The sequence below is a fragment of the Brassica napus genome, chromosome A8 (genome assembly GCF_020379485.1).
Source record: "Brassica napus cultivar Da-Ae chromosome A8, Da-Ae, whole genome shotgun sequence".
NCBI classification, from domain to species: domain Eukaryota; kingdom Viridiplantae; phylum Streptophyta; class Magnoliopsida; order Brassicales; family Brassicaceae; genus Brassica; species Brassica napus.
In genome coordinates, this window is record NC_063441.1 from 11,360,757 (window position 1) to 11,431,694 (window position 70,938).

Sequence of the window (70,938 nt, forward strand, 5' to 3'; positions counted from 1 at the left end):
TCATCAGAACTGAAAACAATATATATATATATATATATATATATATCAGAAACCAGTCAAGGTTTAGAAAAAAACCCAGTAAGAAACGGATCTAAAAAAAATGTTGAAAACTGGATTCTTAACTAGGATCCTGATCGGTTAATCGGAAAGTAAATTGAATATCTATAACTCCTATTTTTATTGTTTTTTTTTTGCTTAAACTTTGGTGGTCTATTCTTATTGTTCTGAAGCCAGAAATAAAAAGTTTTTTTTTTGGTGTAGAAAATGAAAAGTTAGTTACAAGGGAGGAGTATAACACTAGTCTCTTAACTGGGGTTCTTAGCTTCGGATAAAAGACGGTTCCTAGTTTTTCTTAGATTTTAACTAAAAAAGGTTAAGAACCGTCTTTTAAATAAGAGATGTAAGAGTTGTTTCTTAGTCGAAAAATATAAAAAAAAAAAGTGTCAAATCATGAGTTAAGAACTCCGGATAAGAGATCGGAGTTAATCATGCCCCAGCATGTTTTTTCGGTTTTGATTTTTTAACATACGGTCAAACTAAAATGTTAGCTTGGTAAAAAACTTAGATGTCCCTTCATCGGAGACGGTCGATACGCTTGAGTACATTAGCGCATTTATTTCATATGCGAAAGTCACTAATGCATGAAAATAAATTTATATCTCAACTATATGATTCAGGAGAGCATCATAAAATCATGTAGCTTCTGATCTTCACATGCGTACTCCGATGTAACTTCACTTTTCTATTCACAAATTTGTTTTCGATTACGAAGTACAACTGATATGTGACATATGTCCAACCCCTAGTCTGTTCATGATGATCAGTTATTCATTTTTGGATTGATGTATATAAAACCCATCCAAATACAGTAATTTTTTTTGGAAAACGTTGAATTTGAATTAGAGTGTTTTTCAAAAAAAATTTATAACAAAAGTCTGAATAAAATCACATTCCACATATCAATAGACCCACCACATTCTTAAAGTATATGTTCCCAAATATATTACGATTTTAGCATAATTAAACATTAAAAAGAAATCTTTATATATATGTTCCACATCTTGACCAATTTTGTTGATGTTTTGGCTGTGAATGATGTGGCTTACATAGATAAGAATATATAAAACAGGTCCAATCATATGGAAAATTCATTTGACATATATCTACATTAGCTGAAACATTTATAAATACTTTTGATAATATATTTTATTTCTGATACAAACAAATCTCGTGATAATGATATCTTTATTCTTTTTCCGGGTCGTCATCAAATTTACCTAACAAAAACAAAAAGAAGCCAGGATTTTAGAAAGAGAAAGCAAAGTTATACAAGATCTTCCGGAAGAATCGAGTAATTGCCAAACTCCCTAGACAATTATAGTGACATGAAGAGTTAAATAAAAAAGAAACTAATACATACAAATATCGAAAGTTCCCTTCAAAACTATTAACGAGTTTTCTTTTTTAACAACAATATCTAATTAAGTAGCCAATCCAACCGGTTTAAAAAACCAAACCGGTAGAGTAGAATCGACATAAAGCATAACTGAAGAAGAACTTTTCGCATCATGTGTAAGTTTGTCCGCCATAGTGTTTTATACTATTAAAAGGGAATCACTCCTAAAAAATCTACTTAAACAAGATTGTTGGACCTTTTCATTAGACTTAACTATTTATTTGGTCTTAACTTATATTTCTCTTACTATATAAATACTTTACATAATTAAATGAATTCATTTATTATTTTCTCATAATCTATTATATAATTGCTCTAACAATAAATCCATATGAATATATGATAGATTATTCAAATGTGATCATTACCACATATAATTCTATTAATAGTATAAATTTTTAATGGTTTAGTTATGTTTAATAGGTTATATAATTTGTATTTTAAAATTTTAAGTACTCATTTGGTCCTTACTTTGGTTTCTATTTTTTCTATGCTCGATTATTTATGAAATTCAGCTTAATTTTGAGTTTTTTTTTCAGTTTGGTACGGTTTAGTGCACTCGAGTAAATGTACTCAAACCGATACATCAATACTATTAAAAGGGAAGGAGTTTTAATAAATCTACTTAAAAATATTGTTTGGACCATTTCCTTGACTAACAATATTTTTGGTCTTACCATAATTTTTAATTAACAATAAGTAACCAAAAATTTCTCTAACAAACATTTAATAATACATTTATTTATTAGACCACATTATTTTGTACAAGAACAAAATTATACGACATATATGCTATCCTTTATTAGATGACCGTACCATTTGCTACACAAAAATAATGTACCACATATACTTTATTATATTATTCTCTAAACATGTCTCATTAGTCTCATAATTAATAAATGACTCATTTCACCCAATATAAATAAATTATATAAGTCGTTTGATCCACCAACTATGTAACAATACACGCCATCCTTTCAATACTTCTGTTTTAAATTATGAAAAAAGCTAATTCATATATTTGCTAAGAATATATCTTACTTCGAAAAGTATCTAAATTTGAAACAAATCAAAAATTAAATATTCTTATAGTTTTATCCTATTTTAAAAACCAAGATATAGCAACATTGTTACAAAATATTTTAACCAAAAAATAATATACCGCATATATACTATTTAAATTCAATAACTTTATCAACTTTAACAGATTTCATAACTCATTTAAAAATTAACATATATCATATATCATATATCATACTAATACCATGTCATCATACATTATATATTCCAAAATATACAAAATCAAATTTAATAAAGTAAACCATATGTTAAAAATTATATATTTTACTTTAAATTATTTTTTATACAAAGTATTTATCATAAAATTTGTTATTTAAAATAAGTTTTAAGACTATTAAAAACTTTACAAATTTATATTATTAAATTAGCGAAAAATATTTCAAGTACATCTTAAAGATAATTAACTCAGAAAATGTAACTCTTATAAAATGCATACAAAATACAATCAGAGAGTGTAAGGTCAAAAACAAAATACAATCAGAGAGTGTAGGTCTGATCTCAATCAGCAGGTCAGGTTCATTTCGGGTCCTAAATATTTGGACATAACTAGGTATTTAATTTTTGGTTTAGGTTTGGATTGGTTCTTTTCAGGTCCTGAGCGGTTTGAATCTATAATTCAAATACCTGTAAAATACATGTAATTTTTAGGTACGTAAGAGGTCCGGATTAGTTTGGGTATTGAGGAACCAAAAAATACTCGAAGTACCTGAAAACCCAAAAAAAATACTGAAACACATACTCAAAAACCCAAACAAGTACCCAAAATATTGAATTACCGAAAAGATCCAAAATTTTACATGAAATCTGACCCGAGGAACCGAAAAATACCCAAAAAAAATTCTGAATACCCTATATATATTTTTATTACAATTTTACTCAAAACCCGAAACTAAAATCGAAAACCTGAACGCAAAACTTAAAAAGTATTCACAATACCAAAAACATATCTAAAATACTCGAATATACCTAATATACACAAAAAATTCAGGTACTTGGGTATTAGGTTGGGTCTCAGTTAGGATATTGACTCAAAGAAAACTTGCGGGTCCAAAAACAAAATTGAATATGTACTTTGCCCTAGATCCAAATCCAAACAACACCAATATTTCCAGATCGGTTTCAGTTTGGTTTCACGGATAATGTTCATATCTAAGAGAGAGAATTACATAAGAGTATATATATAAAATCATAAATAAACTAATTCATAAATTATACAATTTTAAATAAATTGTTTCTTCGATATAATATAACTTTTATAACATAATAATGCATAACAATTTTAAAATACTAATTCATAATATTTGTTTACAATCCAAAGAAAAACCCGCGCTTTCGAAGCGCGGATCAAAATCTAGTATCTAATTAAGTAGCCAATCCAACCGGTTTAAAAAACCAAACCGGTAGAGTAGAATCGACATAAAGCATAACTGAAGAAGAACTTTTCGCACCATGTGTAAGCTTGTCTGCCATAGTGTTTTGTGCTCTTGGTATATATCTGATCCGAAAGTCGGGAAAAAAAAGCTTACTGCGGTTGAATTCTTCCATATGTGTATAGAAAGCTGGCTATTCTTCAAATGATGACACTATCTTCACCAATTGAGAACAATCCGTCGCACGCTACATCAGAAAATTCAAGGGTCTTCATGCACTCTATTGTCCATATTAGTGCTTCACACTCAGCATGCAAGGGTGACAGACTTCTACAAATATTCATCGCTCCCATCGTAACTCTGTTGAGCCATTCTGTCGGAAGAACCAGCCTTATCCAATATATACATCTTCTTCTTTCCAAGCTCCATCAATGTAACACATTCTGATATTCTCCAAAGAAAGATAATCAGACGCTTGTTGCAATCTCCCACCAAGGGGGTTTTCATTTGACCCCTTCACTAATTGAGCCTCCTTCCATACCGTACTTTCCACATCGGCTAGACGAAGTATCTCCTGTGGGTTGCCATTCTTATTGGAGTATATCTTATCATTCCTTGCCTTCCAAATATATCATAATAACCAAGGAAAGTATTCAAACTCATCCTCTTTCGGCAGCCTCCAAAAAAGGTAATCCATATTGGTGAAAACTAAAGGAGATGGAAAAATTGCCGGTGATGAGGGGATCCTGGATAGTGCCCATGATTGTAATGCTGGTGGACACTCAAAAAATACATGATTAGTGGACTTTTCATCTGCCCTACACATGCTACAACGTAAATCACAATCGAATCCCCGAGTCTTAAGGTTCTTCAAAACTGGTAGTGTACCAGATAAAATTTGCCACACAAAGTGTCTCAATTTCGAAGAACGCTTCAGTTTCCAAGAAAAGGCCAGCATGGATTTTACATTTGGTCTGTAAATAGTCATCCTTTAGTCATCCTTTGACCTCTATCTGAAAATAAGGATTCAACCTTAAAACATGATTTTACCGTATATTTACACGACTCCGTAAATCTCCACCCGACCGTATCTGCCTTGTGTCTTCTACTGACCACCAAGCCTCTGATGATCTTCACATCGTCAGGATGGATATAATTAAGTGTTGAGCAAATCCACATTCCATGAACAATCAACCGAATTGATGAGATGTTCCACCCTTAAAGAAGGATTTAAAAATTGAGTATGATTTTTTGGTAATGCTGACTTCGGGTGAGGAGCGGGGATCCACAGATCTGTCCATACAAAGGTAGACTGACCGGTTCCCACTCTTTTGATTAGCCTTTTTTAACCAGAGATCTAGCTTAAATAAGGATTCAACCTTAAATATTGATTTTACCGTATATTTACACGACTCCGTAAATCTCCACCCGACCGTATCTGCCTTGTGTCTTATACTGACCACCAAGCCTCTGATGATCTTCACATCGTCAGGATGGATATAAGTGTTGAGCAAATCCACATTCCATGAACAATCAACCGAACTGATGAGATGTTCCACCCTTAAAGAAGGATTTAAAAATTGAGTATGGTTTTTTGGTAATGCTGACCTCGGGTGAAGAGCGGGGATCCACGGATTTGTCCATACAGAGATAGACTGACCGATTCTCACTCTTTTGATTAGCTTTTTTTTAACCAGAGATCTAGCTGAACATATGCTTCTCCACCCGTAACAAGATGAATAAGATCTGTGATTTTCCACAGGGTCTGTGTTCCGAAAATATCTTCCTTTAAAAACCTTTGAGAACAAACACTCTGGTTTGTCTATCAAACGCCAGAACTATTTAGCCAATAAGGTTGTATTGAAATCTTGAAGGTCTCTAAAACGTAGTCCCTCATCCTCCTTGTGTGTACATACTTTGTCACAAGAGAGCCAATGAATTCCTTTTTTATTCCCGCCGCCACCCACCAGAAGTGAGAAATAGTACTTGTTATTTTTTTCGCTACCCTTTTAGAAGTCGGAAACATGAATATAACAAGTTTTTAATATGGGAAATTGGGCTATATGATGTTTAAAATTTAATAATTCACTCTATATGTAATTGTCCTACTATACCTATATGACGGGACGAGACGGGAAGACCCAATTGCCATCTCTAGTATATCCCATGTATTTTCTTTATAATAAGTTTTGTTTGCCCTCTGATACAACCGAGAAATCTGTAAACAAAAAATAAATTATATTAATAGTATTACCACTCACAAATAAATTGTGGTGTATAGAGAGATATACATAGTTTTTGAAAGTAATTTTATTAAGTTTTTTTTTGCCCTCTGATACAACCGAGAAACCTGTAAACAAAAAATAAATTATATTAATAGTATTACCACTCACAAATAAATTGTGGTGTATAGAGATATACATAGTTTTTGAAAGTAATTTTCTTTGGTAACTATGTAAAAACAATTTGTCTCTCTTTTATATTTGATCCACCGCATCACCGTTGATACTATTTCTAGAACACATTTTTTCAGAAGAAGCCCGTCCGCAAGAATTCTCTTGGTTACTGACGGAAAGCTTCGCCAAATCTGAAACCTACTGTGTTGTCGATGATGTTCCGGGTGCATCAACACACATGCGGCAACAGACGAGACTCGTGCAGCGAAAGACGTATGAATATTCTAGAAAACTTTGGATACCGTTGATAAAAACACCGTCCTATCCTCCCCTACCTCTCCGCCCATAATCTTCTCACCTTTTAAAAATGTTACAATGTAATATTATTTTGTTCTATTCTATTTTACGAATATAGAATATAATGTAATTTTACAGTGAATAAGCATATATTATATTTTGAAGTTGTCTCATTGATATGAATATTGGTTAATGCATTAACCACACTCACACAAATGATTTAATTCATAAGTCTATTCTACATTTCATTTATAAAGTATAGTATAATATTATAGAATATTATATTCTATTTTCAAATTTTAAATTTATTTAAAATATTATAAATATATATATTATAGTTTATATTTGAGTTTGGGTTTAATGATTGAGATTTAGGGTTTAGTATTTATGGATTGGAATTGAGATAATTTTTAGTATTAGGGGTTTTGGGTGGGGTTATAATCCTATACTACTTCAACTATATGGACTAGAACACTAAATGCTTATATATGTGGTTAATTAATGTGTGTCGTGGATGGATCCTCCTTCTTTCTGTCTATAAATATAGTGTAGTACAATATTACAGAATATTATATACTATTTTCAGTTTTTTAATTTTTTAAAATATTAAAATAGGTATTATAATTTATATTTTGGTTTGGGTTTATTGATTGAGATTTATGATTTATTAGTTATGGGTTGGGTTATGGGTAATGTTTAGTTCTATGGGTTGTGAATGGGCTTATAGTCCAATAATATGTTGGCCATATGAAATAGAACACTCAGTGCATATGTATGTGGTCAATAAATATGTGACATGGATGGTTTTTTTTTCATATGGAATAGTTGTGACCCATTCTTAAGCATATACTAGATTTTGACCCGCGCAGGCGCGCGGGTGTATATTTTAAAAAATATGTTGATATTTGTTTTTCATGTAATTATTAGGATTTGGAAAAATGAATCCGAGGAACATAACCGATACCGATCCAAAGATATAGTACCAAACCCAAACATAAATTGATTAAATATTCTAATTATTCAGAATTTTGTTATTTAGAGAACCGAATCTGATCCGAACCGAAGTATTTGGGTATCCGAATTTATCTAAAAATAGATTTATATACTTATATATATTAATTATTTTTAGATTTAACGTATATAAAACATCAAAAATAATACTTTTAAATTGGTTTAAATACTTGAAAATATATATAGATAGTCAAAAGTAAATATCTGAAATAGTTAAAGTATACTCAAATCACCAAAAATACTTAAAATAATTATTGATTTCGTATCCAAAATTTTAAATCAAGCCAATTGATATGTTAAGCTTAAGTATTATGACATATGTTATTCAAATTTATACGTAATATATTATTTTATTTATACATTTTGAGAAATTTAAAATATATAATGATTTAAGACTTTAAAAATAATTTAAATTAGTTATCCAAACCCAAACCAAACCCGCAAAGATCCAAATCGAACTCAAACCAAAATTTAGAAACATTCTAATAAGGCTGAAATCTTTGACCCCGAAAACCCAAAATACAAACCGATCAGAACTAAACCCGTATGGGTATCCAAAAGCCCATCCCTAGTCATTATTATATATCGTATTTTATCATCATATAATTAATCGTATTTTATATGTACCATCATATAAGTAATCATATAATTAATAGTATTTTATACATACCATCATATAAATAATTACATATATTATATTTTTAAAACTTAATATGAAATATGAAAACCATAATTTGAGTTGGTATTTCAAATTGGGCTTTGTATTATATTTTTCTTATATATATTGACAATATTTTTTTATAATGGTTATTGAAAAATAGTTTAGTAAAAATCTATTTTTGAATATATGTATATTTTTGAATCATTTTTTGATATAAATCAAATTTGAATTATTATTTTGATTTGAAATATGTATATAAAGTTTAAATTTTGTTTTATGGTTAGTTTAAAAAAAAAATTTTAGGGAATTAGATTGACCCATTTTGGTATATTTTAAAAGTGGCCTAGATAACTTTCAATTTTTTAAAAAAAACATAAGCCCATTACTTTTTTTCTTAATACTACTATCCTTGTTTTCAAACAAAAATATTTTTTTTTTAAAAGACTGCAATCCATGTTTCCAAACACTCCAAATTTTTAAAAGTCCTATTCAAGTCTCCAAACACTCCAATTTTGTACTTGAGTTTTAATAAGATAGATACATGTTGACTGGAAACTTTGTTAAAAGAAAGAGTAAAACTGGTTGGGAAATGGCGTAATCTCTGACATTACATTATGTTAAATCAGGACTATTATCTAATTTACACTCCATATATGGCTATTACGCAAATAAACTCTTTTAATAAAACTAATAATAACAAACTTTTGATAAAAATAATGAATTTAAATCTTGTTCCAGTTCATAGGAGTATTATTAATGTAAGTATAATGAGGCCTCAGTAAAAAAGCCGATACCCGAATCCAAACCCAAACTCTACCCGAAATAAAAATATAGAATCGGGTTCTGATCCATCAAATAATCCAGGTTTCATATTGTGATATTTTGGATATTGGATTCGGTTAGATTTACCCGATAACTAAACATAACCCAAACTAAATCAAACATATGCATTGGTATACCTACCATGTGTGTTACGGATTATATATTTTGAGTTTTTAATTATCATCACTGTATTTGAATGCTATAAATTTCAGATGTTGCTTTTTTGAATTTGATATGTATTGTATACTTTTTTCAGTTTAAGTATAAAATTTTCCATGTTTAGACTTTTAATTATGTATTTTACTTGAGTATAATCCGAACCAATCTAAATAACATGAACTCAATCGATATATGATTATTTTATGGGTTTTAGGATATAATACAAAACCGATCCAAAATCAATGTGTTATATCTAAATTCGATCAGTACTCACAAATTTATTAGAATGAGACCGAACACGTTTTACTAATAAAACAGAAATCCGAAAACCCAATCGGAATTCGACGGGAACACAAAGGCTTAGGTACAATAGTGGAACATGTTTCAAATATCTCTTAGATGGGCCGTGACCCCAAATTGATCCCATTTCTTTTAGCTGGTCCCCACGTGGTATAAATGGGCCCAACATTACTTCCACAAGAAAACTTGTCCCTGAGAGCAGAGTCCGGATCGGAGATAAAAGCTCTGTTCTTCTTGTCTAATGCCCGTATGGTGCTCGAGCTAATGACCACATAGATCACAACAAGTTCCTTTTAAATATATTTTTGAAATATTCAGCATTGTTATATTAAAAGAATCAGTTTATATAGTTAAGATGTTTCGAATGCCTTTTGTAGCAGCATGGGACAAGTCATGTAAATCATCTTCAAGCTCTGTAGATCTTATAATTCCAAGAGGATAATTATCTATTGGCCCTCTCAGATTCTATGGTCATTGCACTATCGTATCATATCTCACTGTTCGAGACTTCGAGTTAAGGTAATTTCAACTCTGTGTCTGTCGCGTCGTTAATGTTTTCTTGCTATCCACGTAAACTGAATCTGTCAAATTACATATCAGGCGGTGGTTGGATTGAGTTTGGATGGATCAACGGCTTAACTCTTACCGCAGGTGGTGCAGATGCATTGTAGCAAAGGAATGCTATGTAAGAAAAAATTACTTAGAGGAATGGTCTCTATCTTTCTTCTTCTGGTGAAGAAAAACCAAATTAGCAACAGAGGAAGTGAAGCTGTCTCTTCTTCTTGTAGATGCGTTTTAGAACTAAATAAAAGGAAAAATAAACTATTTTTTGCCCCTTGCAACAAAACTTATTAAAATGTCAAATGTACTCTAGGCCTCTCTTTCTTGTTGTATCTTTGTTGACTTCTGAATCCAATCAACAGATAATAAGCCAATATTCAAGACTTCAATAAATAAAAGACGTGAAAAACAAATCAAGTGGACATACTAGCCAATAAGATTAGACTGAGATAACAAAATAAAGTATTTCACCAAACTCGGTAGGAAGTCTGCTTTAGAGCCGCCAAATAAATGGTTTCAAGAATTCCAAGTCAACGGTAAAGAAGAGCCTACCTTTTAATAAAAATCCAATGCACATTCCTATAAACTCCATCTATATAACATCTTTACTAAAACTCTTTATGTGGGAAGTCCTCTTCGAGCCTCCATGGAAAGAACTCAAGAAATCTATGTCAATGGTAAGTAAGAAGCATATGCTAGTGTAATTCCCTTTAAGAAAACATACGAAAACATGCTAACCATGATTGTTCTTGTCTTTTTGTTTTCAGATCAGCAAAACATAGAAGCAAACCTAACAGATCATGAGGAAATGAATAACACCATGGAGATTGAATCATTTCCCATAACTCAGCCAAAGAATTATAGAAGGTGGCTTCGTATCTCCATTTATGTATTCTTTGTCCTCTCCTGCCAAGCACTTTCCACAATTCTTGGAAGATTGTACTTTGAAAATGGTGGTAAGAGCACATGGATGGGAACACTTGTCCAACTAATAGGCTTCCCTGTTCTGTTTCTCTTCCGCTTCCTTTCCAAAACCAAAACACCAAAATCAACAGATATAAGTCTCAGAAAGTTCCCTTCCTTCATCACCCTTGGATCAGTTTACATTGTCACTGGACTATTAGTGTCTGCTAACTCTTACATGTCTTCTGTTGGGTTACTCTACTTGCCAGTTTCAACTTTCTCCCTCATCTTAGCGTCACAACTAGCCTTCACAGCCTTCTTCTCATACTTCCTAAACTCGCAGAAGTTCACACCGTTCATAGTCAATTCTTTGTTTCTTCTCACCATCTCCTCTGCTCTCCTTGTTGTCAACACTGATGAGTCACAAAGCACAACAAATGTTTCTAGTAGAGTAAAGTATGTGATAGGGATCATATGCACCATTGGTGCGTCTGCTGGCATTGGACTGCTTCTATCTCTAGTACAACTGATCCTCAGGAAAGTTTTAAAGAACCATACAGTCTCAACGGTCATGGACTTGGTCGCCTACCAATCTCTAGTTGCAAGCTGTGTGGTTCTCATTGGACTTTTTGCAAGCGGTGAGTGGAAGACTTTGACAAGTGAGATGGAAAACTATAAACTTGGAAAAGCACCATATGCTATAACTTTGGCCTCCATAGCTATTTCATGGCAAGTCTACACCATTGGTGTTGTGGGGTTGATCTTTGAGTCATCTTCTGTGTTCTCTAATTCCATAACTGCTGTGGGATTGCCTATTGTTCCTGTTGTGGCAGTGATAGTTTTTGGTGATAAAATGAATACGTCTAAGATCTTCTCCATCATTTTAGCTATATGGGGTTTCATTTCATTCGTCTATCAGCACTACCTAGATGAAAAGAAATTGAAGCTTAGCCATACAGATCATGTAGGAGGTCCTCCTCTACCTGTTGATGAAGGTCGCACAAACATACAAATCGTATAATCATGCATATATCCTGTATACATTATATGTCTTTACGTACAGTTTAAGCATAATGTATATACAAAAATTTGTAACTCTATTCGGACAACAATTCAGTTTTGACTTTTGAGTTATAAGTAACTGAGCAAAATGAATATAGCAAAGGTTTTTTTACCACAAATTTTGTCAGTTTTGGTGTACAATTTTCAAAACGATTAAAGCCAGTAGATTACTGCCAAAATAAATTATATTTTGTCTTCAAGAATTCTCCAAGCTAAGACCATCTCCAATGTACTTCATTTTTTACTTTTTGCTTTATTTTGAAGCAAATTTTGCTCCAATAGTGCTTCATTTCTTGCTTCAAAATGAAGCAATATAACTTCAAATTTAAAGCAATACTGTTCATTGCTTTATTTTTTCAAATTAAGAACTTTAATTCATTTAAATTTGAAGCAATACGGTTTATTGCTTCATTTTTGAAGCTGAACTTTCTAAATTATAAATTGGTCCTTAATTTTTGTTTGTTTCTATCTTTTACCAAAATAAATTATATATGTCAATAATATCCAATCAATTTTAAAATTTTGACAATTCTATTCATCTAACTAGATATTTATAATGAAAAACATGAGAATATTCATTTAAAGAACTTTAATTCGTTTTAAAATAATGAAAGATAAATAATATCACATTTTACTTCTAAACACTTTTATTAATCATTTAAAGAAAAAATATATATATATATATAAGATGTCTCTTTTTTTTACAAAATATTGTGTTATGTGTTTGTTTATTTATGTTATGTAGTAGTATTTTAGAATGATAATGTTTGATTTATATTAAATAATAATTATGTTAGATTATTGTTAAAACAAAATACTTGGGTAAAATTACAAAATATGAAAAAGTATAAAATATTATTAATAATTAATGATAAAGGGGATATGGAATATTCCTTTTACAAAAAAAAGAAATGAATCAATCCATTGGAGGAAATGTGCTTCATTTTTTGCTTTATTTTGAATAAAGTACAATTTTGAAACTGAAAATGAAGCCAACCATTGGAGATGCATTAAATGGAATCAGAAAAATGAAAGTCAAAAAGTCAACAATAGCCTACTAGATTATTGATGCTGCTCTGCTGTCCCTATCACGTGCATCTAAACATATTTAATAGGGAAATTGGGGATCATGTCCATAGTGGAATAAAAACTAATTGTATAACCATAACAAAAAAATAGGCTATGATATTTATATATTATTTGCCATATTACCCTTTCTCATTTTCACCTCTCTTTTTAATTAACTTTATAAGTTTAAAAAATTATAATTTGAATTTCTTATATACTTATAAAAAACATAGAATTTTTTTCGTATATGACATGTTTTGAATTTTGTAAAACTAACATATATTTATAAAATTGAATATATACAATAATAATAAAGTTTTGTTCTATTCTATTACATAAAGTTATATAGAATAGTAGCGATAAAATTCATCTTTCCTTAATCTCTCCTTCAATCTCCCTCTCCAATCTCCATCCACATATCCCTCTTTCTTTTCCTTCTCCCTCTCTCTTTCACTTATTTTTTCCTTCTCTCTCTCTAATATATAATGTTCAAATATTATATTGTTATATTCTATTCTATTATATTCTATTTATAAAGTATAAAATAGAATAGAAATTACACTTTTTCTTTCTCCTCTTTTTCCCCTCCCAGATTTTCTCTCTCTCTCTCTCTCTCTCTCTCTCTCTCTCTCTCTCTCTCTCTCTCTCTCTCTCTCTCTCTCTCTCTCTCTCTCTCTCTCTCTCCATTTTCTTCTTTGTACTTCTTTCCTCTTTTTTTTCATCATCCCATCGTGTTCTTTATACTCTTCTATTTATTTTTTACATCTTTCCAGCTTCCTCCGTAACTTCTCTTTTCATTTTTTATCATCCCCGTCTTTGCTTTTCTTCCTCTCCCCTTACTCTCAATATTTTTTTTCATATACATATATCCACATGCTATACTATATGGTCATCAAATATAGAATGGTATATTTTATTTTGTAATATATCAACTAATTATGTTATTTAACATAATTTATTTTACATTAAACACTTGTCCTACGAATAAATATGCTTGTTCATATTGTCTACTGATTAAATTGCATTGAACCCTATAAATAAATAGTACTAAAAAATTATATTATTCTCTATTGTTACATTTATGTTCGAAATAATCCATTCTATATTGACAACATAAATATAATAGTATTGGTTGTAGCGTGTGATATACACACATTCACGCGCTCGTAAATAACTATAATGTCCAATAATGTGGCAAATTGACACATTTTTCAACACATAGCTATATTCTTCATTTTTTTCCAATATGGTTATACAGCAAAATCACCCTATTTAATAATGTAACTTGTGTGTGTGGGGGTGGGGGGTACCAAGTTGTGTACGAAGAGTACTCTCAAAGAAATAACAACCAAAAATGATAGTTTAAAAATTTTGTTGTCACTTTCTCAATTTTTAATGGACATAACTCAAGAACTTTATGCCAATGGTAAAGAAGAAGCAACTGATATTGTAGATTGTTTGAAGCTTTTTTTCATAAATAATCATGAGTGTCAATGTTTCAGGCGACCAGAATTTAGAAGCAAACCTGATAAATCATGAGGCAACTGAATCATCATCATCATCATCATCATCATCTGTACCTCAAACCAAGAACTATAAAAAGTGGCTCTGTCTCTCCAGCTATTTGTTCTTTGTCCTCTTCTGCCAACCACCTACAATTTTTGGTAGATTGTACTATGAAATGGTTGGAAAATCACACATGTGGTAACATTTCTCCCCATCTTGGGTTTTCCTTTTTTGATTTTCTTTAGCTTCTTTCACAAATCAAACAACCCAAATCAACAGAAATAAATTTCAACATGTCTTCTTCCTTCACAATTCTTGCATCAATTTACATGTGCACTAGACTATCTGCGTAAGCTTTATCTGTATGCAATTGGTTTACTCTACTGACCTGTTTACGAGTGAGATGAGAAACTACAAACTTCGGCAAGTTTCCTATGTGACCTTTGGCATCAACAGCTATTTCTTGGAAAGTCTACACAGGTGGTTTGTGGGGGTTGATCTTCGAGTCATCTTATGTGTTCTCCAATTCCACAACTGCTGTGGGATTGCCTATCGTTTCAATCATAGATGTGATAGCTTTTCAATGATAAACTGGATGCAGTGAAGATCTTCTTCATCATTTTAGTTATTTAGGGCTTCCTTTCATTTGTCTATCAGATAAAAAAGAAGTTAAGGACTATTAGAGACAAAGTCTCCCAAATCGGTAATTGCAGAAGATCCTTAGTAATATATAAGATAGATGAGTCAATCTACTCTTCACCAATTGGTTTTAGGTTGGAAGCACATCTATCTTAATATGGTATCAGAGCCCGATCCATACAATCCAACCCGATCCACCACATCGGTTTGGCCCAAAATTGGCCCATCGATCTTTGCCTAAACATTCCGAAATTGACGCTAAGAAAACAATCATCTCGAATGAGCGTACAAAGTCTTCCACATCAGTAGTTACAAAAAAACCTTATTAATATATAAAATAGATGAGCCAGTCTAGTTATCACCAATTAATTTTAGGTTGGAACCACAGCTAACTTAACAAAGACTTGCTACAAAAACCAGGTCAAAGATGACACAAATTTGATACGTTTATGTAATTTTCGTAATGGTCCATGTAAATGGGATGCATGTCTCTCTATACAGCTTGAGCCATCGTTTCTTAATGTCTTTTCTTAGAAAGATAGGCCATCGTTTCAGCTTAACCTCAACATTATCTTGATTAGAAAAAACTTCAAGACTAGACAGACAAACAAACACCAAAGTGTGTTCCTAATCAATCCACATGTCTCATCATAAGAGAAAGATAGCCACACAAAACAAGTTTACGTTTGTCTTTGAGTTATGTTAATTTTTAATTTTTTTTTGAATAAATGTTAAATTTATTTGAAATAAAAAAAATTGTACAAAGAATACAGCTCTATTTAAAATGTATTTACTATAGAGCTAAATTTAAGTTATTTGTGTTTTCTTCTTCAACGATTTGCAAACCACTCCTGCAAATAATGTTCAAATCTCCCATTCTGCCACGAAGCGAATCAATACGATTCCAAATCAGCTTGTCAATGATGTGTTGATGTTTCACCATTAAAATGAAAAGGCAAAATTTCAAAATTTAAATCCATCTTGACTCAAATCATATCTTGGTCAATAATTGTCGTATCTTCAAAAATTAAATTCATGACAAGACTAGAGATATTTATAGATGGGCATGTACTCGATGTGGGGACATGTAACATGTTACAATGAATACTTAACAATGATCTGTCCCGAATCACTGAATATATAGCTAGCATTTGGTAGCATATTATCAACCAAGAGAACTGATAATAATACCTAATACTCTAGCTCCTCCTTGTCCCATCTCCAAGGAGGTATATTCCACATCCACCATGAAGGGTGATCAAGAACTACAAGTCATCGGTGAGTAAGCATCAACCAGTTCCTGGTGAACTACTTTATGGTATCTTATTGTTCAATATATGAAAATACGTTATACGTAACGACAAAATTACTTTCATATACTAATATTCTTGCAATATTTTGCCTCACTTAGTAGTTCAGCATGGAAAAGAATCAGACCCAACAGTTGAAGAAGAAAGAAACCAAACAGGAGAATCTCACTCAAACAGATACAAACGGTGGCTCCTGGTGTCTGTCTACACATTCTTTGTCATTTCCGGACAATCAGTTGCTACAATTCTAGGAAGACTATACTATGACAATGGAGGAAACAGCAAATGGCTAGCAACTGTAGTTCAACTTGTAGGCTTTCCTGTTCTGCTTCCTTATTATCTCTTGTCAAGCAAAACACACACAACAACTCATAGAGATGATGGCAAAGCAGTCTTACATAGGAACCGTGTCTTAGTTTACTTAGCTCTTGGGGTTCTTGTAGGAGGAGATTGTTACCTTTACTCTATTGGACTGCTTTACCTACCCGTTTCTACCTTTTCTCTGATCTGTGCATCTCAGTTAGCCTTCAACGCTTTCTTCTCTTATTTCCTCAACTCACAAAAACTCACTCCAATCATTTTGAACTCTCTTTTGCTCCTAACTATCTCTTCCACCCTCCTTGCCTTCAATAGCGAGGAATCAAATTTCAAAAAAGTAACAAGAGGACAGTATGTCACAAGTTTCATATGCACCATTGGTGCTTCTGCTGGGTATGGTCTAAGCTTATCCTTACAACAGCTAGCCTTCAGTAAAGTCCTAAAGAGGCAAACTTTCTCAGAAGTCATGGATTTGATCATCTACGTAAGTCTAGTGGCCAGCTGTGTAAGCGTGGTGGGGCTCTTTGCTAGTGGAGAGTGGGAAACTTTGAGCAGTGAAATGGATAGCTACAAGCTTGGAAAGGTATCTTACGTTATGAACCTAGTGTGGACGGCTGTTACCTGGCAGGTATTCAACATTGGTAGCACGTGGCTTATCTTCGAGATTTCCTCTCTATTCTCAAATGCTATTGGCGTTTTGGGTTTGCCTGTGGTTCCTGCACTGGCTGTCATCATTTTTCATGATAAAATGAATGGGTTAAAGGTGATATCTATGATCTTGGCTATCTGGGGTTTCATGTCCTATGTATACCAACACTATCTTGATGACAAAAACTTGAAGAAAAGTCTTGGAATCCCAACAACCGGATCCTCCGACTCACCAGAAGCAAAAGGGTCAAGTGCGCAAAAGATACAAACTCCAGCGAGCTGAAGGCAGCCTACAATAATGAATAAACACAATATATTTGTGATGCAACTCAAGTGAAGTCTTAGGGTGACTTATTTTCCTATTTGCATCATTGTAACAGTTAGTTGGTTTGGCTTAAACAAATAATGAAATATTGTGATGTAGTTTTAAAAAAGACTACCTAAATCAGATTACCTCAGTGAAATGGCATCAACAACTCAGTAACTAAAACTTGAGTTCAATGCTACGAAAGATGTGGCTTATACTGTATAGAAAGAGAGGGTGTGCACCTTTGTAGCTATTATTATTATAACATCTAGTCAGTTGTTAGTTATAAGCCATGGGTTTTAACTTTTAAGTAACTGAGCAAAATATTTAAAACAAACATTTTTATAACAAAATTTGTCAATTCTTGTGTATATTTCTAAAATGATTAAAGCAAACATTATTTACTTCTGATGCATCATCAGTAGATTACTGGCAAAATAAATACTTTTTCTTAGAGCCGCCATTAAAGAATTCTCCAAGTTAAGTGGAAGCAGAAAAATCAAAGTTAAAAACTGGAGCAAGTGTGGTATGTTGTGACTTCGGCCTCAGCAGCTATTTCCTTGCAAGCCTAAAATCCTTGCTTAATGAGCCTTATCCCGGCCCTAGCGCTACCTCGATGAAAAGAAGTTGATGAATTGCCAGAGAAACCACGTCGACGATGATTCACAAATTTGATAAATTATTACACACATTCGTGCATGTATCCTATATAAAGCTCGTTTGTGTAATTTTTGTAATGGTCCATGCGAACGGGGCGCATGTTTCTCTGTACAGCTTGAGCCTGTGTATCAAAATAGGCTGTTACTCCTGTCAATTTTGGGAAAATAGCTTTGAACAATACGTAAGTGACCAGAAATAATGTAGCGACATCATCTGCCACCCAGGTATTATTAATTAAGTTGCAAGAGATATAAAAATGTCTTTTCTTGGATAAATAGGCAGACTTTAATTCTCTGCCATATAATAGCTTAACCTCACCTTTATCTTCATCATCATTATCTTGAGGAGAAAAACTTTCAAGACTAGCCAAAGAGAAACCCCAAAAGTGTGTTCCTAATTAATCCACATGTCTAATCATAAGAGAAAGATAGGCACACGGCACAAGCCAAATTAATTCATAGTGACAAAGAAGTTTCAAAACTAGCCAACTTAAGATCAAACAGCTTGTCTATATGTTATGTTGATGTTTCTCCACTAAGATGAAAATGACATTTTCCGTATGTATATTGGCTACACTTTATTTCCTACTTGACTTAACTCATTACTTGGTCAACCATTGTGACCTCTTCAAAAATTAAATTCATGACAACATAAGAGATATTTATAGTTGAGCATTCACTTAATGTGGGGACATGTTACAATGAATACTTAACAGTGATCGGTTCCTAATCACTTAATATATAGCTATCCTAATCACTTAATATATAGCTATCATTTGGTAGCATATTATTAACCAAGAGAATTGATAATAAGATAAATAATACTTCAAAACGTCTTTAGCTCCTCCTTGTCCATCTCCAAGGAGGTATATTCCACATCCACCATGAAGGGTGATCAAGAACTACAAGTCATCGGTGAGTAAGCATCAAACAGTTCATGGAGAACTACTTTATGGTATCTCAATTATTGTTCAATAGATGAAGAAACGTTAGAAGTGACAACCAAACTACGTTCATAAACTAATTTTTGTGCAATATTTTCCCTCACTTACCAGTTCAGCAGGGAAAAGAACCAAACCCAACAGTTCAAGATGAAAGAAACTCGGTCGGTAGCAACCACACAAACATATACAAACGGTGGCTCAGGGTGATTATCTACACATTCTTTGTCATTTCAGGACAATCTGTTGCTACAATTCTAGGCAGACTATACTATGACAATGGAGGAAATAGCAAATGGCTAGCAACAGTAGTTCAACTTGTAGGCTTTCCTGTTCTGCTTCCATATTATCTATTTTCAATCAAAACACACACAACAACTCATAGAGATGATGACAAAGCAGCCTCACATAGGAACCGTGTCTTAGTTTACTTAGCTCTTGGGGTTCTTGTAGGAGGAGATTGCTACCTTTACTCCATTGGACTACTTTACCTACCCGTTTCTACCTTTTCTCTGATCTGTGCATCTCAGTTAGCCTTCAACGCTTTCTTCTCTTATTTCCTCAACTCACAAAAACTCACTCCAATCATTTTGAACTCTCTTTTGCTCCTAACTATCTCTTCCACACTCCTAGCCTTCAATAATGAGGCATCAAATTTTAAAAAAGTAACAAGAGTACAGTATGTCACAAGTTTCATATGCACCATTGGTGCTTCTGCCGGATTTGGTCTAGTCTTATCATTACAACAGGTAGCCTTCCGTAAAGTGCTAAAGAGGCAAACATTCTCAGAAGTTATGGATATGATCATCTACGTGAGTCTAGTGGCCAGTTGTGTTAGCTTGGTGGGGCTTTTCTCCAGCGGAGAGTGGAAAAATTTGAGCAGTGAAATGGATCGCTACAAGCTTGGAAAGGTGTCGTACGTTATGAACCTAGTGTGGACGGCTGTTATCTGGCAGGTATTCAACATTGGTGGCACGGGGCTGATCTTTGAGCTTTCCTCTCTGTTCTCAAATGCTATAAGCGCTTTGGGACTGCCTGTGGTTCCTGTACTGGCTGTCATCATTTTCCATGACAAAATGAATGGGTTGAAGGTGATTTCTATGATCTTAGCTATTTGGGGTTTCATGTCATATGTCTACCAACACTATCTTGATGATAAAAACTTGAAGAAAAGTATTGGAATCCCAACAACTGGATCCTCTGACTCACCAGAAGCAAAAGGGTCAGGTGGGCAAAAGATACAGACTTCAGCCTAGTTTAAACATAATATATTTGGGAGGCAACTCAAGTGAAGTCTGAGCGTGATTTTTTTCCCTATTTGCATCATTGTAATAGTTAGTAGGCCTGGGTTAAACTAAATAATTATATATTTTAATGTAGTTTTAAAGAAGACTACCCAAATAAGATTAGCTCAGTATAAAATTTTGTGGGTAGACGATCTACTTCTCCACGATAACCTACCATATAACATCAGATCCTCACCGAACTATGATCTCATGTTAGATTTTCACGAATTGTAAATTGCAAACCTATTTCTTTCCTAAATGATAGTTCGAAAGTTAATTACCCATAAAATAGTTTTAATCGGCTTACTAGTTTCAAATCGGATTATTCTTAACTAAATAATTTAAATCAACTAAACCAATCAAAAATCCATTTATATATATAAATTATTTTGTTGAACTTCTTACAACGAGAAAGTCAAATATTATTGACTAAACCACGACGTGAGGTGGATTGTGTTGAGAGACGACGCGACTGTGTTCTTTTACGGAGAATCTGTTAAGTGTTACGATCACAAGCAGTTCTACTACATCGGAAGCTCATCGGAGAGCCACATTCAGAATCTGAAATTCTCTTACGGGATGGCTTAGTTATATGTTGGCTAAAGCGTTGGAAAATATACAAGATCGGTGTATTCAGAGATACCCTGATTTGTACGGTTCCCATAATCGGATTCAAGCTTGTATGGCGGAGTCTAGTGTTCTATTATTCCTCTGTTTTTTGGTTAAATATATTATATCTAGCCTAGAATGATTAAAAGGAAGACGACGACTGTTGCCCGAAAGAGCTTCCACCGGAGGCAATGCATTTTAGACTAGACGGCGGAGGAGGAGAAATTGTGGCACCTGGTTTGTGGAGATACTCCGAGATGATGTGTGAAGTCGCATAAGGAGAAACGGAGCTTAACGGCTTTAGGAAGAGCGTATCTTGTGTAGTAAGATTGGTTCGGGATGACTTCAATACCACACGCCTTTGCCTTTCACAGCTTTTGTTCTCACCAGCAAACTGAAATAGAGATTAGTAGATTCATGAGGAGAAAGAGTTTGATCATGAGAGAAGGTCAGTTTTCCACCATGGCCAGGGCTAATGGTGTTGGTGAATGAGAAGATGATAATTGTTTTTTTAATTATATATAAAGAGTGATTTACACTATAGGACAGTTTATGAGTTTTTATTACACCATAAGGCAGTTGTTGCTCCTAAGGTAGTTTTTCACAACTACAAGCTAACTACGACTTTATTAAAACTAGATGGACCCCACAACTATCCTTTTAATTTTGTTTTCTTTCTCTCTTTGTTAAAAAGAAATAACTTTTAATGGTAGAGAAATCCCAATAAAAATCTGGGAAACAATGATTTTAATGGCAAAAAAAGATGAAGAAGATGAAAAGGAAGAAATTGAACTGTAGTCACTTGAATACTTGCCGTAAACACATATCGTCGTCTTTTACTTCGTCGAAGGCCTTGATATGTTGTAATCTTCTTTGTCATCTCCTCAGACGTGTTGATTCACCTTGTCATCTCTTCCGTTGCGTTGCAACAATTTTTCCAGCGTCGTGACCTTATCTCTCTCACCGTCGCGGCACTGTAGAAGCTCGGGAACATCAATGGCCACTTTTGGTTTTTTTTTATATTTTGGTCCTTAACGTTTTGTATAATTTTGTTTTAACCCTAAATTTGTACAAATCAACCCATAAACTTCTTGATTGTTCATTTTTGCCTATAAACTTATAAAAATAAAATATTCTTTCTTTGATGTATTTCAAAATTATCATGTGTACAACTATTGTCATGTACACCATATTCAGTTTGAGTTGATCTATTTTGTTATGTATTTTGGTATTCTTTTAGTACACAACCGCTAATCCGCCTATTTGTGTACAATTTCGTCACATATATTGGTGCATTTTTGATGTACACGTGTACATGTCACAAATTGTACACAAAATAACCAACAAACTTCTTGATTGTTCATTCCAGTATATTTTTATAATTGCACGAATGATCTTTGATTTTTTATTGCTTTCTTTTTTACCTCCAAACTTTCAAAATAAACTATTGTCTCTTTGATTTAGCTCAAAATTAACCAATTATGTATCACCCCTCTATGTTTCAAAAAAAAAGTGTTTCAAAAAAAAATGTATCACCCCTCTAGTAATGAAATTGAACACATATATGCACATAATTAAATGTATTGGAAAATAAATTATATGAACTAAAATCTAAGCTAAAAATCATTAGATACAAATAACACACAAAAGCATGTGTACACTTATTGTCATGTACACATCTTCAGTTTGATTTGATTTACTGTGTTATGTATTTTGACATTTTTAGTAAGCAACCGCCAATCCACCTATATGTGTACAATTGTTTTATATATATTGGTTCATTTTGGTTGTACACGTGTACATGTCTCAAAATGTACACAAAATCACCCACAAACTTTTTGATTCTTCATTCTAGTACATCATCATAATTGCACGAATGATACTTGGTCTTTTGATTGCTTTAATTTTTTCCTCCAAACTTTCAAAAGTAAATAATTGTCTATTTGATTTAGCAAAGAAAACTGATTATGTAGTACAACCCCATGCTAATTAAACACATATATGCACATATTTAAATGCATTATAAAATGAATTAAATGAACAAAAATCAAAAGCTAAAAATCATTAGATACAAATAACACACAAAAGCATGTGTACAACTTATGTTTGACTTTTGTTATGTATATTTGGTATTTCTTTAGTAGGCTCCAGTCACCTATATGTGTATAACTTCTTCAAATATGTTAAAATAACACAAATAAACTAGTAAGGTTTTCTAAAATGCATAAATGAAACCGTAAATTTAAAAAACATTTGGCGTGTACACTATATCATGTACATAACAATTTTATTATCCACATGTACAATAATTTTACATCAATTAACAATTTTATTATCCAAAAGTTGAAGGACTAGACGTGCAAAAACGCCAAAATAAGCCATTGTTACTCTTGAGCTTTTAGTGCCAGTAAGAGGGGGCACTAAAGAGGAATGAAGTTCACGGCGATGATGAATCACAACGAGAAAAGAGAAGGTGAGACACAACACAGAGGATTGAGCCACACTAAGAATAACATGACGGATCAGATTTAATTTTCGTGTGACACCACAAGGAAAATGAACGCGGCAGCTTGGAGATCGAGTTTGGTTGAGGCTCCCCTGCGGTTTTGAAGCAATAACAGAGTACGGCGACACGAGAAGACATAAACGCCATGATTGAAGCTTGAATCAATCACAATGTTGACGTCGTTGTATACATCATGATTTACCATCATCAGAGATATAGCTTGATATATCTCAAAAGATAGATTGAATAATAAATATACTGATTATAAACATATTTTCTTAAACGAAAGTTCAAAAAAAACAACATTCATTTTACAAAAAAAAATGAAGAACTCGTGAGAAGGAAACAAAGAAGAAGATACATGGGATCCTCTCTTTTTTTTTGCTAAAAAGAGATGTAATTAAATCCTGAAAGAAATGAGACCCACTTTCTTTTGTTTACAATCTATTAGTTAGTTTATGACTAGAAAATGGGTTTGGTTAGGAAAAACTACCCTAGTAGCACAAACTGTCTCATAATGTAATATTAAACTTGAAACTGCCTTTGAATGTAATATTTTCATATAAGAATGGATTTTTGATTGGTTTAGTTGATTTTAAATTATTTACTTAAGAATAAACCAATTTGAAACCAGTAAACCAATTAAAACCATTGTTTATGGATAATTGATTTTTGAACTATCGATCCGTGGAGAAATAAATTTAAAACATTCGATTCATGGAGATCTAGCACGATGTCATAGTTTAGTGGAGATCTAATGTTATATTAGATTTTGACCTGCGCGCCCGCGCGTGTATATTTTTTTTAAAATATGGTACTATTTGTTTTTATGTCACTTTTAGGGTTGGACAAAAAACTCGAATTTGAAGAACCGATCTGATCCCAATACGAATAAATACTACCAAATCTGAACCGAAATTGATTAAATATCTAAATTATTCAAAAATTTTATATTTGAAGAACTCAAACCTAATCCAATCCGAACCGAAGTATTTTGGGTATCCTAAATAGATTTATATACTTATATATATTAATTATTTTTAGATTTAATATATATAAAACATACAGAATATATATGATACTTTTAAGTTCGTTTAAATACTTGAAAATATATACAAATAATCAAACGTAAATATCTAAAATAATTAAAATATACTCAAAACTCTAAAAATATTTAAATAATTATTAATTCTCTATCCAAATATTTATACCAAACCAATTTAAATTGGTTATCCAAATCCAAACCGAATCCTCAAAGATATTAACCTAACACGAAATTCCAAATAGATCTGAATACAAACCCGAACGCCCACCTCTAATCATTATTATATATCTTGTATGTGTCATCATAGGTTACAAAAATATGTGTTATCATATAATTACTCGTATTTTATATGTACCATCAAATAAGTTTTCTTATAATTAAAAATATTTTATACGTACAATCATATAAATAATCACATATGTTATATTTTAAATTTCAATGTGAAATAAAAAACCATAATTTAAGTTGGTATATGAAATTGAGCTTTGTATTGTATTTATCTTATATATATTGAAAATATTTTTATAATGGTTATTGAAAAATATGTTAGTAAAAATTAAAGTTTGAATATATGTATATTTTTGAATAACTTTTTATATAAATCAATTTTAAATTATTATTTTGATTTGAATATGTATACCAAGTAACATAAACCCATTACTTTTTAATATAATGGAATAAACTTCCAATTTTTGTAATAGTATAAGTTCATTACTCTTTTTTTCCTAACTTACTGATATCAATATTTTCAAACAATGCTATTTTTTTAAACTGCTATCTATGTTACCAGAATTTTTTTTGAAGTATTTCTACTTTAATAATAAGATAGATAGAAGTTATCATGGGAAAATAAATTATTGATTTTATGGAAATTGTCGTTTATAAGCCATGGGTTATAAGTAACTGAGAAAAAATGATTAAAACAAACATTCTTTATCACAAAGTTGGTAAACTTTTGTGTATATTTTCAAAATGATTAAAGCAAACTTTTTTTTTGTCAAGATTAAAGAAAACATTATTGATTTCTGATGCAACAACACTAAAATACTGGCTAAATAAATGAAGTTTCTTAGAGCCGCCATTTCAAGAATTCTCCAAGTTAAGTGGAAGCAGAAAAATCAAAGTCAAAAAAAAAAGAGCTTAGGGAGCCTGCTCTGCTGTCCCTTTCAAGTTTCACCTGCATAGGTATAAAATGGACATGACTATTTACCAATAGGGCTGAGCAAAATATCGGTAAATTTTGATTTGATTCGTTATTCGTTTCGATTCAAAATGAAAAAAACGGATATCCGTAACTCTACGAAGCAAAGCAAAATCTAAAAATAAATATTTTTAAAAATTGAAACAAATCACAAATATTAATATTTTTAGAAAGAATATTCAATCCGATCCTCTGTATGTATAAAATGGATGCAATGAAGATCTTCTCCATCGTTTTAGCTATATGGGGCTTCTTTTCTTTTGTCTATCATCATTACCTTGATGAAATGAAGTTGATTAACTTCTACACAAACCATTTCGAGGAGGATACACAAATTTGATGGAATGTTGCATATGCATATATCCTATATAACGCTCGTTTGTGTAATTTTTGTAGTGATCCATGCGAATGGGATGCATGTCTCTCTGTACAGCTTGAGCCTGTGTATCAACAAGGGCTGTTACTCATGGCTTACCATGTTTTCCCAAGGTTATTGAAGGTTCGAGTTGAGTTTCTTAACCCATATACATAGGTTTCTTAGTTTGAGGGATTAACCAATTAGAGTCGAAAGATTGCATAAAACTATAAGATATTTACCAGTTTTAATATAGCTTACAAAGATGCTAACGCACCATTCTGATTTATGGTATAAGCGCACTTAAGATAAACAGAGATTTGAACAAAATGTAAGTGAACATTAATAATGTAGCGAGATCCTCAGCCTGTCCACTATTAAGTTGCAAAATAATTTAAACTTTCGTTTTGTAATTGGATATGCATTTAGATTTTGTATATCAATTTTTTGTATTCTTATGTTATGTTGCATCTAAATTTCGTTTGTTTTTTAAGTTGATTCTTATAACTAGATGTTGCATTTTAAGTTGATTTTTACATAAATATATTACATCTTAATGCAAAGTCAAAAATGTCCCAAAAAAACAACAGATGGGCATTTGCATCCAGATGTGCATCATACAAAAACAAATGTCTTTGCTTGGAAAGATGGGCAGACTTTCTCTGCCACGTTTTGGAATAACCTCAGCATTATCTTGAGGAGAAAAAACTTCAAGACTAGCCAAAGAGAAAACTCAAAAGTGTGTTCCTAAATAATCTACATGTCTAATCATAAGAGAACGATAGTCACACGGCACAATCCTAAAAGAATTCATAGAGACAAGGAAATTTCAGTACTATTCAGCTTGAAAATCACACAAATTGTCTTTGTGTTATATTGATGTTTCTCCACTAAGATGCAAAGGAAATTTTTCTGAGTAAATATTAGCTACACATAATTTTCATCTTGACTCAACTCATCTCTTGGTCAATAATAGTGCCATCTTCAAAAATTAAACTCATGACAAGATGAGAGATATCTATAAATTGAGCATTTACTTAATGTGGGGACATGTTACAATGAAAACTTTACAGTGATCGGTTCCTGATCACTAAATATATATAGCTATCATTTGGTAGCTTATTAGCAACCAAGAGAACTGATAATAAGATACTTAATACTTTAGCTCCTCCTTTTCCATCTCCAAGGAGGTATATTCCACATCCACCATGAAGGGTGATCAAGAACTACAAGTCATCGGTGAGTAAGAATAAACCAGTTCCTGAAGAACTACTTTATGGTATCTTATTGTTAAATATATGAAAATACCTTCCAAGTGACAACAAAATTACTATCATTAACTAATTTTTTTTTGCAATATTTTCGCTCACTTACCAGTTCAGCAGGGAAAAGAACTAAATCCAACGGTTCAAGATGAAATCAACTCGGTCGGTAACAACCAAACAGGAGTGCCTCACTCAAACATATACAAACGGTGGCTCCGGGTGATTGCCTACACATTCTTTGTCATTTCAGGACAATCAGTTGCTGCAATTCTAGGAAGACTATACTATGACAATGGAGGAAAAAGCAAATGGCTAGCAACTGTAGTTCAACTTGTAGGCTTTCCTGTTCTGCTTCCATATCATCTCTTATCAATAAAAACACATGCAACAACTCATACAGATAGCAAATCAGCCTCACCTAGAAACCGTGTATTAGTTTATGTAGTACTTGGTGTTCTTGTAGGAGCAGGCTGCTACCTTTATTCCATAGGACTGCTTTACCTACCCGTCTCTACCTTTTCTCTGATCTGTGCATCGCAGTTAGCCTTCAACGCTTTCTTCTCTTATTTCCTCAACTCACAAAAACTCACTCCAATCATTTTGAACTCTCTTTTGCTCCTAACTATCTCTTCCACCCTCCTTGCCTTCAATAGCGAGGAATCAAATTTCAAAAAAGTAACAAGAGGACAGTATGTCACAAGTTTCATATGCACCATTGGTGCTTCTGCCGGATTTGGTCTAGTCTTATCATTACAACAGCTAGCCTTCCGTAAAGTGCTAAAGAGGCAGACATTCTCAGAAGTTATGGATTTGATCATCTACGTGAATCTAGTGGCCAGCTGTGTTAGCTTGGTGGGGCTTTTTGCTAGCGGGGAGTGGAAAACTTTGAGCAGTGAAATGAATAGCTACAAGCTTGGAAAGGTATCCTACGTTATGAACCTAGTGTGGACGGCTGTTATCTGGCAGGTATTCAACGTTGGTGGCACTGGGCTGATCTTTGAGCTTTCCTCTCTATTCTCGAATGCTATAAGCGCTTTAGGACTGCCTGTGGTTCCTGTACTGGCTGTCATTATTTTCCATGACAAAATGAATGGGTTGAAGGTGATTTCTATGATCTTGGCTATTTGGGGTTTCATGTCTTATGTATACCAACACTATCTTGATGACAAAAACTTGAAGAAAAGTATTGGAATCTCAACAGAAGAATCCTCTGACCCATCAGAAGCAGAAGGGTCAAGTGGGAAAAAGATACAGACTTAAGCGAGCTGAAAACAAGAAAGATGAACACAAATTATCTGTGTTGCAACTCAAGTGAAGTCTCAGCGTGATCTTTTTCCTTTCTGCATCATTGTAACAGTTAGTAGGTTTGGCTTGACAAAATAGTGAATTATTGTGATTTAGTTTTGAGAAAAAAAACTACCCAAATCATATTAGCTCAGTGAAATGGCATCAAAAACTTGAGTTCAATACTTTGTAGCTATGCTAAGTAATTGTCTAATAAAATCTATGTGTGAGGATTGTTCCTAAAATCAGTTTACATCAGGGAGCCAGCATAGTGAGCCCGGGGGTACTTGTTTTGCAGTTGTGGCCATTGAATAAAGAGCTGATCAGCTGTCCTTAACTTGTAATGCATGAATCCACTTAAAGACAGCTTCTTAACTCTTGCCACATTCTCAACATAAAGGAAAAAGATAGATGACCATCTGACTCCCAGCAGCTGTAACCAAAGATGAAACAAGCACTTGGTTATATTATACATACAATGAATAAAACTGTGACTAAGAATCAAATCCAAAACATGTTCTGTTTTTTTTTTTTTACCACAAGTCCATTCAAGGTCATCCAAACTTTAGAGGAAGAAACTGTGTGATAGAGTATTACTGAAGTGTGTATACCTTGAACTTGAACAAGAAAGCGATCACACATAGAGGAGTACAGGTCTCAAGATCATCGCAAAGAATCTGAAAACGTTCCAACCACATTTAATAATAACCTGATTCAATGAATATGCACATTCACATGTATCTAACTGAAGAAGAGATTGTACTAAACTCTTCTTACCAGAACCAAGAACAATAAGAGTACTAAAAGACCGTGAAGTGTTGGGCTAACTATGCTTAAACCGAAGCTGCATCTGGAGACCAGACCATCTTTGACTTTTGAGTATTAATAAGGATTGGGCTTTGATTTTTCATTGGTCAGCGTCTCTCTTCTCTTTACCACCGTTAGAGTTGGATATTGTTTAGGATACACGTGGCGTAAGCACGTGACCTATCTTGAAGCACATGACTAATGTTATAGATTTTTATTTATTATTATTTCAGGGCTGGTTAAGATATTATTACACAGAAAAGAGAACAAAACCTCCATTGAAGCAACACTACAAGCTCATCTCTCTCGGTTTGGTATCAATGACGACGACGAAGCTATCAAGCTGTTTCTTAACCAATGGATTAGTAGGAATCTCCTGCAAAAGAGAGCACGGAGGCTCTCCTCGATTTTTCTATCTCCCTTCTCGTCGATTGCTTCCTGCTTCCTGTAAGATCCGACAACAACGTGGTTTCGAGTGAGTGTCTTTTTCCTCCTTTATGTTCTGTTTCCTTTTAGGGGTTTTGATGATTAAGTGCGAATTCAATCGAAAGATATAACCTTTTTTCTGAATTTGATGAATCTGTTCTTAGATACCTTGCGTGGTGTCGTTTAATATCACCTCTGAAACTTATCTCTTTTTTGAAATATTGCAAAAGTCTCTTTTTTTTTTTCTCAGCTTGTGTCTGAAAATTAGATTAAAATGTGGCATTTGATTGGTTTGTTATCTGGATGCCAAGCACAACTCTTTTGCTATCTTTGGCACATTCTCAGCTCTAATAAAAGACAAGATATCAAGAAAGGCTCTCCTGAACCAATCTTACCCATCAGTTCAAGTCTTCAGAGCAACAGCGATGAGGAGGACTCACAACCTGATAACGGTTCAGCAGACACTATTCATTCCACCGTAGAAACTAATCATGTGGATTCAAGTACTGAAAAGAGAGATGAAGATGTACAGAAAAGTGAAGTTACTCGGCTTAAAAGTAAACTTACAAAGAAGAAGGAGAGTGATGGGCAAGACTTGAATGTTTTGACCGTTCCTGAGGTTGCAAAAGCTTTGGTAATGGTTTCATTTTAGCATTGATGGTATATTTTTGCAAAAGAGTCTTTTCTTTTTAATAGCTTTTGGTAATCATTTTTTTTTACAGTCCATTAACAAAAGTGGAGGCGAGCAGTTCTCAGATGGACAGTTTGGGGAGCTAATGACGATGATAAGAAACGCTGAGCAAAGTGGTTTTTGTCTCTCTATTTTTTATTGTTTTTAATTTTCTTAATATTGTGAAATTCATATATTAATCCATGATAACTGACAGATATTCTCCGGCTGGACCAAGCACGAGTCAGCGCTCTCGCCGAGCTTAGCAAGATCCTAAGTGAAAAGGAAGCATTACAAGGAGAAATCAATGTTCTGGAAATGAAGTTAGCTGAGACTGACGAAAGGATCAAAACCGCTGCTCAGGAGAAAGTACGCGTAGAGCTTCTAGAAGAACAGCTAGAGAAGCTTCGTCAAGAGATGGTTTCTCCTCCTCCGGAGAGCGATGGTTACGTTCTAGCTCTCAGCAGAGAGATAGAAACGTTGAAGATAGAGAATCTGTCTTTGAGAAACGATATAGACACGCTCAAGTCGAAGCTTGAGAGCGTTGAGAATACAGATGAACGTGTGGTCGTGTTGGAAAAGGAATGCTCCGGTTTGGAGTCTTCTGTGAAAGATTTGGAGAGTAAGCTGTTGGTTTCTCAGGAAGATGTTTCCAAGCTTTCCTCTCTCAAAACCGAATGTAGTGATCTATGGACAAAGGTGGAGAGTCTGCAGATGCTGTTAGATAGAGCTACAAAACAAGCGGAGCAAGCGGTTTTAGTGTTGCAACAGAATCAAGATCTTAAAAGCAAGGTTGAGAAGATTGAGGAATCGCTTAAAGAAGCCAATGTTTATAAAGAATCATCAGAGAAAATCCAACAGTACAATGAGCTGATGCAGCATAAGGTGGAATTACTCGAGGAGAGGCTAGAGAAGTCTGATGCGGAGATATTCTCCTATGTTCAGTTATATCAAGAATCGATCAAAGAGTTTCAGGAAACACTCATGAGACTGAAGGAAGAGAGCAATAGAAAAGAGCCGAGAGATGAACCGGTTGATGACATGCCTTGGGATTATTGGAGTCGTTTGCTTTTAACTGTTGATGGATGGCTGCTTGAGAAGAAAATAGCAAACGATGATGCAGACTCGCTGAGAGAAATGGTGTGGAAGAAAGATAGAAGAATCCACGATACGTACATTGACGTCAAAGACAAGAGTGAACGTGAGGCCATCTCTGCATTCCTCAAGCTTGTATCATCTCCAACAAGGTAGTAAACACCTTGGAACATCGCTTTCCTGTTTTTAGTATTGGAATAGTAATAATTTTTCTCCATCTGGTGTTGATTATAGTCAAGGATTGTATGTGGTTCACATTGCAGCTGAGATGGCACCTGTAGCTAAGGTTTGTTCAGCTAAAACCCACCTGAGAACTTGTGTTGATTTTCAGCTTTTGTCATTCCTAATTTCCTTTATGTTAATTCTTATAGGTGGGCGGTTTGGGGGATGTTGTGGCAGGTCTTGGTAAGGCATTGCAAAGAAGAGGTCATTTGGTGGAGATAATCCTTCCCAAATATGACTGTATGCAGTATGTTCGCGTCCGTGACTTAAGGGTAATGTTGTTGCTGTAAATCATAAGAAGACTTAAAAAAATCAGTATCCTTGATTAGGCTGGGCATTTCGGGTATCGGTTCTAGTAGGCTAGGGGATCCATTTACTAATTGACATATTTTCAATTCGGGATTGGTTTGTGTAGCTTTGGTTTGGATAGTAAAACTAAGAGCCGGAAAATACTCGGAAAAAAAATTGGTTTCCATTTGGTTAGATATATAGATATATATATATATATATAATTAATATTTTAATATATTCGGGTATACATTCGGTTCTCGGTCCGGTTCCGGTTTGGTTATTTTGGATATAGAATTATAGGAACCATTCGGGTATGGTCTGGTTTTTGGTTCGGATTATTTTGCCAAGCCTATTCTTGATGATGGTTGATATATTCACTGCAGGCTTTGGATACTGTTGTGGAATCATACTTTGATGGGAAGCTATATAAAAACAAAATCTGGATAGGCACTGTTGAAGGTGAGGAGGACACTTTGATTTTATTTTACTCTGTTTCCTTGTTTGACATCAAAGTTTCTTCTGTCTATATAAAGGTTTGCCTGTACATTTCATCGAGCCTCAACATCCAAGCAAGTTCTTCTGGAGAGGACAGTTCTACGGAGAGAAAGATGATTTCAAACGCTTCTCTTATTTCAGCCGCGCTGCATTGGAGTTGCTTCTTCAGTCCGGCAAGAAACCAGACATCATACATTGTCATGACTGGCAAACAGCTTTTGTTGTACGGTTTTGTCTTTAATCAGTGGCATAAGTCTTGTTGGTGTAGGATACCTTTTAAAGCTCTTCCTGTTTTTTTTATTACAGGCTCCGCTTTATTGGGATCTGTATGCTCCAAAGGGGTTAGACTCCGCAAGAATATGCTTTACATGTCACAACTTTGAGTATCAAGGTACCTCATCTGCTTCAGATCTTGGATCATGCGGCCTTGATGTTAACCAGTTAAACAGACCGGACAGAATGCAAGATCACTCATCTGGAGATAGAGTCAATCCTGTTAAGGTAAATGGGTTACAAGTCTTAACATAAACTAATCCTGTTACTCACCTCTTATCTCTTTGTTTCAGGGTGCTATCATTTTCTCAAACATTGTTACAACTGTGTCCCCTACTTACGCTCAAGAAGTTCGAACATCTGAGGTACATTGGTATTTGTCAGTATTAATCAAACAAAGCTTTTAATTTTAATCGGTCTTTTTGTATATTGACAGGGAGGAAAGGGACTCCACTCAACACTCAATTCCAACTCCAAGAAGTTCATTGGGATCCTTAACGGCATTGACACAGATTCGTGGAATCCAGCGACGGACCCTTTCCTTAAGGCTCAGTTCAACGCTAAAGATCTACAAGGGAAAGAAGAAAACAAATACGCACTTAGAAAGCAGCTTGGACTCTCTTCAGCAGAGCCAAGACGGCCTTTGGTAATATTCTTATTGATTGATGGGAGATACTTGAGGCATATTGATTCATTTATTTTATTATACTTAGGTTGGTTGCATAACAAGATTAGTGCCACAGAAAGGAGTTCATCTAATCAGACATGCTATTTACAGAACGTTAGAGTTAGGTGGACAGTTTGTTCTTCTTGGTTCTAGTCCAGTGCCTCATATTCAGGTAATAGTAACCTGTCTGGTCTCTGATTTTTTTCCAGTTTCATTGTTTTAAGCTTTGATGCATTTTTGGTTTTTATTAGAGGGAATTTGAAGGGATTGAGCAACAGTTTAAGAGCCATGATCATGTCCGGTTGTTACTCAAGTACGATGAAGCTCTGTCGCATTCGATCTACGCAGCATCTGATATGTTCATCATTCCTTCTATTTTCGAACCTTGTGGACTTACACAGGTTACTAATTACAAAGACATTATCTCTTAAGAAGGATCATGAATGTCACTAAGTAACTGTTAAATCTATGTTCTCTGACTCTTTCTCTTGCACCAGATGATCGCTATGAGGTATGGCTCCATTCCAATCGCGCGTAAAACAGGTGGCTTAAACGACAGGTAAAAAAACCAAAACTTAAAGACCTTGTCTGGAGGAAAACATTACTATCTCTTAGATGACATTGGTTTACTATTTTCAGTGTCTTTGACATCGATGATGATACAATACCAACTCAGTTTCAAAACGGGTTTACATTTCAAACCGCTGATGAACAGGTAAGCTAACGATTCTCTCTTCTTTTAGTTTTAGTTTGGTTTGGTTTTATATCTGAAGCAAGAAGTGTTAAAACAGGGTTTGAACTACGCGTTGGAGAGGGCATTTAATCACTACAAGAAGGATGAAGAGAAGTGGATGAGACTGATGGAGAAAGTGATGAGCATAGACTTCAGCTGGGCATCATCGGCTACGCAATACGAAGAGCTCTACACGAGATCAGTGGCCAGAGCTAGAGCTTCTCCTAACCGCACGTGAGTTTTTTTCACGTGCCTCCTCATAGAGATTCTTTCTTGTAACACACTCATATTTATTTAGTTATATATATATAAAATCTTCTTTACTTGTTCATAATAGAATAACACTCTGGAGGTTGAATCACATTCAAAAGATTTATGCTCCCTATGTTTATATCGAAATGCACAATCTTCGGTACACAACTATTGTGCAAGTACTCTAACCCACGAGCAACACCTACCGCAATGTTGTATAAAGTGTTCCAGTTCATCTTTGTGGACATATTCGCAGAAATAAACTTGTCAAGGGATCCATTCGGCATGAAGTCATAAATAATAGCTCTCTTGCTCCCTTCATAGCAGAATCCAAAGAGAGAAACAATATTAACATGAGATGCTCTACTCATGCTGGCTAATTCTTTGATGAAATCTTCTCCATTGCCCTTTGACTCATTCAAGATCTTGAGTGCAATATCTCTCCCCGTAGCATCAGGTCATTTTCCTTTAAACACAGTTCCAAATCCCCCTTCTCCTAGAGCATGAGTAAATGACTTTGTCATCTTCGTCACTGTGTCATAACTATATCGTTTCAACATTACCGCCGCTTCAATGTCCTCGTCCTTCGAATGACTCTTTCTCTTTGCACTCAATATTACTGCAATTGCAACAATAATGCTTATCAAAGCTAAAGCTGCTAAGCCTCCTGCAAGATAAAAAAAAAAAGCAAGGCTTAGGTGTTATGAACATGAATAAGTAACAGAGATTGAGATATCAAAGGTGGTACCGATTATGAGTTTTAATCTCCGTGCAGGAATTTCTGCAAAATGTATCAAATGAAAATTGTGATCATTAAAGCAAGCATACACACAACACACTGCGAATATATTTTTTCCTTGGATAAAGAAAACAAAATGAACTAACGTTCTCCTCCTTCTCCTCCTGCTAGTGGAACGGAGATTCTGTTGCATCATGCGAAAGAAAAAAAACATTATTACATTACATATATATATATATATATTTGTAATCACATTATACGTATATATCAATTGGATGGGTGTGTGTGAGTAATGCATATACTCAATGGGCGACTAAGAAAATATCAAAATATGCTAAACTAAAAAAGTTATTTCAACCTAGAGAAAATACACCATGTTCGGATAACAATTTATAAACTCTTAAAATAATAAATATATAAGATACGAAATTGTTATATATTAAAAACATTGGAGTTTCATAGTGTTTAAAATGTGTGATTTCATTTATATTATACAAAATTAGCTACAATATATTTACAAAAACATTTCAATAAATATTCTTGTGTGCTGATTTGGTTTGAGTTGTTAAACATCATTATTATTTATTTAAGTTATTATATTATTTTTCAAAATCATATATGTATATATATGTATATATATATATATTAATTATATCTAAGATATTAGTTATATTTAATTTTAACTAGTATTTTGAAACCTGGATTGGACCGCCTAGTCGAACCATGACTCTTTCTTCTATAAGATTATGGGTTGTGTTAAAACATGTATTTGAATTCAGCCGAAAAAATAATTAAAAATCGGAGCTTACTCGATTCAATACCAAAAATCAAAAAATAATTCTTTTAAAAATATTTTGAAAATATTTTATGTTGTCTTAAATATTTTTTTAGCAAAACTGTAAAATATTTTTCACCAATCAAACATTATTTTTCACCGCTTACTTAATAAAATCACACTTATTCAGCATAATGTATGAATTGAAGTTAAACCGCACTACAATTTTATTTCATATTGTTTATATTATCAATGTCGCGATTATAAGATCCTTAGAATCTAGAGTTTGGGAATTATTTTCTTTTTTTTAGTTGGGTTTTACCACTAGATTTAGGATCTAATGTTCGGATTTAAAGATTAGTTTTTTAAGACTTGACCTTTGAATTTAAGTTATTTCATACCACAAAGACTATTATATATATATATATATATATATGATAAATTGTATTTTTATAAGGTTTTAGGTCCATACATTATTCCATGTCGAAAACCAAGTAAACATTATTCCAAGACCAATGTTTCACTAAACTGTACCTGAATCCATCTTTTGTGTCTTAACGCATAATTTCTACTATCAATCAAAATGTTCCCAAAAACAAATATAAAAATGGCAAGACCAGAGCTGTGCCTGAATAGAGGCATATAAACAAGGCCGTGCCTGAATTAAATCATATAAAGCATGTGCTTTGGAGTCAAACAAAATTTATATATTTAGGGGGTCATTTATAACAAAAGCTTTAGATAGCTCTAATGGTAAGGACCTTAGGATGCATAGTCGAGGTTCTGAGTTTGATTCTTTAATTTATAGTTCTACGTAGTGCTGGGTTCGTGGATCAACCCGCCCCGATCCTCCCCCCACCGCGGGTCGAATTATTTTTCGATTTAAAAACTCGATCCGTATACAAAAAATTTTATATGCGCACCCTTTTCGCCAACCTGTGAGTAATATTAATTATATTAAAAATAGTTATTTTAATTAGAAAAGAGTTCACATGCAATAAAAATATCATAAAGCTATAGATATTAACGCATTAAAAATATGAAAAGAGGTACTATGTCGGAGCTGATCTCTGGCCACTGGCCAACCCAAGAATTTGAGGATGCCACCAGAGAACAAAAATTCAATTTTATATTTTAAAAGCACCGGGGAATCCTAAATTTTAATACATACTCTACTATTATTTTGAGATTTTTATATGAAAGCTCAATATTTATAAAATCAAAACTAAATTAAGTGTAATTTAATATTAATAATTTAATCTTGTTGTTTTGTAATGATTTTGAAGATTCTGAAACTAAAGTTATAGACTTGCATACTTACAAATAATAATAAATTTATGTTAATATTTTTGTTTACAAATTGTTTTTCAAATTATATACGCATTTTTTTGTCAAATTATATACAGATTTTAAATTACGGAAAGTATACAAATGAATAACATTATTTGAATTAGCTAGCTGTCTTAATTGGCTTAATATTTGTAGAGTATTTAAAGGAAAAAAAAACGAATTTAATTGTATGTGAATGTCTAATTCATGCATCTTCCCTTCTTCTCTGTTGTGGGAGAAAGAATATGTAGAAAATGACTAGCATACAATAAGTGGCCTCATATACCTGTCGAAAGATCGACCATAAAGTATATATCACAAACTCCTAAGACACATGAAAAAGTATTGGAGGCAAGATTATCTTAACTGCCAACCGACATTATTCATTATGTTAGTGGAAATCTCTAGAGAGCCGGCAAAAGATATTTTAGAATGTGAGCTGCCATTTGTCAACAACTCACGGGAACTGTTTAAGAAAAGTATACAATTACCAGAATAATTACATACTAGGTTAAGTAAGATCCGCGTCTTGCGCAGGATGAACATTATATATATAAATTATTTTATATATTATATGTTTATAACATATTATGAAATAATAAATATATATTGAATAATTTAAAAGTCATTATCTACTACTTATATAATTAAATTGGTGCGGACATATAAATAAATTTTATAAATCTAAAAAATATTTTTCTATTTGATATGATATATAATTAAATTTAAATGATAGTAACATATATATATTATATTTTAATATTAATATTTATTAGATGATGCTTTTTGGTCATATTTTTTTTATCATTTGTATCTGTTATAACAAAAAGTCTAAATTAGTGATAACAAAATTTTCATTGTGGGATTAATGGTTTAAGTAATTTATAATATTTTAAACAATTTAGTTGTCAATATTTTTACAATTTTTTTTATCAAAAAATGTTCAAAGTAAATTTCAAAATTAAGATATTTATGTATTTTTATATGGCATATAGTTTAAATTAAAATGATACCTATATTTATATATCTTTTATTTTTGATACTTATTAAATGAGACTTTCAACTTATATTATTTTTTAATTATTTGTATCATGTCATAACAAAAGTTTTAAATCATAGATCACAAAATTTGAATGTGAAACTTTTAACAGTTTTAGTAATTTATACTCGTTTTTAAAAATTCAAAATATAATATATAAATAATGTTTTTAATTTTTATTATATGGTTACTATGATTGTTTAATTTATTTTAATAGTTTAGAATTAAACTAATATAATTATAATACACACTTAATTTTATCAAATCTTTATTATTCAAAATTATTAATTGTCATATATAGTTTAGCCACATTAGGCAATTCCGTAATCTTATTTAAGGAAATAATGAAGCACATTAATAATGTATTTATTGTGGTTTAATAAAAAGCTTATTATATATTTAGATGGACCAACATATTTTTCTAAAGATTCTAAAAATCATTCTAGTGATGACACGTGGCTACAAAAAATGTTACAATGCTCACTACAAGAAAACGTAGCAGTAACAACGGCGTTTTACGAGGAAATAATTTCCTCGTAAATTTACATACGCTTTACAACGCAATTACGACGAGACATAACTTCGTCGTAAACTCCATGGTAATTTACGACGAAACGTTTTCGTCGTAAAGTCAATGTAAGTTTACGACGAAAGTACGTGGAATGCGAAATAGTTGTAAACGTTACATCGACATTACAACGAATCGTGTTACCGTTATATAAAGGTGAAAACGTGTATTCAGTGTGCTTTAACTTACCTAAATTCGTTGTAAACGCGTTGTAAATTTTCTATGTAAAATTCATGTAAAACTTACCATATTTCTCTATATATATGTCATTTCCCACAACTCTCTTCCTCACAACACACAACTCTCTTCCTCACAACACACAACTCCTCATTCAGCCACCAATTACTATTTCGAAGATAACGATAACGAACATGAGTCATTCGTCTGTCTGCCAATTCAGTGGAGCGACAAGGAGAAAATGGAGGGAAGTGCAGTTGGTTTATACTTGAGTGGAACCTCCGACCATCGTCAAAGGTTCCTCTCAAGTACAAACCAGCTGCACTTCCGTCCACTTTCTCCTTGTCGTTCCACTGAATTGGCAGACAGACGAACGACACAGGTTCCTTATCGTTGTCTTAGAAATAGTAAATGGTGGGTTAACAACGCAATTACGACGAACCCAACGAAACCAAATTTCGTCGTAAACGCCATGTAATATTACGACGTAAGTACGTCGAAAAGAAAACTTTACATCGATATTACAACGAATCATGTTACCGTTATATTTAGGTGAAAAACTTATCGAAGTTCGTTGTAAAGTCGTTGTAAAAAAACTATGTAAAATCCATGTAAAAGTTTCCTTGTAAAATCGTTGTTATATTTCAACTACCCAACTCGAAAATTTCTCTATATATATGTCATTTCCCACAACTCTCTTCCTCACAACACACAACTCTCTTCCTCACAAGACCCAAACGGAAAAAAAAAATTTAAAAAAAAAATAGAAGAAAAAATGGTCGGTGGCGGTAGTATTTACGAGTTACGAAGTTGGATGTATTTGCACAAAGATTCCGACGGGAGAGTGACGAATGCATTTCTGAACGGGCTAGAGACATTCATGCACCAGGCGGGCTGTACACCGATCACGCAGGAAAGCGGTAAGATGTTCTGCCCCTGTTCAAAATGCAAGAATTCGAAATTTGCACGTAGTGAAACTGTATGGAATCATTTAGTAAACAGAGGATTTACACCACAGTACTACATTTGGTATCAACATGGAGAGGGTTATGGGGGAAATGAAGCTAGTAGTAGTAATGCTAATTTTGAGGATGCTCATCATAATGAAGAACTGAATCATGTGCATAATGAACTTAATTATCATCAAGAGGAGCAGATGGTAGATCATGATAGGGTTCAAGATATGATTAGTGATGCATTTTTAGAAACAACTACAACAATAGCAGATGGAACTGGAAATGTAGAAGAACCTAATTTGGATGCAAAAAGGTTTTATGAAATGCTAGATGCTGCAAATCAACCAATCTACACTGGTTGTAGAGAAGGTCTCTCTAAATTGTCTCTAGCAGCTAGGATGATGAATATTAAAACGGATCATAATTTACCTGAGAATTGCATGGATGCATGGGCGGAGTTGTTTAAAGAGTATTTGCCAGAAGACAACGTGTCTGCTGAATCTTATTATGAGATTCAGAAATTGGTTTATAGTCTTGGGTTACCCTCGGAGATGATTGATGTTTGCATCGACAACTGCATGATCTACTGGAAGGAAGATGACAAGTTAGAAGAGTGTCGATTCTGCAAAAAACCACGATTCAAACCGCAAGGCCGTGGGAGGAATAGGGTACCGTACCAAAGGATGTGGTACCTACCAATTACAGACAGATTGAAAAGATTATATCAATCTGAGAGGACTGCTGCGTCGATGAGGTGGCATGCCGAACATGTCCAGAGAGATGGTGAGGTTGCACATCCATCAGACGCAAGAGCGTGGAAACATTTCAACAAGGTACACGGAGATTTTGCTACAAATATTCGGAATGTCTATCTTGGGTTATGCACCGATGGATTTAGTCCATTTGGAATGTCTGGTAGACAATATTCTTTGTGGCCAGTCATTCTTACGCCGTATAATTTACCGCCGGATATGTGCATGGAACAAGAATTTCTATTTTTGACCATATTAATCCCAGGGCCGAAGCATCCAAAACGGTCTCTTGATGTTTTTCTTCAACCGTTGATAGAAGAGCTAAAGCAATTGTGGTCAGAAGGGGTGAGGACGTACGATTGTTCCTTGAAAAACAATTTTACGATGCGAGCAGTTCTGATGTGGACGATAAGTGATTTCCCTGCTTATGGGATGTTGTCTGGCTGGACAACACATGGAAGATTATCTTGTCCGTATTGTCTTGGATCCACGGATGCTTTTCAACTGAAGAATGGTAGGAAGAGTTGTTGGTTTGATTGTCATCGTCGGTTTCTTCCACTTGCCCATCCGTACAGAAGAAATAAGACATTGTTTCGACACAAAAAAATTGTCAGAGACAGTCCTCCTCCATATCTCACCGGCCAGCAGATCGAAGCGGACATTGATTATTACGGAGCTCAGGAAACAGTTAAGGTTGGAGGAAATTGGCATGTTCCTGGAAATATGCCTGATGGGTATGGTGTATCTCACAATTGGCATAAGAAGAGTATATTTTGGGAGCTACCCTATTGGAAGGATCTTCTCTTACGCCACAATCTGGATGTCATGCATATCGAGAAAAACTTTTTTGAGAACATCATGAATACATTACTTAACGTCCCTGGGAAGACAAAAGATAACAAAAAGTCAAGGATGGACTTACCTGATATTTGCTCAAGAAGTGAGTTACATATCAAGAGCAATGGAAACGTTCCTGTTCCCATCTTCCGGTTGTCATCAGCAGCCAAAACAACCTTGTTTGACTGGGTTGCATCGGAAGTTAAGTTTCCTGATGGTTATGTTTCAAATATGTCAAGATGTATTGAACGAGGTCAAAAGTTCTCCGGAATGAAAAGTCATGATTGTCATGTGTTTATGCAACGACTGCTTCCATTTGCTTTTGCCGAGCTCCTTCCAGCAAATGTCCACGAAGCACTTGCAGGTAATTATAAATTTATATATATACATATGTTACGAAATGTTATTAATTTGATTCCTTTTAAAATATACAGCCATCGGAGCATTTTTCAGAGATCTTAGCACACGTACGTTCAAAGAAGAAGTCATCGAACAACTTCATCAGAACATTCCGATCATATTGTGCAACCTGGAGAAGATATTTCCTCCTTCATTTTTTGACGTCATGGAGCATCTAGTTGTCCACCTACCGTATGAAGCATTGCTTCGTGGACCTGTTCACAACGGATGGATGTATCCGTATGAGCGACAGATGAAACATTTGAAGGGGAAAGCAAGAAATCTTGCAAAGGTAGAAGGTTCAATAGTTGCAGGGAGTTTGACAGCCGAAACATCTAACTTCACATCATACTACTTTGCTCCAACTGTTCGTACGAGAAAAAGAGTTCCTAGGAGATATGATGATGGTGGAGTACCGACATCATATCCAATTGATGGTGTTCCTGACATTTTCTGCGAAATTGGACGGTTTGGTGGTAAAACGAAAGAAGTATGGTGGTCATGTGAAGAAGATAAACATAGTGCCCACACTTATATTCTGCTCAACTGCGAGGATGCAATGACCCGTTACTTTGAAAGGTAAATATTTTTGTGAATGTTAATTATATGAATTAAAATTAATTATGTATGATTTGATTATTTGTTCAATTTGCAGGATGTTTGTATCTCAAGTTGAAGAAGCAATACCAGGAATATCTGCAACTGATGTGGATACACGTAAAGATAAGCACTTTGTCAAGTGGTTAAAATCACAGGTAATATATCTCATACTATTATATTAATTAAGTAAGTGTTTAAGAATATATATATGTTTTTTGCAGGTTGATTATGACGATCCTTATTATCCCGTATGGTTTCACGAATTGGTTCAAGGTCCAGTTGCAAAGGTCACCACATCACCTATGTATTTCACACGAGGATTTACCTTTCACACATACGAGTATGGGAGACATCGGGCAACGAGTAACTACGGAATATGTGTGAAAGGTGAAACAGACTTTTACGGGATATTGCAGGAGATTATTGAAGTGGAATTTCCGGGGTTATTGAAGCTAAAATGCGTCCTCTTCAAATGTGAATGGTTCGATCCTGTTGTGAACCGAGGGATTCGGTATAACAAATTTGGTGTTGTGGATGTCATTTTGGGAGAAGATACAACAAATTTGAGCCTTTCATTTTAGCTTCACAAGCCGAGCAAGTTAGCTTCCTTCCTTATCCTCGGCTTCGAACTTCCGGGATAAACTGGGTAACTGCTATCAAAGTTACACCTCGTGGACGCATTGTCGTTGGAGAAGAACCGCCCTTGCAAGAAGAAGACGCTATCACTGAAGTTGAGGTACCAGAACAACCAACTGATGAAATCCTTTTGATCGACCCGCAAAACTTTCAATATGAAGATATTCCCAAAGATGCGACAGATGAAGCACGTGAAGACGAGTTCGAGAGAAGCGACGATGATGATTGTAATGATAGTGATGAGAACGAAAACGATTTAGAGTGATGTAATAGTGATGAGAACGAAAACGATTTAGAGTGATGTAATATATGTATCAAATGTTGGATTTCTCTATTGTAACATTTTCTAAAAGAAAGAGTAAGAAGTAGTATGAAATAAGATATGATGTTAGATGATATGTGACTTTGGGGTTTAGGGATTTCATTCTCGGTGTTTAGGGTTAAGCGTCGTAATTTCGTCGTAAATGGAAAAACGCGGACCTGGTAATTTCGTCGTAAAACGAAAAACACGGACCTGGTAATTTCGTCGTAAAACGAAAAACACGGGCCTGGTAATTTCGTCGTAAATGAAAAAACGCGGGCCTGGTAAATTCGTCGTAAATGGAAAAACGCGGGCCTGGTAAATTCGTCGTAAAATTACGTCGCTTTTACGACGAATCCTAATCTATATAAGGAGACGCCGAGAGCGAGGCTGCCTCGCTCATTCCTCCCAAATTCCTTTGCTCTCTCTAAGGTAAACTCTCTCTTCTCTCTTTTTTTTTTTTTTTTAAATTAGTTTAGGTGATTAGTTAGGTAACGGAATTAGTTTAGGTGATTAGTTAGGTAATTAGTTTAGGTGATTAGTTAGGTAACGGAATAATATTTTTATTATGTCGTAATTGATTAAATTTATTTTAGTTTTAGATGGCTCCTAGAAGAAAATCCAGAGCACCTAGTTATAGAGATTTGTTTGGCGACGATGGTTCCGGTACATCTTCTTCCGGTCCATCGTCTTCCGGTCCATCATCCTCCACCGCAGTTCCAGACTCTCAGCCTTCTCAGAGAGTTGCTTGGAGTCCTCCTCCACCGCAGATGCCTCCACCGCAAATTCCTCCACCGCATATGCCTCCACCTCCTCCTCCAGCGGCTGCACCTGAGCCTGTCCCAGAAGGTGCAGTTCATCCGGATTTGCGTGTGCCTTCATATGCCCCATTCGCGAGATATACGGTAGAGGATTTGCTTGCCCAGCCTGGACGGGAGGGTTTGGATGTTCTGGACCCCGATAGACCCCGAGGAACTTATTGGTAAGTTATTAATTTTTATTACATTAAAATTTAAATTATTTTTATTTTCTAACGGTTAAATTGTTTTCCTTTCAGGTTTGGGGCTAACAACCGTGTTGGCCGGAGCGTTTCGAAAACGATTAAGGGTTACTACGACGGGGCATATCCGAACTGGAGCAAGACTCCAAATCACGTTAATATCACTTGGTTTAAAATGTTTGCGGTAAGATTTTTAAATTTAATTAAATTTTCACTTTTAAATATGTATATATTTTTTAAATATTATTATTAATTGTAATTTTTTCAAATTTTTTGTGTTTCAGCAAAAGTGGCATTGGTCTTTGGGAATCACCGAGATGGTGAAGGCGGAATTCGTTGCAAAAGCAAAGATCCGCCTCTGCAACACAGTCTCCGATTGGAAGGACAAGTGGGAGCTCGACGGGTATGAGGGAAAGCCCACTGAGCTCACGAAGGATGTGTGGGATGGCCTCATCGCCTATTGGAAGCACCCCTCTTCGATCAAAAAGGCCAATTCGTGCTCGGCTTCTCGAAGAACGAAGGATAAAGATGGTAATTTGCCCATGCTTCACAGAACCGGCAAAAACCACATGCAGGCATCCGTCTAGAAGTTGTAAGTTTTGTTTTTAAATATTTATTTTAAAATATTCAATTAATATAAATTTTAATATTTTTTTTTGTAGTTGGAGAAGACGGGAGTCTTACCATCTCTGTCTGACCTATTTAAGATGACTCACGCCACATCCGATGGAGTCTTTGTGGATCCTGCATCTGAGAAACTCGCTCAAGCAGTGGCTACTCGGATTGAAGAACGGGAGACGCAACTAACTCAGGAGTCTCCCGATGGATTACCCGTCACATTGTCCACCGAAGAAGCCGACAGAATCTTCGAAGAGGTAGTACAACTAAAATTTTTTGTTTACATTATTTTTAATAATTATATTAATATATGTTTTAATTTTATAGCTGGCTCCTAGAAAGAAGGGACGAATAGTCGGTATAGGCTCTGTTAACCAAGTTGCAAGGGCAACTTCGTCATATACTTCGAGACGGGATGAAGAGACTTCTCAGATGAAAGCTCGAATGGATAGCCAGCAGGTTCGTTTAGACTCTCTTGAGGATTTGCTAGACGTGATGGCCGTGGGAAACCCGGTTATGCAGAGAATGTTGAGTCAGAGACGAGCCGCTCTTGGGTTGCCAGTACGAGATCCCCAAGAGTCCGATCCAACCCGTCAACAGCCGAGCAACCCCACCGACTACTTCGATGATATGTAGTTTTTTTAATATTTCGGTTTGTATTATGAATTTAAATATTATGACTTTTAAATGCTTTTTTATATATGTTTTTTATTTTCATATTTCGTTTTAAAATTAAAATTATTTAAAATTCTGAATTTTAAATAAATTCAAATTTATATATATATATTTGAGGTTAAAAACAATATTCAAAATATATTATAAAACGAAACGTCGATGTAGGCTCGACGTAAACATTTACAACTGATTACCGTCGAAAATATTTACGAGTCTTTTACATCGAAGATTTTACGTGGTCTTTACATCGAAATGTTACGTGGAGTTTACATCGAAACATTTACGAGGGTGTTACAATGAAAATGTTTACATGTGCTTTACATCGAATCCATTACGTGGAGTTTACCACGAAATTTTACGTGTCGTTTACGACGAATCTCTGCCCTGCGCTTTACGAGGAATATATTTTGTCGTAAACTTAACAAGTCATTTACGACGAAACGTCGGTTACGACGGGCGTTTTACGACGAAACGTGTTTCAAGGTTCATTCGTCGTAACACCCCGTTTACGACGAAGTTACAACGTATATTGCCCTTGTAAAAAATATGTTTTCTTGTAGTGGCTTCTCAAATAATATATAGGGGATTTCTGATAGCTAAGTCTTGTGTATTGATTAAAAGCAAAACATACCGACACAAAAAAACTACTCTTAATTATAAGTAGTTTTACTTAAAAGCACAAATATTTAGAAAGTTATTATTTTAAAAAATATATCATTTAATCAATTAATTCAACTAATTTTAAAAAACTGAACATTATTTTATTGGTCACACAATATCCAATAAATGAAAAAGGTACATTAAAATATGTAAACTATTTATTTTGTGAAACAATTTTTTTTTTGTTAAAACTACCTACATTTGGAAAGAGAGAGAGTAACAAAGAATATTTTTTTCTAAAAACGTTATCATTTTCTTCTAAAGGATTAAAAAAACGTACACATACAAGTATGGGAGAGTAAGACACATACCATAAAACCAGATAAAACATTCTGAAATAAAGCCAGAAACTTCTCACACAATAGAGGCATGAAAAGCCTTTTCTGAAAAGGTACAATATTGCAGTAACTCACGGAACCATTTACAAAAGCTAGGTTATAGCATTTCTTAGGATTTATTACATATTATAAATTTGAGGATTATACGAAAATGATTTAAGTTTTAACCCAACTAAGTAAAGAAAGAAAGCAATGTCCAAAGAGTTAGTGGACTACTAGCACAAATCATGAGTGGTGTGACTCATTACTATAGAAGCCTTAAAAAAAGATATCACGAGAGACCGACATTCTAATTATAACCCTAAAATTGGATTCTCACATGCCTAAAAGAGAGACTTGTCACGGACTCACGGGTATCACTTACTGGCTCTCCTTTTTCTTATATAGTTTTTTTATATTATTATCTAGATTTTCTCATCACATAATAACAGTAATACGTGTCTATGTCGTGTGAGAGGGTGGTTATATAAAGTCTTGAACCTAGTGAGACCATAAGGAAAGAGAGTTGAAACAAATATATCAAAAGGAAAATGAAAGGCGAGTTTCTCACATTTTCTCTAATGTCTCTACTATTAGCCTTCTCATTTGTCTATGGAGGAGGAGAGTCTGAAAGCCCTACTCATTCTGCGGCCAGCCCGAGTAGTGATCCCACCGGAGGATCCAGCGGTGCAACCGGTTCGGCTCATGGACCTAATTGGGGATATGATTGGGGATGGGGATCAACCCCAGAAGGTGGTTATGGTTATGGTTCTGGTTCTGGTTCGACACCGGATGGAAAAGGAAAGGGGACCGGATTTGGGTTTGGTTCAGGGTCTGGTTCAGGAACTGGGTTTGGGTTTGGCTCAGGAGGAGGAGGAGCCACAGGCGGTGGTTCTGGCCATGGAAGTGGGACTGGACACGCAAGTGAAGGGGGTGGATCAGGCGGTGGAAATGGTGGAGCTTCTCCAGGTCGTAGAGAGAGGAGCCAACACCGCTAAAATAATAAGCATTTCTTGTTCATCTTAACACAAGCATAGATACATTATAAGACTGGAAAAAAGACAAAAGAAAATTACTATGGTTGGCACCACATATGTATACTACAATCTTAATGCATAAATAAGGATCAAACGAATAATTAAATAGTTGCGTGTTACCTCTGTACTTTGTATCATAACTAGACCTGATATATCTTGTGTTTTGTTTACGAAAAAATTAGTGTGTTAATATTTGATTTATTACTTATAGATGATCAAATGCGAATTAGCAAAAGGAACAGAAGTGTCTGCCGTTTCTTCTCACCATTTTGTATAAAAGAGAACTTTTGCATGCATATAAAGAACCAGGTGCGGACGCACGTTAACGGTGGAGGAGGCAGCTGCCCTCATTTTTTTTTTGTCAACTCTGATTTCATTTCATAAGCCCTCAGGCTAAAGATACATGAATCAGGTTTACATTAAAGCCCAAACAAAGATACCATTTACAAGTTAAATTAAAAGGCCCATATCCAATTCAGCAAAGTTTTCGGCCATCATTATCATCATAACTACGCGTCCATCCTTTAGGGCATGTTACAACGCGTGTTTTAACATGTGTCCCTCATGCACAAAGGTGTATTCTCCGATGACCGTAAGCTTTCCGCCGCCTGGGCTCCTCCGCGAAGATGGATGCATCTTTGTCTTTTCCATCACTTCCCGATCCCATCTTTCTCCAATCCTCCGCCCAAACCATTGTTTATAGCCTGACTTCTGCATCGCCGATTTATAAGTTCTGGGAAAGACTCGAAATTTGATTCAGGGAAAGACTTTTATCGGACCATCTTCAAGATGCCGATTCAACTAAGCCTCCGAGAAATCACTCGAGATAAATCCAATAACTCATAATACCTTGTAGCAAGGAAACTTTACCCAATCGCCAATCATGGCTCACATCAGAGTGAGAGTAAAGATTGACTCCTATAAACAAAGTATATGGGGATAATCTTTGGGAGAAGAAAATCAGACTATAAACTAAACGGGATTTGAAGTAGTTTGCGAAGGGGGAGATTGAAATCACCGATCAAAACAAGATCGGATCTTTATTGATTCAAACCAAATCAGAAATAAGAAAGAGATTTGAAGAACAAAACTGATTTGATTTGAACAAACACAACAAAAGTCGCCTAACGAAAGTCTAATCGCCTAGCGAACATGAAATCGATCACTTGATCGAAGATTATAATACAGAAACAAAAATCGAAAGTCTCATCTCCTTCTCCGTGAAAGGTCGTAGTGAGAGAACGGAGAAGAGGAGAGAGACTTTCTAGTGCCGGTCCTGATAGGTGGCAGCTGCCCTCATAAAATACATGTAATGTAAATTGTTAAGGAAATTAAATATTTCCCCCTATCATCATAATTATCTTGCCCCCCCATATCGTTTTTTTCATTCACTGTTTTTTAGTTATTTCTTGATAAAACTGGGTTTGTCCATATAATACTAGGGTCGGTCTGTCTTACGGACGGAAAGTTAGAAAAAAGCTATTTATATGAATTTACATTAATTTTATGAAGCATATTTTAAAAAAATTATTTCAATTATTTTGGGTTTTTTCTACATTTTGGTTTGGTAATAAATATATATGTATATAATTAATCTAGAAAGCTAAGGTACTAATTTAGGAATATATTTATCATAATATTTTTTAATTGAATTATATATTAAACATTTCAGTATAGTTCTACTTTAATGTTTCTGGGAATATATGTATACAGATATTTATATACATTTAATTTAGAATATTTATGTAATTTAAGATTTTTTGTGCCGCAATTAATTATTGTTCACTTAAGCTTCTTTTGAAGCATACACAAATATGTACGCTAATTTTTTTTTTCTCGTCTTTAATGTTTACTGTGAAAGTGTATTGAGTTATAGCTTTATTTTTCAATTGAATGTGATATATGCATTTTATAGATCAATTGAACCTTTGGAACATAATAGTTGTGTTGTGTGTAAGAGACCTCGTAGATTATACGTGATATTTAAACAAATTTGCAAGTGGATCTAGTTGATAGTTTCGTCATATTAGCAAACAGAATTTTAAATAAAATCGGGTGTTGATTTTTTTAAAAGTATAATTTTTAATCCACCGGGGAACATATAAAAAGTATTATGCGATTGGACATCTGACGTACTCGATACGGTGTATCTCTATTAATAACATTACTGATTCACGTAAAATGGGCTAACTTTCTTGAAAGATAAACTGAATCCCAACAAAGATGCATATCTTAACTACAACAAAACACACCGTTTAATTAATGTGGACAGGTGTCGTGTTCAGAATACACAACTTAGTGACGTGGCATCACCAGGAAGGAGGAATATTTTTTTATATATATAGATAGATAGTTAGTGGCTACTAAATCAAATTTTCATTGCTTACTAAGATCAGTTAATAAACATGCATATAGCTAACCTAGAAATCAGAACTAAACAGTTAAATAAAAATTGTTTCAATTTTAATTTTATAATGTTACTCTTTCCGTTTCAGAAAAATGTATGTTTTAGTTTTTTTACACTTATTTAAAAAAAAAACACATTAGATTTTAGTTAGCAGTACATTATTTTTTGTTATCAACTATTCTCCACAACTTTTAATCAGTAACTCTTTATAAATATCATTATGTTTTCTTAAGTTTACAATTTGTAATTAATTTACTCATTGAAAATATAAAACATATATTTTCTTGAAACAATTTTTTTTTTCTGAAATATAGATCTTTTTAAAATGGATGGAGTATTAATTAGTGACTATAGATTAACTTTTTACAAGTCATGTTAGATAAATCTAATGCGATAAATATTTTTAGTAAAGTTTCAACACTTTTTCAATAGGTTTCTTTGTTTCAAAATAATAGGTTTTTAAGGTTTTTGTTTAAGAGTTATTAACTTTTATTCAATCTATCTTATTTGTATAAAATAATAATGATTATATCTGACTCAACTAATAGATCGAAAATCATGCTGTAAAATACATATGGTCATAAACATCAATTTACATTAACTATTTGTATAGAAACTTAAAAATATCAATTAAATTGAAACACAAAGAAAATTCTAAAACACCAGTTAAAATAAAATAGAGGGAAAAAGATTTATTTAAAGTGTTATAAAATTGTGTGCTAGTATTTATATTTGAATAATTAATAGTTTTGTGTTTTATATTTTAACCCCGATAAAAAAGATTTTTCACACCGTCATTGGTGGCGAACCCAAAACCATTTTTAATAAAGATATGTAAAATTTTGTCAAAAATACAAAAATATGAAATATAGTTTAGTATAGTGTCACTAAACGGATTTGGACCAGGATTTGTAGGTTTATTGATAATCTTTTAAACCAAATACACTAAAATCAATAGATTAAATTTATTATGATAAATTTAATTTATAATATTTTGTGGTTTCAAGTTATCCTACTACTACTTTTCACATGGGTCCGCTAGTCAAGAACCATGGCGTTTTAACTGTACAGTCCTGAAATTTTGGGGACTTGAAATAAAACTGAAAATGGAGACTTATTTATTATCACAAAAAACAGTGAAATTGTGTTCATAGTTTGGAGGTGGTGAGGTTTTTCAATGGAGAAAAAAAAAAAGAAATTTAGTCTTTAAACAAAAAAAAAGAAAAGAAAAGAGGTGCAAGTGTCTAGAAAAATAAGAAGGATACGGTAAGCAAAATGATTTTTTAGTTTTATGGGGTTTGTTACTTGGCCCAATTAATTGTTATGTACTTATTAAGCCCAAAATGTTTAAATTGTAATCTTATATTACATATATAAATGGGCCTTTTCTCAATTTGGGGCCTATAAAAACGGGAGTCTGAAACATATGTTTCAATGGACTTTGCCAGACTATACAATTTATTGCAGATTACAGGAAATCCAGGTTTCAAGTCCCGGAGAAAACGGTTTATTAAACAATTATGCAGACTCCAGAGGAAAAGGCTTGCAAGAGATCTTCAACATGGTGCAAGTAAATCTGGCCAGGCGTGGATCTTCATAGGACGGCTCAGGTGATGCAGTTAGGCGTAGGTCTTCATAAGGCAGGTAGTATTGTCGGTTGTCGAATCGTCTATGTAATCTTTCCTATATCATAATTGTAAGATCGTAATAAATCAGCGTTAAAAAAAAATGGAATTTGCCAAGGGCCGGCTTCAAAATGGTTATGAAATGTTTATACCGAATAACTGAACCGGAATGAAATTCGCATTCAACCGCGTGGATAAACCAATATTTTCCAAAATCCGACATTTGTTGATACTCTTACCGACCAGAGCTAGGCCCATTCATTTTATTATTAAGAACCCAATATCTGGAGTAATTGAGTTACTTTCAGCCTTTAGATTTGGGGTTGGTCGAATTCTTATCCAGAAAGTTACATCCAGTTTTGGAGTTTGTCGGATCCTCATCCAGATTCCAGAGCAAAATCCTAACTTTCGAGTTTGCAGTGGACTTTTTCTGTAAGAAATCAGTGGTTCTTCGATATCAAGTTTTTAATGAACTGCATTTAAGAGAGACATCAGGACTAAGCTAACTAGTAAAAAGTAGTTTACGTCTATTTTATTATACAAACATATGAGAAACTAACCCAACCAAGGCCTAACATAGAAGCTGCTTCGAAGGCAGTGTGAACACCTTAATCATTATCCTCAAGGACCACTTTACCTCTCAGATTTTTCTTTACTACCAAGATTATCTCTTTGCTTTTTATGTTTCTATGCTTTTCTTTGCATTGAAATAGTTTCTTACTCTTAGGGTCTGACTGGTGATCATTCGGGAAACAAGAGAAACAAATACAAAATGAATGTACGGAAATAAAATAGCTGGAATAAAAAGAAATGATTGTTCCTTCTCAAATTTAACAATGAATAATTTTTTTCTTTAATTCTCTACAAAAAAAAATGAAAGGGAATGAGAGAAAATTATTATTCCTTCTGAATGGTAATTTTTTTAGGAACGTTGGAAAATGCATTATTCTTCGTCGTTCCTTGGTCACCATTCGTACCCTTAATTAAGGAGAGATGAAAAATAATCCAAATCAGAAGAATTTGAAGTTATTAAAATTGCATTGTGATTTTTTTATTCAGACCTCAAGAATACAATTTTATGGTTAATACTTATATATTAATTGAGAAACATAACAACATATTGTTGTAGCCACGTGTTATCATGAGAATAAAATTCAGAATTCTTAGAAAAATAAGTTGGTCAATCTTAACTTATATTATATTTTTTTATTAAACTAACTATCAAATTGATAGATAGTGTACAAAGGAATATTCTCGCATTTTCCTTAAATAAAAGTTACGGAATTACCTAAAAAATATTTGATAATAATTTTGTATCTTAAATCTTTCTTTGTTTAATTTTATATTATTAAAATATATTAAACAATCACATTAACCATATAATAAAAAATAATTTTTTTATATGTTATATTTTGAATTTTTAAAACGACTAAAAATTACTAAAACGTTAAATGTCTCACATTAAAATTTTGTGATCAATAGTTTAATTTTTGTTTATAATAACAAGATACAATTGATCATAAATCATATAAATATGAAGTCTAATTTAATAGACATTCATATTCTACATTAATATAGTTTAAAATTAAACTATATAACATATAATATAAATATGTTAATTTCTAAATTTGTATTTAAAAATTATTGAAACGTTAACATTTTAATTTTGAAATTTGCATTGAAAAAATTGCACATTATAAATTTTGTTTTTATCATATAAGTATGAATTTTCAATAATACATATTTCTATTAAAATATATTATATATCTATATCCATGTCGTTAAAATTTAGTTATATATCATATAAAATAAATAAAATGATTGTTTTGATTTATTTACCAAAAAAATATCGTAAATAAACAATATGTATTGTTTTGATATATGTGTTTACTCTAATTTAATTATATACATAATACGTAAATGAACACAAATAAATAATAATCTATAAAAAATATTTTTATATATAACGTTCAATTCCGTGCAATTGCGCGGATCTTAACCTAGTAAAACATTATTAGACTACAATTAGGTCTTCTGTCTTTTTGTTTGTAGTGTCTTTAAAGGTTGAAAAGACTTAATGGTTCTTCACTCGCATTCAATTACAACAAACCGTTATCTAGAACAATTTATAACAAAACTCTCACATTGTAGGATTATTATCACGAGAAATTCATTATGGTTTTGACACTACATAAATCTAATCCCGCGAGGCGTAATCTACTAGAATTTGAGAATCTAATTACGCCTTACTTTGGCTGACCTTGATATTATTATAAGCAAAATTACAAATTTCAAGTACATTTAATGAATTAGATTCCGAATCCAGAAAAAAAAAATCGGCTATGTGAGTATTGTATGGTTGTGGGGGGAAAAGTAATAGAGCATTAGTTATGATTAATATACGTATGTATTTTACTTCCTCTTCTAAGCAACCTAAAGGGTAGGACTCGTGCAATAGATGGATCCTAGAAGCATTGCATGACTCATATTGTTCCATGCAAGCAACAAAAGGTTTTAAAATATCAACCGATAAAATTTAAGTGGCTCAAGTTTATTTGTTTTGGCATATTAGTCGAGGGATTTTGATTTATACATTGGCCTACTCAGATATTTATATGATAACTACATATCATCGACATGGTTCGACTTTTTCGGAGGAGTTATTCGTTTATATATTTTGATTGATTTAGAAATTCATATGTTATTTATAAATTCAAATAAAATATAAAAAATTTCAAATTTTCTCGAATCAGTATTTACAAATCCAGAAGTTTTCCCTCGGATTTGAAACTTTGTATTTTCAACAAAGAAATCCATGCAAATCCATTCAAATCTATTATGAAATCAAATCTATTAGTAAATCCGTATGATTGAATAACATTTGATTTGAATTAAAATTTATGAATCATTAAACCAATAACACATGATTTCTATACATATTTTAAAATCATAAAACCAAAAATACTATAAATTTAGTTTGGATTTTCAAATCCATCAAAATACACTAACAGATAGAGTATATATCGAAAATTACTCTGATATGTCAGCCTATAATCTCTTGGAGGAGTAACCATTGCAGATTGATTTAGCTCCCCTTTAAAAAAAAGAAAATTGTGACAGTACACTCCCATTGGAAAACCCTAATTTATAAATACTAAGTGATGTTTACAATTCAGTTACACAAGGTTATATAAAAGTCCAAATATGATAAACATATTAAAAAAAAAGCAAGGAATTTATACAGAAAAAGTGGAACAAGAGAAAGAAAAAAGAGTATTTGTACTCCCTACACACAACTTCCCCCCTATTTGTATTCCATACTCTATTTCTCTTCAATTTTTTTTCCCATCACTATCATTTTCCCCCAATTCAATGGTATCCTACTCTTTTCAGTATATTGAGCTAATTTGCTCAAGAAAGAAACTACACGTTAAACCTGCCATACTAAAACACACGTGAAAAATGGCAAACAAGTCCATATGTATGAAGCCCGACCGTGTATGTTACCCCCCGGCTTCTAATGCTATCATTTGGATCCTATGCTTCCAAGCTAGCCCTATATTTAAATAGTAGTTGCAATCTTTTACTTTCTCTTTTATACGTGTGTTAAGTGTTAACCAGAGATTTCAATTTCGTAATCACATTGGACGAATCACGACAGGAGAATAAACTCGGCATATTCCATCGATTAACCTATATATGGATGCTATACTGCTCTAATTGTGGCTACTAGCCATACAATCTATCATAAAAAGTCAGTAAACCAAGAGGCCAAAACGAAAACGTCAAGAATTTAAATTAAATATCTGTTTAAATAAAATCAAAATATGGAAGTCCCTTAATATATTGATTTAATTATTTGATTTGATTAATAGTTCAGTAATACCACTATGAAATACAGGTTTCAAATATCAGAAGCTAATTAGTATTCATTAGTATGTGTATAGATTAACAAAGAATTTAAAAAAAAAAAAATCAGTATGGTAGAAGGTAAAACAGCAAGAAGTAGAAATTTATAAAATTTTATCTAAGATTATAATTTTAAATATATACATATCTATTTTTAAATATAAATTAAATAAAAGCATTGTTTATTATCTTAATTTTATGTTTAATTAAATCAAAATTTATACTAAAATATTGATAAAAAAATCCAAAATAATAATAAATTTTTTTTTAAGATATAATTTAAACTTATAAATTTTATTACTGCACATGGTACATGAAAACACCTAGTTTATTGTAATACGTAGCTAGCTAAGCTACGTAACCCAACAAATGAGTAGTTTATTTTGTTGTAAGATTTTTAAAGTTGAAACAAAGACTAACCACAAAACAATACGAATGTCTTCTAAAACAAAATTATAATAGAACTTGATGAACTACGTCTGGACATTCACTTCCTTTGGTCGGGTTTGGGTCGGTCTTATAAAATCCGAAACCTTTGAATCTTAGATATTAGATCCAATACTGTAATTAGAATTTTCGGTTCGGTTCGGTTCAGCTCCTATCGGGTCCTGATCGGTTCAGGTCTTAAATAGTTGGACCCAATAGGATAACTAGAGATTTCCAGTTTGGATTAGGTTCGGTTTCGGATCGGGTTTGGTTCGATTCCTTTCTGGTCCGGCCCCAAAATATACCTAATCACACACAAAATACTTGAAAATATTTAAATACTCAAAATATGATAAATTTTATCTAAAATCTGATCCTTAGACATGAAAAAAACCCAAAATTTTATCTAATTATCGAAATTATATTTTTTAAAAATCTAATTTTTTACCCGAAATCTAAAAACATACCCGAAAACTCAAATCTGAAATTAAAAAAATATCCATAATACCAGAAAATACCGAAACACCCATATATACCTAATATATACTAGAAATTTTGGGTTTTCGGATACTCTGCTCGGGTCCTTCACAACAAAATCCAATGGGATAAAAAGATCGGTTCCGACCCAAACCAAAAATTTTCGGGTCGGTTTCGGGTCGGTTTCGGGTCGGTTTCGGGTCGGTTTCGGGTCCGGAACAAATGCCCAGGCCTAGGATGAACTCAGAAACAACTTTAGCAAAGAAAGGAACTATATTTAGTTTTGAGAAATTACTCAGAATAACTCATAAACTTTTGTATTGACTAGAATAACTCATAAGGCTAACAAAAATAGCAAAACACCCCCTTTCCTTTATTATTCACAAAATTGCCACTGAAATTTATTAATAGAGAAATATTTAATTATTTCCCAGAAAAAAACTCACTTCGGCGTCAAGAGAGCCGTGGGTCGTGTTCTCCAAAGGCGACAAAGGCAAATCAGGCCCTTCTTTTTCACTTCCATCTCCAACGACTTCTCCGTCACAGCCGCCTTCCATTTCATCGTCCGTAAGAAGAAAACCAATTTGTTGGTAATGAACTTCATCGTTTTGATTGTTTGACTCTCGGTCATCTAATTTGTCTTCATCTTGAATCTGATATTCGTCATTGTATATGTCGAAAATTGGATTACCATGAATATCTCTGAAAACTATTTCTACACTCTCAGCGAACAAATTCACCATGATTCCAGAATCGAGTTTTGATTAAGAAACTAAAACACCAGCTCTGATACCATCAAAAGCTACGGATAACACAAGTAACCTATTGATTCTAAGAATACCTAGGAGACGTTGCCTTCTTGAACTCGTTGAGATCCACAGATCTCAGTGCTTAACAAAAGCTCTTTATAAAAATATCAATATCAATAATCTGAATACAAACTTAAGCCAAAACGGCTATATATAAGAAAACTATAAAATCCTAAAATAATAAAGATAATTATCCATTATTAAAAAATCAAATACTTAAAATAATTAAAATATTCTTTAAATATTCTCTCTCCATCACTGAGTTTGAGTACTGACTCTTACCTTGGCGCAAACTCAGTACATAACATTGTTTATTTGATACATCATTGGGTTCATGTTTCTCCAAACATAAAGATTGCAACAAGTGATTAAAATCACCATGAAAAAGGATAATTTGATCAGGAAGAAAAGAAAAAATGAGAGAGATGATGATTGATATTACGTGTATACGCACACCAATTAACCTAATGTGCACACTACCACAATCGAATGGTATGTCGATGTAGCACTTTAGAATCGAATCCACAGAGACCAACAACTACTCTTTATTTCTATAGGATTAATATCAAGCTAAAACAATGTTGGGGTTTTAAGATTTGTGTATCGTGACAAGTAAGTAACAAGATTAATTAAAGATTTCAGCTGATTAAAATGCTAGCCTAGGGTGGTTTATCAGGTGTTAAACAAGTGTAAGCCAAACAATTATTCAAGTTCAATTAAGAGAAAGTCTAAAACTTGGATCACTCAAATAGAACAGTCCACTGTCGTGGTACTGCTCCATATGCTAATCGATTTTGATACCTAAACTCTTGTTTTGATCAAGACGCGACATCAAGCAATACAGATCAAGTCCGATATGTTCACAAAACATCATAATATCTACTTTCGCTGATTATGGATGCAATGCTCATTCATAACAGATCTAGCAAACTATTATACTGTTAATGAACAGGTTAAACCTATGATCTAACATTAAACGGCCAGTTTAATACAAGCATTAAGAACAGTTATGAATGAAGACAATCAATGGTTTCACTTATCTATGTTTAACTCACGAATCTAACACCCTAACACCCTAGACTAAGCAAGTGGATTACTTAGCCATGAACAAATAAATTACAGAGATAATAGATGAAGAAAACATGATGAATCAATAAATAAATAAATAAGATAGGTTTCATGAATCTTCTCAAGGTGAGAGAGATGAAGCCTTCTCCCTTTCAAGGTAGCAAATCTTCACAACGGAGTTCTAGGTCTGGTTTCTTCTCCAAAAAAATAGCGTAGAATGTCTAAAAGAATAAGAAAAGATATATTTGCAGGTCTCTGACGGCCCAGGAGAAAAAGGGGAAGCCCTAGGTAAAATCCCGAAATATTTGGAAACTTCCTTAAAAATCTCTACCGCTGGACCATGCACTCGGGGTGTTCTGCGCGATCGGGAACAACCATCAAGACTGTTCTGCATGAAAATCACCAAATTGCACTCTTTTCTGCCTCTTTTGTTCCAGCTGGTCCATCTCCTATCCAATGCAACTCCAGACCTGTAATGACTCGAAAATGACTAGGAAGACTCGATAAAGACTTGAAAACTAATTGAAAGGCATATATACAAGATGTCTAAAACACCATATATCAATGATTACTACAAAAAAATTACCTAATTCTAATTTTAATTAACCTAAAATAAAAGATTCGAAATTAATGTAAACCGGTCGAAATTGAATATTAAATTAAGTTTGGTTTACATAAGCCTAGGTTTCCATCAATAAATCTACCATAACATAAATTAAAAATTCTTCAACCACATAAACAAAAGGGCAATTCTCTCAAATAGTTATTTTTAAGTTTTTGTCACAAAATAGCACTCTAGAAAGACAATGACCAAAGTAGCCCCTTTTTCTGAAATTTTTAATTTTTAATTCTTTTTTTTAATTTGAAACTTTATCTCCAAAATCCCACCTCTTAACTTTAAACCCTAAGTTTAGATTAGTTAACCCTAGAATAAAAATACATTTTTACATTTTAATAATATTTATTTTGGTCATTTTCTTCATTGAAGGCTATTTTTGTGATAAAAAGATTAAAAAAAGACTATCCTAGGGAATTTCTCTAAACAAAAAGTCTACCAACAATTTTAAGTCGGATTCATAAATCTGCCGTAAGAAAATAAGTCGACATAATAAAATACGTTGACCACAAAAATCGATAATTTATAACAAATCTGCTACCTCATTCGGCAGGCATATTCTTAAAAATTTGTTTTTTATTCAAATCGGACAATTAACTCTGCCGTAGAAACAAATTTGACGTTTTTAAGAAAGTCTGACACCACTTTAACGGTAGATTTTTTTATACAAATTTTATAAACATACTTATTATTTGACATATTTATTTTTTTGAGATTAAATCTACTGTCGATCAAAAGTTACGGGTATTTTGGTAATGTTTTTTTGTTATAACTATGGAAAAGGGCAATTTTGATCAGAAAAATATTTTAATAATTTTCAAAAAGTATGATTCATTCTAATAATAACACAACTAATTTGTGTCATTAAACATCCCTTTAGTTTTTTTTCTAAATATCAACCATGATCTAGATTCTATTTAAGAAATTTCCCTGGCAGAGAAAACATGATCACTGAACTACACGATTTTGTTATTGCTGCTTCTTTCTGTTTATAGGCTGCTGTTAATATCTGAATTAATGTTCTTGTTCTTTACATGTCGTGTCAGATTCTCTGATTAGATTTTACTTAGGCCATTTCCAATCTAACACTAAACTTTATTTTAGTGTGGTTTTCACTTTTCACAAAGAGAGCTTAGCTTACGATTAGATTATATTAAAGAATTTATGTAATATAAAAAAGGTAATTTAAAAAGAGTGAATTTAAACACCAAAATGGTGTTTATTTAATCTACGTACTAGATTTCTAATGAATATGTCTAACAATTTTTCATAAATAGATTTTTTAAAAATTCTTCTCTTTTAATAGTATAGATTTGAAATTAATTGAAATTACATTTTGTTATGCTGAATTTTTTTTTAACAAAATTGTATCTTCCATTTTTACACTTCACTCTAAGGTGCGCTTTCAGTTTCAACACGATATATATAACCTTTGCTGAAGAGGAAGCACCTCAAACATTGTCAATCTCTTGCACTAGAAACTTCTTGGAAAGATTCTGCGTCGAAGAATACAATATGGACTCGATGAAACACAACAGTTTCCTCTCTGCTGATCTGTTGCCATCTCTTGGAGCAAGCACAAACCAATCAACCAAGCTTCGTAAACACATAGTTTCTCCTTTCGATCCACGTTTCAGGTGTTTATTACCTTTAGACACTCCTTTTGTATATTTTCCGTTCTGTTTTGCTTTTGTTGTCCTCTTGAATGGTGGCTTAATGTTTGATTCATCAGGGCATGGGAGATGTGGCTAGTCATTCTTGTGATCTATTCAGCTTGGATTTGTCCTTTTGAGTTCGCCTTCATCACCTACAAGAAACATGCGCTTTTCATTGTAGATAACATTGTCAATGGTTTCTTTGCCATTGATATCATTCTTACCTTCTTCGTCGCTAATGTAGACAGCCACTCTTATATTCTAGTCGATAATCCTAAAAAAATAGCTATGAGGTAAGAAAAATTATATTACTCTAGTATGGTTTTGCGTTTTAAAAGTACTCATATTCTCATAACAAGTTATGTTTTTCAGGTACCTTTCTACTTGGTTTGTCTTTGATGTCTGCTCCACAGCTCCGTTTAAGTCATTGAGTCTTCTGTTCAACTACAAGGGAAGCCAAATAGGATTCACAGTTCTTAGCATGCTCAGGCTATGGCGTCTCAGACGAGTTAGCTTACTGTTTGCAAGGTTCATTTTCAATACTAAACCATAAGCAAACCATTTTATTTGAGGTTCATAAGAGTAACGTTTTCAAGAATCTACATGAATCTTAATCTCTCACCCTCATATTTCCATTGCTTCAGACTCGAGAAAGATATCCGCTTCAACTACTTCTGGACACGATGCACAAAACTCATTTTGGTAAGTCCCATAAAGAGAGGAAACTCTTTTTTTCTTTTCATTTATAACTAGAACTTACCACGTATAGTTTTCTATATCAGGTCACTTTGTTTGCAGTACATTATGCTGGATGCTTCAACTACCTCATTGCAGATCTATATCCTAATCGAAGAAAAACATGGATTGGAGCTGTGTACCCAAATTTCAAGGAAGCAAGCTTATGGAGTAGATATGTGACTTCTATTTACTGGTCAGTTACTACATTAACAACAACAGGATATGGCGACTTACATGCTGAGAATCCAAGAGAGATGTTTTTCAGTGTCTTGTACGTGCTCTTCAACCTCGGTTTCACATCTTACCTGATTGGAAATATGACCAACCTTGTGGTTCACTGGTCTAGCCACACCAAAACCTTTGTAAGTTCACTTTACTTTCTTTGATTTTGAAGGTATAAACAATTTAGTGAAAATATTAATGAAATTTTATGTTTTAACAATTTTGGAGTTCTATGCTTTATATATATCCTCTTATAATTTGAGAGGTCCTAAGCCATTGTTTCAGGACCAACCATCATGGCATCTGCTCTGTTAAACTAATAGGAAAATCTGATTATTTTCAATTCAACAGAGAGATACTCTTAGATCTGTTTCAGAGTTTGCATCAAGAAACCAACTCCCACCAAACATACAGGACAAGATGTTATCACACATCTCCTTAGATTTCAAATCAGAAGGTCTCAAACAAGAAGAGACGCTGAATGGTTTGCGCAAAGCAACTCGGTCAAGCATTGCAAACTATCTCTACCTCCATATTGCTCAGAACGTTTACCTCTTCCAAGGAGTTTCTCATAACTTCCTCTTTCAGTTGGTACAAAAAAAATTTCATTTGTCAACTTTTTCTTGTTCATTTCTTTTCTCTAATGTGTCATGTTATATTGTTCCAAAAAAGGTTTCAGATATCGATGCTGAGTACTTCCCACCCAGAGAAGATGTAATTGTACAGAACGAATCTCATACTGATCTTTACATTCTTGTCTCAGGGGCAGTGGTGAGTGACTTAGATTGAAAATCAATAACGTCATAGGAAAGTTGATGTTACATTCTAACATTTTTACTCTCTCTCTGGTGTGATTGTACAGGAATTTAGTGCTTACATTGACGGTGAAAATCAGGTATGCAGACAAAATATTTAACCACTAGATAATCAAGAAAATGGTCAAATAAGTTGTAATTAACATAATCCTCACATTCATGTAGATACAAGGGAAAGCAGTTGTTGGAGATGCATTTGGAGAGATTGGTGTTTTATGCTATACACCACAACCTTTCACTGTTAGGACAACAGAACTATGTCAAATACTACGTGTACACAAAAAATCTCTCATTAGTGCTATGAGAGCTCATATTGAAGATGGACGTACCATAAAGAACAACCTCTTTATGGTAAGCAAGCAAGATGTCATTAGTGGAAATTTAGTGAATTTTAGGTGTTTTCACACAATGTCAACTCATTTTTGTATGATGAAATTTTCAGAAACTTAGAGGGCAACAGTCAATAGCAATTGATGCTGCAAAAAACCAACCATACTTCCTCCTCCATAAGTGGCTTGGTGGTGGTCTAAAGAGAGGTGAAGGAAATGCAAGTGATCAAGGAAAAGGACACAAATATTTACAACTGGATGACTCAGAAAACATTGATTTGGAATTAACCAAATGGATGGATTCAAGAAAAGATGGTTCTAGTGAAACGAGAAGAGGTCAAGAACATAAGATAAAGATAGCGGAAGAGGAAAAACCAAACAAATATATTGATGAGAAAAGTTTCTCTAATGCAGATGTTGCCTCATTTAAATTAACATATCCACATTGCAGATTCAAACCTAGTAAACAAGAACCCGCAAAGCCGGAAGAAAAGAAAGTTACCATCCACTTGAAGTCACAAGGAAAATATTTGCCAAAGCTGATATTCTTACCTGATTCCAAAGTAGAGCTTCTAAGACTTGCAGGTAAGATAATTTACTTCTTAATGCGAAGTTTCAAGAAATTAACAAGAATTTACAAAAGTAAAGACTTAATAAGAACCCAAAGACTTTTCCAAAAGGAATTTCTAATATTAAATGTGTAATTATGCAGGTGAGAAATTTGGAAAACAAAGCTTCACAGTGGTCACCAATGCGGAAAACGTTGAAATAGATGATGTAGATGTCATTAGAGATGGTGAACATTTGTTTTTTTACTATCAATGAGTACGAAGGTAAAGAGCCTTGATGTGACTTATTATTTACCATTTCCATAGGCCCAACTATGAGCCCCACTACGAATCCAATCAGAACATGTACCTATCCATTGACTAATTTTCAAAAATATGTTTTGAACGATCCCTAGAATTTGCAATCTAAATGTAAAACAACCAAAACGAATAATCTAGACACCAAAGTAAAAGAAAACGAATATTTATATCAAGTTTGAAGATCTATTATAATTACCTTGCACTCACGTCCTATTGTTTTTCATCTTTACTCTTTCCAACCAAAACCCTATTAGCCCAAAAAGAGAACCCTCAGTGCAATCTTTACTTTGATAGGTATTATCAAAACGATTCCAACAATTCAACGCAGTATGGACCACATATTTGACAGATCGGTCGAGAATTGTTGTTGGATCCTTCGGATTGGGTTCATCTGGAAGAATTAACTAGTTGAAAGAACTTTTGTCCGCGTGTGGAAAACCCAATACAACCTCTGCTTCCAAGTTCCAACTCGTAAGTACCCACGCCCTCTGTTTCCTTTATTTGTGTAAACGGTCTTTTGTAATTGGAAAGCAGTACATCGGATGGAGCGTCATATGACTGTAATTGGGTAGCATAACCGGAAGTGTTCCATCCTTAAAAAAACCCCCAAACTCTTAAACTTCTTGTTTTTTCTTTGGGCTTCTAAAGATTACATTGAACTTCTCCTTTTGGACTCTAGTAAACCCTACTCTCTTTTTCAACCGGAATATAATTTGACGAAACAGGAACTTCTCAAAAGCTTCATTGATGTCTCTCATCCTCACGTTTGTCTTCCTCATCTCACCATCATCATCTTCGAATCAAGAATACCCACACTAAGGAAATGGCGACGAATCACCAGTTCACGACATCAAAGCTGATCCTGAAATTTTTGAAGAAACTATAAAATATACTATTTTTAATAATTTGGGAGTTTATGTTTATATAAATTGTCTCTTAAATTTTAGGAGCTCTACACTAATGGTTTACTTGACCCTCACTCTTGCAGTTCAGAACCGTGAGTATAATCTCTTGTTTCATGGCTTTCCCTTCTTAGAACATCTCCTACATTTTATATTTTATTTCAAAATGTTGTGGAAAATGGAGTAATCAACAAATATATTAGAAAGTATTATTCCATTATGATTTATAGGTTTGCGTTTTGCTTTTCCAATGCATATATTTTCATTATGGGTTATGTATTAAATTTAAGTATTATATTTAAATATCTAATTATATATAAATGAAATTAACTATGTGATATAGCTATGCCGCAAGAGTTTGTCGATTCTATTTCTATGCGTAAGGGTCGAAGTAACACATAGCTTACATGTGCGACTAGCCGCCAATATAAGTTTCTATTTTCTTGAACAATAAACTGTTTTTGTTTATTGACTATTATTTTAGGATATCCATATGTATAATTTACACGATAACGAGAACAACAAAAGTATATCTATATATATTATTATTTTTTACAAAGGTATATATATAATTTAACTATTTACCGAAATTTGATTGAAATGTTAAACTGAATATGGAATTATATCTTAGATATTTTTTTTTGTTTTGCATAACTATCCTAACCATGTTATATCTTCTCGATAACTTCCCCTCTAAAACAGTCTAACCCCAATCATCGCCAATATCAAAATTTTCCAATACTTCAAGGTTGACTTTGCCTGTAAAAAGAAACAAAATTGAATTCGTTATTACACATATAGTGCTTCCAGAATCATCTATTCTCGCTGTAACCCCAATCTTTATGGATTTAAAAAACAAACCATACTAATTGCTTTGTACCTTAGTGGCAGAAGATGAATATGTGACAGACTTTGAAGTCGCAGTTGTAGTACTAGTAGACGTCGTGGAGAATCCCAAATCGTAAGCCAATGATCCATCTGGTTGAAATATTCCATAATTCTTCTCCGAAATAGGACCAGGTTTCATATCCTCATTGAACAATGCGAATATATAAACCTCTAGCCTGGAACTCCGTCTGGCCGGAGTCCCTTCTCCGGCGAACTGTCTCATCATAAGATTCCTTATATACGTGGCAGCATTCAAAGGAGACGCTCCAATCTCTCCAACATCTCCTTTGGAAGGCCAACCTGTTTCCGCAACCCTAACTTCTATGTTACGGTACCCTAATTTGGCAGCAGCGAAAGCAACCGCATCTACTTGAGCATACATCATGTTGTCATAGTGTAGTCCTGTGTTGGGATCGGTCATGCCGATGTTACGATTGAATAGAACGTAGTCGATAGGGATTGTGTTAGGGTTATCTTTGTAGGCGAAGTAAGGGTAAGCATTGATCCAAAAAGGAGATCGCGTGGCTTCCAAGAATCGTAGAAATTGTTGCATCACGGAGGTAACCTCCGGCTTGAAACTTCCGGCTGATGGAGGATAAGATTCGGCTAGGACGGCGAGAGAGCTTGGAGACGAGACTTGAATATATCTGTCTAAACCTAACTGGAACAAGGCTTTGTGGATGTTGATAATTGCTGGCATCATGTATCTATTACAAACCACAAAGACAAAATAAAATCAAAATAGTATTATTGTATAAAAACTATAACACAGTACTGTAAAATGGTATGTAAATTACTAACTCTGAATGTAACTAATTAGATTGAGATGTAATGATTATTTGTTACCTGATTAAACTAGAGTCTTCGTCGGTGAAAAGCTCGTTTCCCACCATGATTCCGGTGATACTTGTGGCCGGAATATAGGGTTTGATGTGGGAGTTCACCCACTGGAGAGCTTGTTGAGGATCTTGTAACAACGTTAAGACCTGATTTTCGATGGTGACGATGATCTCTATGTTTGAATTTGCAAAGGAACTAAGAATTTGAGGATTTGTGTCGTATATTCTTGTTTTGTTGATCCTTAGGGATCTCAAGAGGTTTATAACTTTATCAGGTGAAGGCAAATTGTCACCAACTTGTCCGTAATTGATGCCAAGAGATGCAACACTTTGTAGTATATTCCCTGAATTTATTTTCAATAGAAGGATTGTAAATTATAGAAATTACATGCAAAATCTATTATACTAAACAAATATTGAAAATCAGTAGGTTTCAAAAGTGTTATTAAGAGCATCTCTATTAGACTATTACTAAGATGCTCAAACCAATAAAAATATTATCTTTATATAATTTAAATAAATAACTATTTTAAAAATAATTATATTTTATTTTAAAAAGGAATTAAACCAGTCACATGGTGCCAATGGTTGAAAAGACTTTCATAATATTTTTCGATTGTTAAAATTTTTTCTCATAATTTATTTTATTTTTTCACGGATATGCTCCCTCAAATATAAGTAATGGAGATGCTCTAAATTTTATAATAATGTATGACACTAAATCATTATCGTAAAATTCGGCGTAACTTGACAAATTTTAAAATCTCATATGAAAATATAAATAACTTGATTATCAAAAAAAAAATAATATAAATAACTATGAAAAAACTAAATCACCTGAGAAAACTAGAGAAATCAGGAGAAAAACATTAATGAGATTAGGAAGTCTCGTGAGTGTTCTTGATGTCATGTTGAGGAGAGAGAGATTGTGAATCTTTTCGGTTTTAAGAAAGTGTTTAAGGAATATATATAGACTACACAAGAAGCCAGCCAAGTTGAAAAATACTTTTCTTTGCTTGTTTCTTTTTTGTTTTCTCTGTGGTTTTATCTCTAATTTATTTTGTAACAGGAAAGGTTTAGTTCTGAAGGTTTTGATTTTTTAATGGTTTTAGCTGTTTTGCTTTGCCTTCCCTATATCACTTTTCACATTTGTGCCTTTTTATCCATTGAGGGCTTTCTATAGACCAGAACGTCGGATTTCTTATTTTATATATATATATATATATATATATATATATGTATATATGTATATATTAGGTTTCAAAATCTTTATGCGTGTAAATCTTGTCGTTCAAAATTTATGCAGCTTCATGACGATGAAATTTGCATGCACATGTAGGGTAATACGTTAGTGTGTGTTTTGTTTAGATATTCTACAAGTTGTGCTAGCGATTGCTTTGATGAGAAAGTGAGAACTGTATATTAAATTAACAAGAAAAAATGGAAAATAAGAATCGGATACACATAAGAGGACGAAGTAGAAGTTTGCAAATATATCCCCTTTTTATTAAAATAGGAGCATCCTTAGAAACTAACCTTACCCTCATTGTGTTATTAATCAAAATATCATTTTCTACGTATCATGACAAGAATTATTTTCACACATTTTAACTAAAAGTCTTCTTTTCACTAACATAATTACATGTATTGCCAATGTTATAGACCAACTTTAGTAGACATTTGTAATAGTTAATATTTTGACATTATAATAACTACTAGATTTTGACCCGCGCTTTTAAAGCGCGGGATTGTTTATTTATATATATCTATTATTATAACAAATGTGTTTCTTCATAAAATTTATATCAAGTGTTTTTATGATTTTTATTATCAGTTGTTTTTATATGTTTATGTGATCCTTTTTATCTATAAAATATTAATGCTGTGAAATTTATTGTTGCAAAATTTAGTAAGAAATTAACTTCAAATTATGTGCAATATAATTAATTTTACAATGACATGTAATATTATTAAAATTTTAAAAGACTATATAATTTAAATTAAGAATGTTTAGCAATATAATGTAAAACCATATTGTAAATATATTTTTATGTTTATTAATTGTAAATGTGATATTTTAATGTAATATCAGAAAAATGTTTAATTGTTTTGTTAACATCAAATTAAAATATTGAAATAATTAATTCAAAGTTTATATAATTAAAGGTTGTTTGATAAATATAAAACGAATGGGCCCCCAACAAAGTTGTTGTTGTCGTTTGTAGTCCAATAAAACTAATACTTATTTTTGGTCTTACAGACCATTTGTATATATATTGTTTTAAGTTTTTATTATGCACTGATTTTGCTTGGTGAATATGGCACATGCCTAATATTATGGCTGCATTTAGTGATAATGTCGAAATTTGGTTCCTAGATTTTAGGAGAATCACAACGTAATATTTATTGTAATTGGTTTGAAAAAAAATCAGGCCAAAAATAGAAGTATAACAGTTAATGATTTTATGTAATTGTTTTGTAGATTTGATTGGTGGTAATTAATGTTGACGTTTTTTTAAAACAAAAAGCAAAAATAGGAAATGGCAGTCCCTTGTAAATAACTCTCAAAATCAAGGGCAGAATCCTATTAGGGATTCTGCTTTAATAGTATAGATATGTAAATTAAATTATTTTTCTTTCTCTTGATGAATTTGCGTGATCCAATGTATGTAAAGTAAGTTGAAAGAGGAAATCTTCTTATTTACAACAAATTGCGTGATCAGTAGGATATATGGTGTGTTAAGGAAATTTGGATGATAATCTTGGAGCGCAAGTTTTGGTAAATTAATTCGTGAATATTTGTTATAATTATTAAGATACAATTTCATGATATGAAATCTATTTCTACTCATCGTGTATATAAATAAGTTGCCTTTGAACACATCTATTCGTCACAATCTTCTCCTCATTGTTTACTGATTTTGTTAAATAACTATGTTTAGTTTCATAAGCTGATATCTTTTCTTATTTCTCTTAATAAGATCGCAAACAAAGAGTTATGAAGACACTTTTCACAACAATTGTGACTTTTTGAGTTTTATTTATTTATTTGATTACTTAGTATTTGTTCCTTTCATATTTATTATTCTATCAACTATGTTTCGTTTTATCTTATATTCATAATTTATGTTATGAAAGCAAATTTTTTTGCCTAGGTTTTGTTTTTGCTTTAATTCATAACTAATTTTATATAAGTTTTTGCTTACTCTTATAGATTCACTTTCATGATCTATATTTCAATTACATATAACCAATAACATAAGTTTTTTTTTAAAAAAACTTACTTTATATAGATATACACAATTTCGTTCATTCGTTCATTAATATTGTGACTACGACTTTTATAATTCTAATACCTATAAATGAAAAATTATAATTTTTCGGTCTATTCACTCCGTGCAGAGTGAAGGTTATCACCTAGTTATAAAGTAATCCGAGAAAAAGCTAGTGTAAATAAGCATATCACAAGCAATAGCTATTAATTACCAAACATGGTAGTTCAAAAAAAAAATATACCAAACATGCTAACTTAAAGTTACCAATCCCCTATATATTAAAAGAGAAGCATTACAACATATTTTTATAATCACATGTCATCACCACAATCATTTTTAGAATCCTTAGAAAAATATGTTGGTCCATATAAATATATAATAAGCTTTTTATTAAACTAACCATAAACTAATCAGAAAATATTCTTCTTTGTTTCCTTAAATAAAAATCACGTAGTTACCTAATGTGGCTAAAGTATATATGACAATTAATAATTTTGAATAATAAAGATTTGATAAAAATTACTCTATTCTCTATCATTTTAAAATTTTTAACTAATTAAAATAAATTAAACAACCAAGTTAACTATATAATAAAAAAATTAGATTTTCTTGTATATGCTATATTTTTAATTTTAAAAAACGAATATAAATGACTAAAGTTGTTAAAAACTCACATTGAAATTTTTGTGATCCATGGT

At 33.1% G+C, this 70,938-nt stretch overlaps 9 protein-coding genes across 17 annotated transcripts; 7 read left to right on the top strand and 2 right to left on the bottom strand.

The window, feature by feature from the left end:
* The first annotated feature begins 10,650 nt into the window (after positions 1–10,650).
* Positions 10,651–12,540, top strand: LOC125577331 (probable purine permease 8). The gene has a single exon (XM_048738720.1). It carries the CDS (start codon positions 10,844–10,846, stop codon positions 12,035–12,037), a length of 1,194 nt encoding a protein of 397 aa, XP_048594677.1. The 5' UTR covers positions 10,651–10,843; the 3' UTR covers positions 12,038–12,540.
* A 1,271-nt stretch (positions 12,541–13,811) lies between these two features.
* LOC125575103 (purine permease 21-like) lies at positions 13,812–18,160 on the top strand. 3 transcript variants are annotated; one of them, XR_007315764.1, is made up of 2 exons: positions 13,812–16,609; positions 16,703–17,156. XR_007315764.1 is itself a non-coding variant. In XM_013800522.3 (2 exons), the coding sequence occupies exons 1-2, from the start codon at positions 16,539–16,541 to the stop codon at positions 17,848–17,850; spliced, it is 1,179 nt and encodes a 392-aa protein (XP_013655976.2). In that variant the 5' UTR covers positions 16,416–16,538; the 3' UTR covers positions 17,851–18,160. The 3 variants fall into 3 exon arrangements, 2 of the variants coding, with proteins under 2 accessions (XP_013655976.2, XP_013655977.2); XM_013800522.3 differs by having other exon boundaries at positions 16,416–16,569; positions 16,703–18,160; XM_013800523.3 differs by having other exon boundaries at positions 16,427–16,569; positions 16,706–18,160.
* A 1,131-nt stretch (positions 18,161–19,291) lies between these two features.
* LOC106360859 (purine permease 21) lies at positions 19,292–20,896 on the top strand. The gene is made up of 2 exons (XM_013800524.3): positions 19,292–19,448; positions 19,589–20,896. The coding sequence occupies exons 1-2, from the start codon at positions 19,418–19,420 to the stop codon at positions 20,728–20,730; spliced, it is 1,173 nt and encodes a 390-aa protein (XP_013655978.2). The 5' UTR covers positions 19,292–19,417; the 3' UTR covers positions 20,731–20,896.
* Positions 20,897–27,447: 6,551 nt separating this feature from the next.
* LOC106360860 (probable purine permease 10) lies at positions 27,448–29,413 on the top strand. Of its 2 annotated transcripts, XM_048738725.1 has the most exons (3): positions 27,448–27,715; positions 27,854–28,842; positions 28,943–29,413. In XM_048738725.1, the coding sequence occupies exons 1-3, from the start codon at positions 27,685–27,687 to the stop codon at positions 29,054–29,056; spliced, it is 1,134 nt and encodes a 377-aa protein (XP_048594682.1). In that variant the 5' UTR covers positions 27,448–27,684; the 3' UTR covers positions 29,057–29,413. The 2 variants fall into 2 exon arrangements, with proteins under 2 accessions (XP_048594682.1, XP_048594680.1); XM_048738723.1 differs by having other exon boundaries at positions 27,457–27,715; positions 27,854–29,413.
* On the bottom strand, positions 29,148–30,028 carry LOC106360861 (UDP-N-acetylglucosamine transferase subunit ALG14). Its single transcript, XM_048737460.1, has 4 exons — positions 30,013–30,028; positions 29,803–29,897; positions 29,637–29,702; positions 29,148–29,458 (listed from the first exon to the last, which is right to left on the bottom strand). Exons 1-4 carry the CDS (start codon positions 30,026–30,028, stop codon positions 29,276–29,278), a joined length of 360 nt encoding a protein of 119 aa, XP_048593417.1. The 3' UTR covers positions 29,148–29,275.
* A 20-nt stretch (positions 30,029–30,048) lies between these two features.
* On the top strand, positions 30,049–35,027 carry LOC106360862 (probable starch synthase 4, chloroplastic/amyloplastic). 2 transcript variants are annotated; one of them, XM_048738721.1, is made up of 16 exons: positions 30,049–30,307; positions 30,604–30,892; positions 30,981–31,065; positions 31,146–32,175; positions 32,258–32,309; positions 32,395–32,517; positions 32,920–32,995; positions 33,070–33,254; positions 33,338–33,532; positions 33,598–33,669; positions 33,741–33,950; positions 34,018–34,143; positions 34,223–34,372; positions 34,469–34,530; positions 34,611–34,686; positions 34,763–35,027. In XM_048738721.1, exons 1-16 carry the CDS (start codon positions 30,153–30,155, stop codon positions 34,940–34,942), a joined length of 3,066 nt encoding a protein of 1,021 aa, XP_048594678.1. In that variant the 5' UTR covers positions 30,049–30,152; the 3' UTR covers positions 34,943–35,027. The 2 variants fall into 2 exon arrangements, with proteins under 2 accessions (XP_048594678.1, XP_048594679.1); XM_048738722.1 differs by having other exon boundaries at positions 30,981–31,062.
* Positions 35,028–47,801: 12,774 nt separating this feature from the next.
* LOC106360865 lies at positions 47,802–48,479 on the top strand. Its single transcript, XM_013800535.3, has one exon. The coding sequence runs from the start codon at positions 47,947–47,949 to the stop codon at positions 48,358–48,360; it is 414 nt and encodes a 137-aa protein (XP_013655989.2). The 5' UTR covers positions 47,802–47,946; the 3' UTR covers positions 48,361–48,479.
* An 11,785-nt stretch (positions 48,480–60,264) lies between these two features.
* LOC106359646 (potassium channel KAT2-like) lies at positions 60,265–65,019 on the top strand. Of its 5 annotated transcripts, none has more exons than XM_048738727.1 (11): positions 60,270–61,345; positions 61,441–61,656; positions 61,736–61,891; positions 62,008–62,065; positions 62,146–62,463; positions 62,675–63,094; positions 63,186–63,218; positions 63,304–63,489; positions 63,581–64,052; positions 64,180–64,300; positions 64,631–65,019. In XM_048738727.1, the coding sequence occupies exons 1-10, from the start codon at positions 61,050–61,052 to the stop codon at positions 64,290–64,292; spliced, it is 2,268 nt and encodes a 755-aa protein (XP_048594684.1). In that variant the 5' UTR covers positions 60,270–61,049; the 3' UTR covers positions 64,293–64,300; positions 64,631–65,019. The 5 variants fall into 5 exon arrangements, 4 of the variants coding, with proteins under 4 accessions (XP_048594685.1, XP_048594684.1, XP_048594683.1 ...); XR_007315765.1 differs by lacking the exon at positions 64,631–65,019 and having other exon boundaries at positions 60,278–61,345; positions 63,581–63,803; positions 63,919–64,052; positions 64,180–64,400; XM_013799307.3 differs by lacking the exon at positions 64,631–65,019 and having other exon boundaries at positions 60,279–61,345; positions 62,675–62,914; positions 62,996–63,094; positions 64,180–64,424.
* A 736-nt stretch (positions 65,020–65,755) lies between these two features.
* Positions 65,756–68,635, bottom strand: LOC106359647 (glucan endo-1,3-beta-glucosidase 14). The gene is made up of 4 exons (XM_048738729.1): positions 67,803–68,635; positions 66,973–67,309; positions 66,119–66,833; positions 65,756–65,997 (listed from the first exon to the last, which is right to left on the bottom strand). Exons 1-4 carry the CDS (start codon positions 67,873–67,875, stop codon positions 65,932–65,934), a joined length of 1,191 nt encoding a protein of 396 aa, XP_048594686.1. The 5' UTR covers positions 67,876–68,635; the 3' UTR covers positions 65,756–65,931.
* Positions 68,636–70,938: the final 2,303 nt, after the last annotated feature.

Excerpts from the sequence above, each read along its gene's own strand:
- LOC106359646 (XM_048738727.1), top strand. The coding sequence starts at position 61,050 with ATGCTGAATTTTTTTTTAACAAAATTGTATCTTCCATTTTTACACTTC. Across the intron at positions 62,066-62,145 it reads GATGCACAAAACTCATTTTG|GTCACTTTGTTTGCAGTACA; the intron begins GTAAGTCCCATA and ends TTTCTATATCAG. Across the intron at positions 63,219-63,303 it reads ACATTGACGGTGAAAATCAG|ATACAAGGGAAAGCAGTTGT; the intron begins GTATGCAGACAA and ends ACATTCATGTAG.
- LOC125575103 (XM_013800522.3), top strand. The coding sequence starts at position 16,539 with ATGAAGGGTGATCAAGAACTACAAGTCATCG. Across the intron at positions 16,570-16,702 it reads TCAAGAACTACAAGTCATCG|TAGTTCAGCATGGAAAAGAA; the intron begins GTGAGTAAGCAT and ends TGCCTCACTTAG.
- LOC106360860 (XM_048738723.1), top strand. The coding sequence starts at position 27,685 with ATGAAGGGTGATCAAGAACTACAAGTCATCG. Across the intron at positions 27,716-27,853 it reads TCAAGAACTACAAGTCATCG|TTCAGCAGGGAAAAGAACTA; the intron begins GTGAGTAAGAAT and ends CTCACTTACCAG.
- LOC106360865 (XM_013800535.3), top strand. The coding sequence starts at position 47,947 with ATGGAGGAGGAGAGTCTGAAAGCCCTACTCATTCTGCGGCCAGCCCGA.
- LOC106360862 (XM_048738721.1), top strand. The coding sequence starts at position 30,153 with ATGACGACGACGAAGCTATCAAGCTGTTTCTTAACCAATGGATTAGTA. Across the intron at positions 30,308-30,603 it reads CGACAACAACGTGGTTTCGA|CTCTAATAAAAGACAAGATA; the intron begins GTGAGTGTCTTT and ends GCACATTCTCAG. Across the intron at positions 33,951-34,017 it reads CAGAGCCAAGACGGCCTTTG|GTTGGTTGCATAACAAGATT; the intron begins GTAATATTCTTA and ends TATTATACTTAG.
- LOC125577331 (XM_048738720.1), top strand. The coding sequence starts at position 10,844 with ATGCTAACCATGATTGTTCTTGTCTTTTTGTTTTCAGATCAGCAAAAC.
- LOC106360861 (XM_048737460.1), bottom strand. Across the intron at positions 29,703-29,802 it reads TCTTATTGTTCTTGGTTCTG|ATTCTTTGCGATGATCTTGA; the intron begins GTAAGAAGAGTT and ends GAACGTTTTCAG. Across the intron at positions 29,459-29,636 it reads CTTTCTTGTTCAAGTTCAAG|CTGCTGGGAGTCAGATGGTC; the intron begins GTATACACACTT and ends CTTTGGTTACAG.
- LOC106360859 (XM_013800524.3), top strand. The coding sequence starts at position 19,418 with ATGAAGGGTGATCAAGAACTACAAGTCATCG. Across the intron at positions 19,449-19,588 it reads TCAAGAACTACAAGTCATCG|TTCAGCAGGGAAAAGAACCA; the intron begins GTGAGTAAGCAT and ends CTCACTTACCAG.
- LOC106359647 (XM_048738729.1), bottom strand. The coding sequence starts at position 67,875 with ATGACATCAAGAACACTCACGAGACTTCCTAATCTCATTAATGTTTTT. Across the intron at positions 67,310-67,802 it reads GATTTCTCTAGTTTTCTCAG|GGAATATACTACAAAGTGTT; the intron begins GTGATTTAGTTT and ends AAATAAATTCAG. Across the intron at positions 66,834-66,972 it reads GAAGACTCTAGTTTAATCAG|ATACATGATGCCAGCAATTA; the intron begins GTAACAAATAAT and ends GGTTTGTAATAG.